Raw genomic sequence first — 50,659 nt, 5'->3', positions numbered from 1 at the left:
CTTCCACTAGACCAGGTTGCTCAAAGCAGTGTTCAGCCCAGCCTTGAACACTTGGCCAAGGGTCAGTGACTGATAACACAGGAATGTTAACGACGAACAGCACAACACCCCACCTCTTTGGTGAGGTCCTTCTACATCTCTGAAAGATGCCATATTGGTTTTCCTTTAAAGCCTGGAAAGCTGGGAGTAGCTAAGTATCAGCACACTTGGCTGATCACCAGAAATTACGACAGAAGTTTCCGCTCCTTCTTTCTCATCATTGTCCACAATGCAACCATAAACCCAGCCTCATTTTTACCTAACCCCTGAGCAATCACTGTAGCCAAACCCAGAGGGAATTAGCCTTCAGTCTGAAGGGACAGCAGCCCTCTTTACACTTTGGTGTTAGGCAATTGCTAAGGCTGCAAGAAACACACCCACTTCATTATATTCTGGGTTTGCTAGGCAGCTTTTCCTCCTGCTGCAGACCCTACACCAAAGCGTTGCACATAGGAGAAGCTGCAGAAGGGCAAGCACCATAGATAGGGCCTTGCTCAATGGCACTTCTTCCATAGGTCACTGGTCCACAGAGATGTGCATTGTCACATTGCTCCTTTTCTATTCTTGGTGTTTCGTGACTTAGGCCTCAGCTTCTGGAGTTGTGTGGTTTTGATGGGTATCCAAGTGACATATTAGAAAGAAGCAAACACTACATATTATGGAGAGGGAAATGACCCACCCACATTGACTCAAAAAAACCCAAACCAACCCCCAAAAAATGGGCTAAAAAAAAGAAAAAAAAAAAGGAAGCAGAATGTTGGGAAAGCTCATTATTTTAGGTAATTTTTGTTACCTTGGCATATCTAATCTCTTTTGAGATGATGGAACTGGTTCACCCTGCAATTCGACTGCCCTTGTCTTCAGGTACATCTTCATCTGTGAGACGTTTCTCAGCCCCGTTGTTTGCCCGTAGCTGGCACGCCCCGTTCTGCCCTGCTGCCCATTGCCCTTGTGGGTGCTGCTATGGCCAGCTCATATGGGTGGGGGACAAACTGACTTACTGTGCAAATAGAGGGAATGAGAGGCTGCCCAGCTGGATGGGTACAGGTCCTCCCTATTGCCCTCACCACTGCCTGGGAACTTGCCCTGCGTGCTCAGCCTGTGAGAGACAGCTCTGCTCAGAATGCCTCAGGGCTGCCCACATCTGACAACTTCCTATGTGGCTCCTATCAGCCACCAAGTAACCCTTGGTCACAGCGCTTGCCCACGCCTGTGCCGTTCACATGTTCTTCACCTGTCAGCAGGAAGGAGGAAGGGAAGGAGGAAGAGAAACGGAGGGAGGGAAAAAAGGAAGGAAGGAAGGAGGTTGCACTCAGCATTTATCTCCAGCAGCTAAAGCCAGAGCAGCTGATAGTCACCGTGGGAGACGCTCACAATGTCCTCACCAGGTTCCACCACCTCTTTGCCCAGCGGCCTGGCCGTCCTGACGACTTTCCCAGATGTGCTCTTCATTCCTGAAATTGTGAGTGCTGGCTTTTCCGTGGGGGAGGGCAGATGCTGCTTGTGGGGCATTCAGCACACTTCATGCTGCAGGTGTCTGAGGGATGAGACTTAGCACAAAGTGTGTGGTTCAGGAGCCACAAGGGTCTGGGTGCAGTAACCTTGGAGAGAACCACAAGCCCTGAACTGGAGCTTTGAAGCTCTCCTTCAGTTTGCAGAGAAACGTTGTGTCTTTGAAACCTTTTGTAATTTCCTGCCTAATGTTTAAGGGGTTACTGGTGGGTTTAAACTAGGTTGCAAATTGAGCCGATTAATTAATTGGAAGATGAGTTTAGCAGCTGATAAAGGCACGAGATAAACTGCTTGCTTAAAGCAGGGGGCTAAAGGCTGCCTGAGGTAATTGTTTTACAGCAGTAAAGAGCCTAGGCTGCTGAAGCTGTACTGCTGCAGTGTTCCCGAGCTGGAGGTGCAGTGTTGGATCTGGGTGTGTGCGCAACAGTGGGTGAGCAAAGGGTGAATAAACACCTTAGAAATTCTTCCCAGGTTGTAATGTTATAGCGCGGGAGATCATAATCTTACTGGAATTGGCACAGGTGATTAAAACCAGTTCCTGTGAGCAGAGATCTAAAGTTTAGCTATAACCTTTAACCTGTGTTCTCTGCCCCCAGCCATGAAATCTGCTCTTCTCACAACAGTTTGAGAGGCTTTTTCTAAAGCCTGAGCACTTTCATCCAGCATTGAGGATTTTGTCTGTGTGTGTAGGATGGCATTCGGATTATTTCATGCTAAAAACTTCAACTTTACCATCTGGGACCAAATCCTTTCCTGTCACCCAACTCAGTCCACACTCCTGGGACTGACAACGTTTACTACATTCCCCTAGTGACAGCAGTCAAGCAAAGAGGAATTAGCTTAAAGCAGGTGGTATTGGTGTGTAGAGAAAGGCTTTACTTCAGCTCCTCCAAATATGCGCTGGGGACTTGGCCTCTGTGCCCAGGCCCTAAGAACAAGCTCAGGTTTTTCTGCAGCTGCATGAAAAAGGGTGAAAAGTCCCTGCTGAGGTTCTGGCTGGACAGAGACTTGCCAGCTACCCCTGCTGCTGTGTTGTGTTAGCCCTGGTGCTCATCATGCTGTTGGCCTCGGGTCCTGGCTGTGCCTTGAACTCTTTGAAATTCCTCTCTCCAAGGGTTTTGGCAAAGCAGCTTGCTTAATGATACAAAAAAAAAAACCAAACACAAAAGTCCCTATCCCTTCGTTTGGGTAAGATCTGGAAATGTGCATCCTGAAGGCTCAGGAACCAACAGGAAAGAGAAATGCTGCATAACCAGATTTCCCCATCTCCAGAGATGTATGACTCTAGGTTGTGCAGCTGTATTATCTCTGCTGTGCGCAAAGGAGGTGGCTGCCTTGAATTGTTCAGAAGGATAAATCATTCAGAAGGATAAAGATTTTCCCAATCTCTAGTGGAATCTGAGGTTGACTGCAGTGGGTTAATATGGTAACTACAGAAAAAAAGATAAAAATTGGGATTTCAAATACTAAGATAGTCTCAAAAATGCCAGAAGGTCCTGCCTGCAGCTCAGGCAATTGCCACATATGGATGTGCTGATTAAGAACTCCCATTTTTATTCTCTGAGCCTGGGTTAATTCTTGTAATCTATTTTCTTTGAAGAACTTTCTGCATATATGGATAGCCAGCCCTATGTGGAAAAGCTGAAACAGGCTGAAAACAGATATGTTTGCTTTGTAAAAGGTGATATAAAAGAAGGCTTTTTCAGACTGCTCCCCAACTTGCTATGGGTTGTTACTGAAAGCCTCTTGACCCTTCCCTCAGTTTTATGAGTCTGCTGAACAGCAGCATCATGAAACCAAAGTCACTAATGAAACCATGTCAAACATACTTGCCTAAGTGAGAAACCACATCCTGCAGAAAGGGAAGATGGTGAGTGGTAAGAAATGAGAAGTGATACTTCTTCCCCCAACCTCACATCTCACCCCAATTGTGTTGGATTTTAATGGAGCAACTGTAAGGTTTTCTCCAGGATCTTTAGCTGCAATGCTTTCATCGGTGCCCCACATGAGTTATTACAGGGACTGCATTACTGTTCAAGTGTCAGTCTTTGGTTGTTACACAAGGCATCAAAACAGCAGCACTTTGGAAGACCTGTTCTCACTCAGCTACCTGCAAGGTCTCAACCACATCTTTGATTTAGTGTATCGATTTGTGTAGTGGAATCAATGAACTTTCCTGCAAATGTGGGGTGCCACAAATGATGTGGCATTTTTTGAGTATCATAAATCTGAAACATTTTTCCCACTTGCAGAATGCCTCCAATGCATTTCTATTGAGTTGTGTGATTTGTATGAGTAGGCACTTGGATGCTGGCAAAAGCTGGCCTGTGGCACACTGGTGATCAGAATGATCTTACAGTCAGTGAGGCTCTCTTACCTCTGGAGGTTTGCCTGCAAATGCAAGTGATGAGAGAGAGGTCCCCTTTCTCCACAGTGTGGGTTCAACTGAGGAGCTCCTCATCACAAAATACTGCATAGACCAAACTCTGCACAGGTTCTAGAAATAACTGGACTGATTTGTAGCAGAGAAAAGCTGCTGAGTGCATTTTGGTGCGAAGACACCACTTGCAGCTCAGACGTTCTTAGCACTGGATATGGTGCCATGAAAGCATCAATAGAAAATCTTAGAGAGTAAAACTGGCCATATTACCTCCTTTCAACCTGTTCTCTGTCCTTTCAGGGTAATGTTTGTATGTGGCCTTCGCTAAGGCCATGTTGTTTATGCAGGTGGGCTGGGTTTGACACCACTCCTTTCAGGGATCTGCCACACTGGGTGTGAACCAAATATGCCCTTCTGAAACAAGCCTCCCTGTTCATCAAAACCAGCCTCCTGTGCGCACTGATGTGGGCAGTGACACCAGGAGGCAGGGTTACAGAGAGGCTTCTTTTGGGTCACCACTGGAGGCAGACGCTCCAAGCTAAATTCCCAGATTCAGCTGAAGGCTGGCAATTTCATAAAGGCATCCCTGGGATATTGCCATGTGCAGTGCTAGTGCCAGAGGTATGCACGGCTTTTGGCTCTGCCCTGGATAAGCTGGTTTATCCCATGCTCACCCTCTATCCCCCTTTCATTTTCAGATCTTTGGGGGCCTTGTCTGGATCCTGGTGGCATCCTCAAAGGTCCCATTCCCCATGCTGCAAGGCTGGGTGATGTTTGTCTCTGTGTTCTGCTTCGTCATGTCCACCATCCTTCTGTGCCTCTACATCTTCAGTGTGCATGGGGGCAGCAGCTACTGGGTCACCTTGGTAAGTGGATGTGGCAAACCTCAGGGCCTCTCTTCTCCCTGTCACTGGTGGACAATTGTGTCCGTTCCTGCTACTGCACAGGCTGGGGCTTGCTTGTATGGCTTCCTTTTTTTCCCCCCCTTCTCAGTGTGAGGCCTCCTTGGAAATAACCGTGGGATCCTTGTTTCTTAGGATGTCATCTGCCAGTCGACAGCAGCTCTGTTCTACCTCAGTGCTGCTGTGTTGGAGGCCTACTCCACCTATCTCCTTGGCTTGTCTTCGTTAGTGATCATCTACCGGGAGAACATTGCTGCGGTGGTGAGTGCCGGGCAAGCAGGGAAAGGAAGGCAAGGAGGTGACTGTGGACCAGCCTCAAGGGCAAATGTTTACTTGCACCAGGGATGGGGGGAGCAGCCTCAAGGGCAAATGTTTACTTGCATTCAGGGATGGGGGGAGAGAAAATGGTCCCAGTCCTACTAGGTATGGACCATACATTGAGAGGGAACTCACATGCCTCCAGACATATGAGACTCAATAGAGATATCATTCATCATGAGGTGTTTGCTTAGAGCAGGAACACATACCATGTAATAAAAAGGTAACTGGCCGATGTGTTTTTCCATTATAGGTATTTGCATTCTTAGCTACCCTGGTGTATGTGATCCATAAGGTGTTCTCTGTCCTGCGATGGAAATCATCCTAATAGCGTCCCCTTGCAAGTGTGTCTTGTGGTCACCCCATGAATACAGAAGTTGTTCAATGACTGCAGTTTCCAGGCTGGGTTTGGGTTTTGGTTTTTAATGTAAATACTATCAACCAAGAATCTTTTAATGTGGGACCATGGCAATGAAGATGAAGAGCCTACCAGAGTAAGCTATATCCTGCACAATCTGTTTCCCTTAATTCTCTTCTGGGTTGGGTACAGTTTGATGCTGGTAATTGGGGTCCAAATAGAAAACATCTAGTTTTAAAAATAATAATACAGTTGGGTTCAAACTGCTAAAATCTCCCTGAACCATATCTTTATGGTTCCAGGGTTGTTATTTCAGGGGAAGCCTGCACAACCAGCACTAAGGAGCATGAGTATGAAGCTGGGTAGTTTTAATTGGCACCTGTCCATGTAAGCCTGCTTCCCTCCCTAAACCCGAGGTGCCAAAAGAACACTTCCATAGAGTTTCTGGAAGTGCCATCTCTGACTTGTGATGAGAAATGGGGGCAATATTTAACCTGCCTCAGGGGCAATATGAGTTACTGCAACCCCTGGAGGAGTATTGCTGAATTATGACGCAGAACCACAACGCCAGGAATTACTGCTGTCTTTAATCCCCCTATGAAATACAGTTTAGAAGGTGCTCAGTAGACTGCAGAATTGTATGCATTATTAGAATAACATGTTGAATAAGTAGAGGCAATCAACTCTTACCTTTGGTGCATTGTTGCTCTCACATGCACCAGCACTATGTTGCTGTAATGAAGATGAGCTTGGCTGAGGTTTTGCAGGTAGGCAAGAGTCTTTTCTGCTATTCTCCCTTTGCTGCACACAGGTACACAGCCCTTTACAGCCTCAGGAGCACTGTACTATAACAAGGCAATGCTGAGGGAGGAGGCACAGACTTCAGCATGAGTGAGAGGCTTCTTCTGGCAACGGGAGCCTATGGGGCCAGGGGCTAAAGCAAGCTCAGGTTAATCTCAGTGATGATGTTCATCTGAATACTTAAATTACTCCAGTGTTAACTTGAGTGAGTGGTGTGGTTTTGGCTGGGATAGAGTTAATTTTCTTCACAGTACCTGGTATGGGGCTGTGTCTTGGATTTGTGCTGGAAACTTGATAACACAAGGATGTTTTTGTTACTGCTGAGCAGTGCTTGCACAGAGTCAAGAGTTGTTCTGCCCGTCATACCGTGCACCAATGAGGAGGCTGGAGGTGCAGAAGAAGCTGGGAGTGGACACAGGCAGGACAGCTGACCCCAACTGACCCAAGAGATATTCCAGACCATATGGGGTCATGCTCAGCACATAAAGCTGGGGGAAGAGGAAAGGGGGGAACTTTTGGAGTGATGGCATTTGTCTTCCCAAGTAACCATTACGTGTGATGGAACCCTGCTGTCCTGGAGATGGGAAGTGGTGAATGAATTCCTTATGTTGCTTTGGTTGTGTGCGTGGCTTTTGCTTTACCTATTAAACTGCCTTTATCTCAATCCATGAGTTTTCTCACTTCTACTCTTCTGATTCTCTCCCCCATTCCACCGGGGGAGGTGAGCAAGCAGCTGTGTGGTGCTTAAGTTGCCAGCTGGGCTTAAACCATGACAGTGAGTTAACTTAAATGGGGTTTAAACCCAAGAAGGGGTATTTTCATGTGTTAGAGATGCCTAATAAAATGTGTTACCAAATTAGCCCCTCCAGTTGGTGGGGCAAAAAATGCTTCTGAGTCTGAAGCTCCTGGATAGTAATGAGGACTGGAGAACAGAAAGGAAATGAAAGTTGACTTGGGGGTATTTCTGTTGCTTTAGATGTGGGGGGACTTTTGAGCTGTGACTGTGGGCTGGGGTTGAAGCTTTTTCATTGCAATGTACGGGAAACATTTAAATTCTTTTTTCCTTGTATTTTTTATTGCTGCAAACCAGCCTGACCTGTTTTGCTTGTGTTAGTGTGACAACAGAAAGTTGATTGCAACAGAGGTAGGAAAAGAAACCCCTTTTCAGAGCAAGGAGGGAACTCACAGCCACTTGGACAATGGCACTTGTTCTGAAGTTCAACATCCTCCTGTTGAAACTGGTTTCAACATCTTGTCATCGCGGGTGAGTGCGGGTGTGTGTGTGCCTGGATTTGCCCTGCTTCTGTTAATGCCCCTGAACTTAGCATTAAAACACAGACACCTTTCTGCTTGGGTCTGTTTACAAAGGCAGCAGTTGCAATCATACCCTGGATCCTGGGGTGCAGTATCTCTGTCCACCTCCTGCACCCAGGTGTGGCCAGCACCTCTGCACCAAGCAGTGCTGTCTGTCCCCTCACATCCATGTCCCTATGCCTTGTCACGTTTGCAGCATATGTGTTGGCAGGGCTCCCATCTCTTCTCCCCAGTTCTTTGTGCCTTGCTCCTCCCTTTGCTTGTCCCTTCCCTGCCACCAGTTTACACCAGACTGCACTAGTTCACCTGCTTGTCCCTTTCCTTCTGGCCCCACCAGGTTTGCTTAGATACCTTCCCACCAGCATTAGCATAACCTTGCTGTAAACCAGCACTGGAGGTGCTGCTGGCATGGGAGTGCTCATCAGCCCAGAGCAGCTGGGAGCTGGCTGAGGCAAGGTTGTGGGAGGGAGGCCTTGAAGCCGCAGTGTGATACGTACCAACTCTTTGCCAGAGGAGGGCTGGGCAGAGAGAAGGGCCACCACAGGGTCAAGAGCATCCAAATGAGCTGATGATACAAAGCAGTGCTGCCACTATGAAACCCTCACAGTGTGGCCCCTATGTCAACCCATGTAGCTGGACAGCTTGATGGTAAGTGTCTCTGTTAGCATAGGGCTGCTGGGCCCCAGCACAGGACAGTGGCACAGTGAGGGGTGGCTTTGTGGCATCAAGCTGCTGGACAGGACCGGTGAGGTGCCAGGTGAGTTGCAGCAGTAGGCACAGTCCCTGCATGGTGGAAAGAGGAGAAAAAGGAAATGGAAAAAGCACTCCGTCACACCCAGCTTTCCTGTCATTTCAACATAGCCATGTTTGGGTGCTGATTGACAGAGCTGAACATGAGCAGCTTGTGCCCAGGCAGCCAAGAAGGCCAACAGCATCCTGGCCCATATCAGCACCAGTGTGGCAGCAGGGCCAGGGCAGTGATCATTGCCCTGCACTGGGCACTGGTGAGGCTGCACCTCGAATCCTGTGTTCAGTTCTGGGCCCCTCACTACAAGAGAGACATTGAGGTGCTGGAGCAGGGCCAGAGAAGGACAATGGAGCTGGTGAAGGGGCTGGAGCACAAGTGTGATGAGGAACCATTGAGGGACCTGGGGGTGTTTAGTCTGGAGAAGAGAAGGCTCAGGTGGGACCTTATCACTCTCTACAACCACCTGAAAGGAGGATGTAAGTGAGGTGGGGGTTGGCCTCTTCTCCCAAGTAACAAATGATAGGACAAATGTAATGGCCTCAAGCTGCACCAGGGGAGGTTTACATTGGATATTAGGAAAAAAAATCTTCATGAACAGGGTGATGAGGCATTGGGAACAGGCTGCCCAAGGCAGTGGCGGAACCACTGTCCCTGGAAGTGTCCAAACACCATGTAGGTGAGGCCCTCAAGTGACATGGTTTAGTGGTGGCCTTGGCAATGCTGGCGTGATGCCTGGAAAATTGCACACCTCATTGCTTCTGAAGGGAAAGATGCTGCCCAGGGCTCAGACAATCTCCCAGGAACTACAAACCACCATCTGTGCCTCAGCTCTCATCCCCACAGAGAGCCCTGGGGACAGCATCAGCCTGAGAATTCGCTGTCACCCCACTAGAAAAGTTTGGCATGAGCACTTGAGGCTTGATCCTTCCCTGGTGGAGATACTTGTCTGGGGTTAAAAACAGTGGGCCTATTGCATCCTCACAACCACCACCAGATCTCAGCTGGTCGTGTTAACTGGAGTTTCCACCTCTGCTCTTCTCCTCTAGCTTCCTCAGCAAAATCAGGTCTGTAGGCATCCACTCTACAGAGCAGGCAATTAGACTTTAGTTAAAACAAACTACCCACTCTAAGGTAAGCAAAACCTCAGCTCCTGTGATAAAAACAAGATTACAGACATATCATTCATTAACTATGCCCAGATTGTAATCTTGGTTACTCTCGCTTAATTAAATAACTTAACCACAATGTTAGCTGTTCCCCAAATATTTGTATACTGGATACCTTGCCTCCAGTGATGCAGTGAGTTAGAAGCACTTCCATCTTCTCCTGAATTGCAGGAGAATATGCTTTGTCTGAAAGCAAAGAAACTTGATAGAAATACATGGCCAGCTCCATAGAAGAAGTAGGAAGAGTTTCTGATGTTTCTATTTTACAGTTAACTTCATCTGCTTGAGAAGTGAACTGTATGCTGGGTAAAGCATCTATACAAGCACCTGTATTAATATGAACAAATCTGTGAAGACAGGAAACCCACAAAAAATGACTTCCATGGAGGAATCAAAGCTCCATGTGGGTTTGTGGCAGAATCTGTTTCACGGCTGGCTCAATCTGCCTCCCCTTTTCCTGACGCAACTACAGTCCATTCCCCATCTCTAATCTTTGCACTGCGACCACGGCCCCCTCCTGCTCCTTGGTCTCCCTTATACTAACAGAATCAAGCATTGAAACCCCACTTGCTTTGAGGGATGGAAATGTCTTATTCCTGGAAGTGCTCAAACATGAGTTACTGTCCTGTGGATCTGACAAGAGCCCTAAACCTCCTTCAGAGAGCAGGGGCAAGGCAGAGTCATCCTGAAGACTCTCATGGGAGCAGATGCAAGCGTAGCTTGTGTACAGACCTTGGGGAAAGAGAGAGACTTGTGGTTACTAACTTACTTTAAGTTCTATAAAACCAAATGACATTTACCCAACCACTTCCTTACCTTGCAGCTCCTCATTTGTACTAGCACACAAGGTGGACCTGCAAGGCTTGTATGGATTCTCTTGGAGGCACCAGCTATAAATCAGTCAGACACTTCCCTGTGCTTTGACTGATCCACAGAGAATAATGCATTGTTTTACCCTGCACTAGCAGTGAGAACAGAAATTGGCAGAAAATGAAGTTAGGTCTTCTCCCACTACATGTGCAGAGGAGAGTATCATAAGCAGCCAGGATTGCAGGTTTTGGAGTGGACTTCCAAAGCCAGTTAAAATACTGCAATATACCACAGGAGACTGGGCGGTGCTGTCCTCAGATATTTGGGCTCTGCTTCACTTGGGGAACTCCCCCACTTGCATGAATAATTTTTGCACAACTCATCTTCTTGCACACCATCACTTTGCTGCCCACCCTTGTCCCTCTTCCTCCCCACCAGAAGACACACAACTTCCACTTTCTGGTCTCACAGTTCCCCTACCATAGTGAGTGAGCCTAGGGAGTGAGATGGAGAGTGCACACATCAACTCCCACTACTGCTACTTCCATCACATCTCCCAGATACTGGCATTTTCCAAAAAAGACACCAACAAACACTGAGCTCATTCTGAGGATTCTTTATTGCTTTCACAAGCTTATCTTTCCAGTAGTTTCCCAAAAGCTTGTGAAAGACACGTGATCTGTTGATTACACATCATCTTCAGGAGTCAAACAAATGCATGCTTGAAGACAAAGTCATGTTCACTGGCTGTTTCCATCTGAATGTCCCTAGTTGAACAGTGGTCAGAAGACTTGTGGGAAAGCAAACAGAATGGTAGCAATGGGAGCAGCAATTTGAATGGTATGATTATGTTGCCCTCCTCTGAAATGTAACCCTAGACAACTTGTCCATCTGGGCTGGGCTTTCCCTGTTGCGTCTCTGAGCAGAAGAGACAGAGGGACAGAAGCTTTTACCATATTGTCCGTCTGACATTCACCCACGGAGATTTCTTCATTCCCTGAGCTGCTTTCACATCACTCCACTCCAGCTTTATGTCTGGAACCTCATCTTCAGGCTCGGGGTCCTCACGGACAGTCCCCTCAGGCAGTGCCACAACAATGGGCAGAGGGCCCTGCTCCTCCCGGAACTCTACTACACAGAGACTCTTCTGGTTCGCTAACTGCTGGTGAGTCTCCTGGGAGCAGGAAAGAGAAAAGATAATCAAAGCAACGATACACAATCGTGGTTTACTTCAGGTCAAAAAAAAGTTAATTTACTAATAAATAGTTTAAAATAAACAGTTTAAACACTGTGTAAATTAAATTACTTGTCAAGCTCATCCCCATGGGTTTCAGATGAGCTAATTTCAGGAATTCAGAGAGCTAGACTGCAGATACACTAGCATGACAAAGCCATCCTAGAAGATGCTTCTGGAAATGATGTGTCCAGAAAAGGCACATCCTTCTAATAGGGATTCATGTTGGCATGTCAGTAAGGCGCAGGAACATTATTATGTCTTTATATGGATATAAATTTTGCTTTGACAACAATAAACTGCTTACTACTGCCCTGATAAGTAATACTAGCTAATATAATGATATGAATTTAACATTACTTTCAACTATACCTCTTCCTCACATACAAGTTGTTTTGTTAACACTCAGATGCAGTTCACAGAATAAATGTCTACTGGGAACAGGAAATTCTTTCTATGCAGGGAAGTCAAGAAAATATATCAAGTGGTCATCTCAAAGCAATCACAGAATCAACCAGGTTGGAAAAGACCTTTAAAATTATCAAGTCCAACCGTTACCCCAGGATTGCCAAGGCCACCACTAAACCATGTCTCTAAGGGCCTCATCTACACATTTTGTGAACGCTTCCAGGGACGGTGATTCCACCATTGCCCTGGGAATCCTGTTCCAGTTCCTGATCAACCTCTTGGAGATGAATAATCAATACAGCAGGCCCTTCTTCTATTCTTCTATTCATTCTGTGAAAGACTTCTCAGAGACAACACACTGAAAATATATGCCAGACTTCTTCAAGTTAGACTAACCTCAGATATTGATAAGGAACTGTAACTATCTCATTAGGCAAAGAGGATCATAACCACCTCCCTTACTGAGGCTAAACCGGACAAGGTGACAGATTTGACAACTATAGCTTTGCAGGGCTATATTGGGAGTGTAAGCAGCTAAATCCTGGCAGCTACTGAGGCTCTACATCCAAATGAGATAATAAGGAATTTCCAAAGGACTGACTCATCCTAAGGCTAAAGGAATGATGAAATGCTGCATGTTGGATCTTTCCATCAGCTACAGGCAGCTGGCTCAGAGAGACATCTCCATTGTGAGCACTTTGAGTTAAGAGGAATTGATACCACCTCCCTGACTTATTTCAGGGATCTTAATTATACTAGCGATAGAAGCAGCTGTGATGTTCCGTTCTTAGGCAATGAAAACTTATATTGCAGACAAACAAGCAGCTGCAAGCAAAGCTGGGCCACAACTTCCTCTGCCCATGATTTTTCAAATGTCACCAAAAATGCTACAAATGAAAGCCCAGAAATTCAGATGTCCCCTGGAGACTCTTGGTTGTGGAAAAGGTAGCGTTACATACAGCTGTTTCTGAGTGGACAACTTCGGACAACTGCTGAGGAACTACATGCTGATTTTGTTTGCTCTTTGGAAAATTACTTAATTTTAAGCCTCAATATAAACTGTGTGACCATGAACTATTACAACATCAATCTCGTTCTGTCCCCTGACCTGATGTATAGAACCACTGAGAGTACACTCTACCTGTTCTGTCAAGCCTTTAAAGAGAGCTCTGGTAATGTTAATCAAGTTTTTGGATCCAGAAACCTTGGCATACATGTCTTTGATGCCAATTAGTTTGCAGATGGTGATGATAGCTCGGTGGCAATGAAGACCATACCCTGGGGGGAAAAATATAAATTAGCATTATATGATTATTTATAAGCATGCAACTTAGCTAAGGAAGAACAGAGAACTAAGACCTCTTCTTATTTTTGTTTCCTAGCACATTAGAATACATTATATCTTAAAAATGGCAAAACCATTCTGATAAGACCATTCTTCCCAGGCTTTGCTGCCACGTTAACATAAAGATCATGGGAGCTTTTGTACTAAATATACCTTACTTAACATAATGCAAAACCAGATGAAAATGTCACCACCTAACCCAAAGCAAAACCATGAATAATTCAACCTGAAGAATTGTTTAAAATGGCAGGTTTGGGTAGTACTTCTTAGAAGTACCACTGGCAGCTTTAGAATAATCTTCCAAAAACATAACCTCCCACCCTGGGAACACTGACCAAACAAAAGGCAATTCCCTTTTCCCACTCAGCAGAAAAATAACACTAGTACTTCCTGATGATAATGATAACAACAACAATAATAATATATTAGCAGAGAAGCAAGGCAACAAGTTTACTTAAAAGAGTATTGAAAAGAAGCCACTAGAAGGGTAGAGGATCCAAATGTAACTGGATCACAACCAAGACTGTCTCTTCTAAAAAGCAGTATCTACACAGCTTCAAAGCCACTTCCTGTGCAATTTCAGGTGATCAGCTGCTGAATAACAGCTTCAGTAATTCCTAATGGTGATAAATCTGACTTTAAAGTCCTAGTTCATATACATGATGGAGGGATTTAAACTGGTCTCCTATGGTGAAGTTACTGCTCAAAACAGCTGCTGTGCTCAAGCACTTCTGTCCTTTGGGCATCCTTCCAGAAGGACCCAGCAGTAGAAGCAATGTCAGTGTCTCTCATTCCCAGGGAGATTGCTGCTGGATGAGAGGCTTATAGTGCCTTCCTTAAAGGCTGAGATTGTGCTTAAGACCTCTATCAGACACAGAGCAGGCAGAGAAAACTGGAGAGGAAAGGAAAAGGGAAATCCCAAGTCCATGGGCAATAAAGTTCCAATAGGAAAGTCCAATCTAAACACAGAGCTGCTGGGAAAGAGCCTGAGTGCCCACTGGCACTGGGGTCTCTTGCTGCTCACAGGCCTTCGGGTAGCCAAAAAAACCCTATCACATTTTCATTTTATGCAACTCTTGGTAAGCAAAGCTTTGAGCAGTGAAAGTGGGATGAGGCTGCCTGCAAATTCAAGAAGGCATCATGGCACTGACTCAGACCAAATTCACACTTGGTAGTTGATCTCCAAAATGTGAACCTGTTACTTGCCTCCTGACCCAGCAACAGCAATTCACCAGCTTTAGTCTATGCAAAATACATAGCCACCAGCCATGAAAAAGTTATGCTCTTCCCTTTCAGCTTACAAAAGCTACTAGAATACTATGCACTGCCAAGAGAGTAAGATGGCACTGATTATCAAGGTACTGTGCTGAGACATCACTTCCTTTCTCCTGGCCCAGCAACTAGCATGAATTACACTTTGTTATTGCATCAGTGGCACAGTGTGAAGGATGGAATGGAAATGAAGGTGACAGTCTCCTTGGAGCGAGAATTACTGGAAACACAGCAAAATATATTTCTAGGAAAAATAATTATTTTAACTAAGCTTAAAGAACAAACGAGTGTTTCGACACTCATTTGTTTTCAACTTATTGTTCAAAGCAATAAGATCATCCAAAAAAAGCCAAATTACAAGCCTGTAACTGTAACAACTTGAAATTTATAGGTGAGTGGGGAGGCGAAACAAACATATTTCAAAATCCACAAACACAGAGGTTTGCATATCATCTACCGCCATCTCCAGAGTGTTATATTAGCTCTGGTGCATAACTGTAATATATTAGCAAATGGTTTCTTAGACTTGTCAGATTTTGATGAAGGACTTATATTTTGAGGAGTCTAATTTTGCTCTCTTGTTCCCCCAGAGAGTTTTGTTTCACGTGGCCTAGTTCTACTAGTCTTTAAAAATTGGTTTGTGATAGTTCTAATGTATCTTACTTAAAAGCTGAAAAGCAGGTTATTGATTAGTCCACTCCGGGGGACAGTTTTGCTGCTCGCTAAATAAGGACAAAAGTCTATTCCAGCGCTGCATGCTTTATTGTGCCAGTATGTCTCCTTTTCTTTTAGTCTATAATCAGAAAAGAAACTATGACCATCCAAAGCCATTTGTTCTGCCATTTGTTCTGCCTATCCCTCACACGTGCAATTTAATTTTTGCCTTATGTCTGACCTGGCCACTAGAGACAAAGCCCCACCTGAAAGAATTCTGAAAGGAAAATTTCCTTCTCTAGTCTAGAGAACAATAGCCTTCCCTTTTAGTTACTATAATGGTGAAGGGAAAACCACAATGGCTTCTGGCATTAATAGCGCTGGGGTCAGGATGATGCCTATGATGCATGCAGAATACACATGATGCATGCAGAATTGTTTTGGCTAAATGAGCAACCTGGTGTGGTGGAAGGTGTCCCTGCCCATGGCAGGGAGGTTGGAACTGGAAGGTTGCTTCGAATCCAAACCATTCTGTGATTCTGTGATTTGAGAAAATACTTTTTTCTATGCTACAAGACAAAGTCAAGTTTTAGACGTAATTACACGGGAATGACCTCTGAAAGGCTGTTTGTCAAAGATTCATTTTCAATGCCTTTTAAAGCTTTTAATTTCTGGCATTTTTATTGTGCTTTTCTCCCATCTGATCTCAGCCAGTCTTCTGCAGACTGTTAATACACAAAACAGAAGCCAGCAAACCAGTCCATCAGTCACTGAACAAAATTTATTCTGAACACAAAAGCAAAGGATTTCAACTACAAACTCCAGCTGTGGAAAAAAAGTTGGGGTCAGACATTTTTAACTTGTCTGTGGCAGGCATGCTGCCTTACTGAGGTTTAATTCAGTGAGGCCTATGTAAGAGAAAAGGGTCATTTAAATGTAAAACATTTTCTTACACTGGAAAAGATAAAAAGGTAACCAAAAGTAGTATTTAAAATTTATCCCTCCTATAATCTAACACAAACTGTTAAGGAAATCTACATTAGATTTCCACTAACACCACTTTGGAAGTAAAACACCCACTTTAAATCCACACTAAGGGACTAGTTCACATTCACATGCTCACTTCACATTACTTCTTTAACTTGGATTTTCACTTGTCTAATATGTAATCCTGACTATATGATGGGTTTTTTCTCTACTTTGCAGGGACTAGGAATAAATTAAAGAATGGAACTTTTAAGTTTAACAGTGACTTTACCTTTTCTACTGGAACATTAGGCTTTGTTGTGATCATTTGCTGAGATAGCTGCCTGAGTCCTATGTACAGGAACTGGAAATAAACTGCCAGCTGTAATTATGCAAAGTGAGAGGCTTCAGCACACATAACCATAACCATACAGCTGTAATGCCAGCAGCAAAAAGAGGGTACACTTTAAGTCTACATATGCCTAATGTGAAAACTATGAATAACTGTAATTGTTTATACCTATTAATTACAGCTACAAGGTATCAGTGCTGGGCTTCACAGCTACGTAAGTGTATTTGACAAACTGCTCTGCGTTTCCCCTTATTAATTCACATCAGGAACTAATTTACAGTACTTAGGAGTGTATCAATGTGGTTAGCACAGCAGTCTCATGACTACTGTAATTCTAAAGTCAAACCAGAGATGAAGATTAAGAGCTGTCCACACTCCAAAAGGTAGCATATTCTACAGCACAGATGATATACCCCAGCCATCCAGCCTGCACGTGCTATAAACAGGAGTGATCTGGAATGGTAGCAGACATGAAGTCCAGGGCCTGTCTCATGTTAAAGCTTGTTCTGTAGTATGTTCACAAGTTATTTAATTGTTCTAAAATTACAGCCAGCTCCTGCTGCTGCTATATCATCCTCCCCTTAGAGTACAGCACAAAAGCCTGTTAGAGATTAAAGGTAAAATCAGCAAGAGCTCTCTATATATCATCCCTTAATAACTCTATTTTGCATAGATATATAATGTTACAGCTTGTTTTCAGGTCATGACCACATAATGAGGCCTCCATCACACACATGCAATTTAGCTACAAAACGTTGCACACTAATCTACCATTACACTTCTTAATAAGGCCGATGATGCCTGCTGTCCAGAGCACACTGGACATAAGCACAATTTTTTCTTGACAACATCAAACCTGTTTCAGGAAATGTACGATCTAGTTCCATCAGTTATAAAACAGGGAAAATATTCATTGAATGGAAAAGTGTTTCCTGATTTTTGGAGGATACTTGGTTATATGTGAATGTGTTGTATAACTGAAAAGACTGGCAAGATACTCAGACAAGGCAAAGAACTGGCCAAAACTGGCAGCAGCAAGATACCAAGGCTAAAAGTGCTGATGTGAAAGAACTGGACTTGTATTCTGATGCAGGTCAGCATGATACTCTCACAGATAAACTAGGGAAATAAGAACCAGGCAAAATCATCATCTAAGTATGCATACCCCATTTCCAGCACTCTGCTGTCAGGCCAAGAGCTGAATAGGGCAGAGGACCTGGTGACACAGGACATAGAAAAGGACGAGGTACTGGAGGACCCAGGAAATTACAGGCTAATCAGCCTCACCTAGATCCCTGGGAAGCTGATGCAACAACTAATTCTTAGAAACCATTTCCAGTCATACGATGTATAAAAAGGTGGTCAGGAGGAACTACTCTTAGGAAGCATGAAAGAAAACCACAAATGGAGCTCCCACCAGTGTAAGAGGCACAAACCCTGATTTACAATAACAAAACCATGTCATCAACAGTAGGTGTTTCTAACGAAAAACAACTGTCATCTTTAGCATTTAAAACACTGTAAACTAGCACCAAATGATCCATTTCTGAAGTGAACAGGCATTGCACACATTATAAATACTGGTCAGTAATGGATAAAGCTTCAAAATTTCCAGGCAGCTTTAATTACCTTTGTTTTGCTTCTTCATGTGGATGGTTGTTCTTTTAAATTTCACTTTAATGTCATGGTAAACTGGAGGGGAAGAAAAAAAAAAAAAAAACCAAAACAACAGGCATTACAGCTAAACTCTTCCTTCTAGAAAAGCTTTAGCTCAGCATATTTAATGAGTACCTTTCTTTTTCAGATCTGTGAATGGGAAGTTGGTTTTACTCTCCTCTGAGCAATTTAATATTAAGGACTAACAGAGGTAAATTTCTGGAATAGGTTAGGAAAGTTTACACATCTGTGAATAGTATGTTACTATTGTATACAAAACAAAGCTTCACTTGAAAAATGGGAAGTGTGTGTTTATCTCCAATGATCCTTACCTAGCTTTGAAGTGAGGTCACATGATTCAATTTAGCCTTCTTCCACATACTCAGATCTTCCTAATAATTCAGCTTCTAACCTAAGATTTCCCCAGAGGCTTCAGCATTCTTGGATTTTCCATACAGAATATTTATCATTCCAATCTTCCTGCTTCTCTCTGCTTCAAAATGAACCCCAAACTCATATCCTCTGGTGGGTGGCTGTTATATAGATCTGATTCAGTGGTTCAGTCTCTGCACAGTGGGTTCTAGCACTGCAGTCAAGATGGCTCATAGAGGACCCCTATGTTAAATAGAATGTAAAACATGGTGGAAATGCCACCAGTTTTTAACCAGATCCCTAAACAGTGTGGAATAATAATGCTCAAGGAATAGATGTGTGAAGGTAACTGCAGTTTTGTATTTGTAAGCTGGTTTTATTATGCTGAATATTTACCTCCACAATGACTTGGTTATTCATATACTCTCTAAGGTACTATCTTTCAATTTTTTTTCTGAAAGATAACTGAATATTTGGTATACTGGTACCATGTCTGACATCAGAGAGGACATGTTTGGTATTAAATTGAATTAACAAAAAGCAACCATGAAACATCATACTTCTCCAGCCCACATTCTCCCTTGGCTGCTGGGCTTTGTCAGCAATACATGGATTGACCCAACAGGGAATCATCTCTGATGTACAAAGGGGAAAAGCACAGACAAGTTCACCATAGAGAAGAGATAAACCACATATTAATTTCTGATAATGGCAATTTATTTTATACACGGATTGACAGACTACGTACTCTGACAAGACCACCATCTAGCTAAAAGAGTCTAGATCTGAGATTTCACACAGCTTGCAAAAGAAGCAAAATAATGCATGAATAATACTAATACAATGCATCAGATCAGACAGGTTTTAGTTAACATCTTTTTATGCTTTTTAACAAGTTGCAGTCAGTTCTTGTCGGTATATTCAGTACTTATTTAGAGTCTAAGAAAATCATAATACTTACTAGTGTGGTTCTGATACCGCTCTATAAAATGTAAGCAGCGTATTGCTTTATTCTTTGCCTAGGGAATAAAAGCAGAAAACATTTTTTTCTTGATTATTTTCTGCAAAGTATTGGAAATTTACCACTGTTCATTTAACTAGACAATAAAAAAAAGCAAGAAAAAAAACCTTTGGAAACAGGATGGCTACATCTAATACACTTATTTTATGGAAATGAAAATGTTCTCTGTAAAGAACTGCTTTCTCCAACCAGATTTAATATTTTTTGAAAATTCTCAATACAGTAACAACTTTATCAAACTTTGTGTATTTTAGCATTGCTACATCGATAGCTTAGTTGAGCATTGTAACACAAACTAGTTAATGCAGATGGACAAATAACATTTTGAAGTCTAAAGGAGCCTTTTAATATGGTCATTATACATGTGTAAGAGAAAATTTTCTACACACTAACTGTATAAGCAGATTGTATGCCATATAGCATTGAAACAAGTGACTATGAGGGTATAGGTATAAGCCATAGAAAAGGGAGCAGAAATAAAATAAAGAGTGCATTAAGAAAATCCCATTGCAAAGCAACCTCATTATGTGTGTCCAAAGAGCAATGAAGCTGGTGAAGGGTCTGGAGCACAAGTCTTCTAAGGAACAGCTAAGGGAACTGGGGTTGTTTAGTCAGGAGAAAAGGAGACTTCGGGGAGAACTTATCACCCTCTGTAACCACTGAGGTTGTAACGAGGTGGGTGTTGGTCTCTTTTCCCAAGTAGCAAGTGATAGGATGAGAAGAAACAGCCTCAAGTTGTGCCAGGGTAGATTTAGATTGGATATTAGGAAAAATTTCTTCACTGAAAAGGTTATCAAGCATTGGAACAGGCTGTCCAGGGCAGTGGTTGCCAACCCTGGAGGTATTTAAAGGCATAGTGCTTAGGGACCTGGTTTAGTGGTGGACTTGGCAGTGTTAGGTTTATGGCTGGACTCTACAACCGTAAAGGTCTTTTCCAACCTAATGATTCTACGATTACTTGTATCAAGGCAGACAAATCATGTATATGGACTTACTTCTTTGCATACACTATAAAGATATTGATCATAAAAAGAAAAAAAAGTGTAGGTATGAATTATATGTGCTTATCATCACGCAACAAGTAATCCAATCAACATACTTTCCGTAAAGCATTCATCCTGTCACCTGCTTTCCCCATTGCAAAACCTGCAAGAAAGAAAAGAGTCACTTTATTACTGAGAAATAGATGAGGCAGGACCTTCATACAGCAAAGGGGAAAAACCAGAAAACTTCACCACCACATTTAGTATCTGTTATCTCCACTCCACTGCACAGGTCATACTCAGAAAATGGTTCAGAGAAAACAACAGAAAGTACTAGTTTAGGAGTTATGAATACCTAATAATTGGATGCCAACTGCTTGTTGTCAAATGAAACAAATCTTATTTTGTGTATTTGTCCAAACTTGTACCAAGCAGTTGAATAATAGTGACTGTTTCAGCCAAAAAGAGTCCAGCCTCCTGCTTAAAAAGAAAGAAGGGAATGAAGAAAACCAAAAGGAATCTGATGCAGGTAAGAGCTCCAAGACCCTAAAACCAATGCAGACTGGGTTTCTATTAGTGAGAGTATCAAAACCAGGTTGTACAGAATAGTGCATCTGCAAAAAAAATGCATGTCTGTAGAACAAAGAACAGAGTCTGTTTTGACTGCCAGTTTACAAACTGCTACATAATCTCTCTGAACCCTCAGACCTACTCCTATTTACCAGGTCAGTGGTAGTGACGAAAAGATTTCACAGCAGTCTCAGAGTATTTGCAGTCAGCTCAGAGCAGGGCATCAACTGACTGTATGGAATGAATAAGAGGATGTGACAACCATTTTCGCTAACTCTGTAGTCCAACAATGTCGAAGTAGATTGAATGAAAATCATTTCATTTCAAATCAGCAGATCTAGCTTCTTTGGTCCTTTGATACAAAACAAAGCGTCCAAATGAATACATACATAGTTTGATTATAAATCTTACTTCTATAAATGAAACTCAAAATTCCTACAGATATTTCAATATTGCCAAGTGGAAAAAAGGTTGGTGGGTTGTTGTTTTTTTTTTTTTTAAGTATTAAAAGTCCCTTTAAGTCAACCTTGCCTCCCAAAGTCCTATTACAAACAATGATTAACTTGGTACCTTTTACATACAGTAAATGCACATACCTGCAGCTCCTTTACCATTTCCAATAGCCACCAAGGCACGTATTGATTTTTTTCTGCCTTCCTTTGCTTTCATACAAAACACATTTTTCACCTGAGGAAAAAAACCAAACCACAAAGCATCTTGTGATGGCACAGTCCAACTGTTTCTGTTTGTTTTTAAAGAGATTCAGTTTACCAAAAAGTAATTAGAGGTCTGTGATGAAACCATCCGATATAAACTGTCTTTGTCAATGGGCATCATCTGCAAGTGGAACACTGGCATAAAGGCATTAAATATGTAATGGCTGCTAGAAGTCTATACTCAGACACAGAAGTTAGCTCAGTAAAGTTTCATTAAAATATCCCCTTTTGTATTTAGCTTCACAACAGATAATGCTCTGCTGCTGTGAGCTTCACGTGTGATTTCAATTGTGATGAAAAAACATGGAAAAAAATTGGAAGTGACATAAATATCTCATTGCCCCCCTCACATTTTAACATATTTTAGAAGCACTCAGAGGAATTATTCGAGTCATGCTGTTGCTTTACATGAGTATAACTTAGCACTGAAATCTACTTGCAGACTGCAGAAGGCAGTTTCATTACTGAGATGACAGCTGCTAAAAAGACTCCATTTAAGAAAGGGGAAGAAGAAAATAGTATTCCATTCCTGGAACTGGGAATGTTTTCAGAAACTCTGCAAGGAATTCAAGCAGAAATGCAAGAAAGCTATTTAGTTTGGAACGGGGGGACACAACTGGGGAGACAGGTGGCCTTATGGTTAGCATTCTGGAAACCTAAACTTGCTTCTGTCTCTGCTACAGATTCCCCCTATGTGACTCGATGCAAGTCACTGCATTATAGTCTCCCACCTTGAATGACCTAATGTATCACCAGAGATCCTGCCCAGCTGGCTCCTGTTCTAGTGTCCTTGGTTTTGTTTACATATTAGAATATATTTTTACTTAAATATAGACATATATTTTCATATGTATTTTATATACTGTATACAATGAACTATATATAATACATATCTCACATGTAATGTAATGTAATATAACATATATAATACAAAAAATACATACACATATAAAATAACTTACTGGATGTTGCTTGACTGTGTCTTAGAATTACCAGTCACAAGATTCAACGTACTTCATGGTTCACTTCTCCCCTTTCTTTCAAATGCACCAGGGCCTACTTTCTTGAAGCCTCAATATGATTTCCATAATTTATCACAACAGCTAAATTAAACATGCATTACTGATATACAAATTAAGCAGTGCCCCCCCTTTTTCCCTGTATGTAGTTCTTCAGTAAGCTAGACTAGTTGTAGTGTTGTATCTGAAAGCAGGTTATTATACAACACTTGGTCATGGCTTAAACATGCTTCCTGAAATTCATACACCACTTTCCCCACACACACACACTCCCCGCCAAAAATCCCCTCCCACCCCAAAAAATTCCACTGACATCACAAGGTACAGATTAGGAATGAGTGCTTCTGAAAAAATCCACCTTGCTTTCATTAAAATAAAGATGCTGTTAAACTCAAGGTGCACATTCTAGAGAGCACTTTGAAGAAATATCATCTTTGCTAATGGCTTATTCCGAGCTATTTTTATTTCTGCAATCTTATTGCTTACAAGCAGAAGCTAAAAAAACCAAGCCCCCTAAGATGAAAGTACCTGTGGAAATAGGCTATTTACAGAAAAGGCAACATGATTATGAAAGAAGAGAGTGAAGTAGAGTGATCTCCCCAGGAGCATCAAGAGCATATTATTTTTGCTGTGCACACACTTTTTTGTCTTCCACTGCCAATCTGAATAAGTACGTGTAAAAACTCAAAAGTTGGCATGTATATTGTCAAAATCAGAGGATGTGATGTTTGTAGAAATCTACTCAAGAATTATTTTTCTCCCTTTCCAGAAGGTGGCAATAAAGACACATGCAATGATTTCTCCAGAAGGCTTCTTAAAACTGCACTTGTCAGCTGTTTCTGAGCAGCTCTGAAGGAAAACGTGTTCAGTCACCCATCACAATCAGTGCTACTGCATCTCTCCTGAAACACTGTGAAGGCCTTTCAAGTTTGATAATGTACACAGGCAGCTATGACTACTGAACAACACTGTCCTTAGATTCTCCCTGCCACAGCCCCATGCCTCCTCACATCTAAGCAAGCAGTGCTCCTCTGGAGTGCGCTCAGCACTGCTTCCTTTCCATCTTGAAAAGAAAGCATGCAGCTTAAAGCCTATCATTAAACTGCATTGGAATTAAATAATATACAATGAAACAGTGTGACACTTTTAAAACAGCATGGCCTCTGAAAAGTGACTGAAACTAAGACACAATTACCCCTATTTACTAGATTGCCACTCAAGCTGGATTTAACAATAATTTTTTAAATCTGAAAACAGATGCATTCTCAAGCTTAATCACAGTGTACCTCAAATTGACTGTCTCCCTGCACCCATTATCCAGTGGTCATAGCGCAAATTCACCTAGATCCCTCCCTAGTTCTCCCTTTGGTTCCTGCCCCAGACATCCCACAAGTCTTGTGCAATACTAGAATTCTCTTCCCCTGCATTACATGTGTCCCCTATCCCTCAGCAGTAACCCCCACATAGTCTGTAAGGTGCTCTGGAAAGCCACATCTTAATAGATGTCATCCCTGGACCACGGGGCTGATGCCACTCCAGTACAGCCCCAGGAGGAGCCAAACAGAGCGTCTGTTTCTCCGAGTCTGTAATTTTGGCTCCCCTGCCTGCCTTCGTGCTCCTCTGGTCTGTGCACATGAGACACCAATGCATTTACGGTTCTCCTGTGATGGTCTTGGGAGGAGTGCTGGCAGGGTGTCACTTGGGTTCCTTTACCTGCTATTGCCTCTGCACTCCTTTGTGTATGGGCAGAGACGTCTTTTTATCACATAACCTAACAGTCAGTGCTCTCTCCATCTTGGTCATCAGTAGAATGATTCTCTCTTGAGGAATCTGATTCAGCAGCTATAACCTCAGAAGCAGAAAGATTAGAACAAGCCATCCTGCTTGCAGTAAATCCACCCCCCAAGTACTCAAGGCAATGGAGAAACTGCAATACAGAAAACAATCTGAACTCTTCTACCCCTCGCTCAGCAAACAGATGAAAGTTTTTGACCAGGCACTTGAAGTGTTTTTCATAGCAGTTGAGTCATCACAGCTCTGGGACAAACCCCAAGTGCAGTTCTCATCCAGATTAATGAGCCAAACCTGCAGAGAAACTACTGCCTAAACTGTAGTTAGTGCTGATAGTTTTCCTGTGGAACTCTCTCATTTTTATAACTCATGAGGAAAAATAAGATGGCTCATATGCCCTACCAACACAGCATGTTGTCTATTGTGGCTTCATACTACAGCTAATATCTGAGTACAGATCCTTTGGATTAACCCCACAATAATGCAAGCCTAAAAGGAAACAAATGGCTTTGTTTCCTTTCCAAAGGATGATCCATAATCATGCCAAATTATTACCCGCTTAAAAGCTTCTGAATGTTCTAAAGGCCAATTATTTCATCCATACTGCCTGACAGGTAAAAGGGATAAAAGACTGAATTATTTAATCAACAGAACCAGTGTAAGGTGGTATCCCTAAATGCTACTTCAAGAGCAGGCCAAAACTCTTGAGAACCCCAAGAATATCAGAAATGAATTCTAGTACACAGTTCTTACCTCTCGCTCTTTCCTCTGACAGGTTGCTTCAGATGCTCTCTTAGAAACTGTCTGAAATTTTCATTGTCAGTCTAAAGACACTGTCAGTATCATCCAGGGAACAGAAAACTTCCCTGTAGTTTTAAAAGCAAAATCTAGAGCTTCAATACCCCAAAAGTACTTTTGAGCCAATATCTCACTTGAAGTAAATTATTACTCAGATAGTATCCTGTCTACCATATAATTTTTCAGTCAAAGATGTCAAACAATGGATCTCAGACACTGTAATTTCATGCATCATTTCCTTTTCACAAGCCTTTTTTTTATTGCACCCTTTGCAAAAACAACAGCTAGAAAATAATTTCCAATGACTTACAAGAAGAAAAGAAGGGTTTAGACTACATATTAAGGAATATTCTTTTTGGTACAAGTAACAAGTCTACCGAGATTAATTCTGTGGTCTTAAAACAAATACGTACTCATGGGGTTTTTACTGCTTCATGGAAAATTGAAACTATGGTCTTATACTCCCTACAAACAACCTCCTGCTGCAGATAGACAATTTATTTTTGTTTAGTGGATGCAGAACAAATGACGACAGAGTGATATAGTTAGTAACTGTCTTCTGTGTTCATATTCCCTACAGTCGCATGCACTTTTGTGGCAATACATTTAGGAATACGTAAGAGAGGTTCTTCATATCATTTTGACCCAACGAACCTAAGCTTTTTTGGATTTTATCTGTTTTCCACATGCCAACATAGAGCTACTGCTTCTGAGGCAAGTTAATGCTCTTGCTCTGATTCTGGCTAACACGCAGCTCATGCTAACGCCTGGCGTATGCTCAAGCAGCTCCATGAGGTCAAAGGAAGAGCAACACAGGCAAACATCATGCCCAAGAAGGTCATTATTCAGCCACTGCCACCTGCAGCTTACCATCCCCTGCAGTGATCATCCCTGCACAGTGATTGCCAGGCAGGCAAATTCACAATCCCCTAGCTCATGGCAGTTGTACAGACCAAACTTCCAAGGTGGATGGTATAAATATGTCAGGTTATCCAAAAAGATTTTGAAATGGATCCAACAGCAGTGCACTGCTGAGGTTTTCACGCTTCCCCTGTGATACAGGGAAGCACTGTGACAAAGGAGCAAGGATGAGAACTCAATGTTAGTTTGGCAACTATTTCACTCACAGCTGCACAAGTTACAAGTTGAAAGTTACAAGTTATGAATTAGAGAACTTTTGATTTAGAAACCTCATGAATTAAGTGATGAACTAGTGAATTCACATGTTAGACTAGTCAGTACAAAGGGGATTCAGCACTTGTTTGATGTGTGTGTTTTCCTTCCTAGTAAGCTCATAAGATAAAGTTTAATTTCCAGAGTATGCTCCCCGTCATGAAACACTCAAAAGGGACACTTTCAGGTCTTACTGATTACTAGGTCTCACTTCCTAATTTTGATTGCACTACTAGTACCACTATAATACAGGATATCATGTAAGCTACTTTACTTACTATGTTACCATGTTGACTTTGGAGAAAAATAGAAGAAAAATTTATCTGAGAATGGATGATACACAAAATTAAGCCTTCCAGTTAAAATAAGAATGGCATATTTCAATTACAGTCATAAATTTTAATTACCATTATTATTACATTGTGTTGATGTAAACAAGGTAGTAAATACTACCTCCAGTTCTAGTCACAGAAATTCTTCTTATATGAAATATATGAACAAACAGGAAACGTGCCTTCAGGTTGGCAGGGAAAGAAACAAACAGGTAGCCCAAATCACCCACTCTAAGTAGGAAAGCCTGTAGGAAAGCCAGAAACAAACCCAATATGCAATCCCTGCTGTTGTCCCTTAACACTCTCTCAAGCTAGCTTTATCTCTCTGACAACTTTAGCTCTAATTTACATGAAAATCTGACCTTGTTTGTACCCTATTCTACAGCAGGGAAAAATCAAGTTTGCTTTTCTGTTTCGACACTATGAGAAAACACTTTAATAAACAATTTCTCACTTATAGCAAGGGAGCACAGTCTTTTTATTAGCATAACCAAGACAGAAAGAGGCTTTTGTATCTTTGTCCATAAAACAGTAATTTAAAGTGGCTTTCAGTTTCTTGCTGCGAAGTATAATTTCCAAACAAACATTACTTTAATCTCCTGTAGTGTTGTAAAGATAATGGAAAAGACATACAGAAATAGCCATCTATTTAAAATAAGAATGCTAAAAAAGATCTGTTTATTTCAAAACTCATACTATCAGAAAATGACTGGACTCTATTATCTTGGGCTCACTACTGGTTTCGAATACAGAACTTTGTGCTGCTGCTGCTATTCTTTTAAAAAAAAAAACAAAAAACCCAACCCAAACCACCAAAACCAACCCATTCCTCTCACTCAGTTCACAACTGTGGCAACCTCATGTAACAGTGGAGCCTCAGCCTGCTGTTTTATTATTCAAGTATAATAAAGCATTGAAACAATTTCTATAGCACAAGGAAGCACTGCATAGCATTTTGTTGTTTAATAAATCTAACTGCAAATCATAATGCCAGCACAAAAAGGCCAGCTTTAGTAAATACCTACTATATAGTAAACAAACTGACAGTCAGTCGAGACATGTCACAGTAACAAAATAGCAGCACTTTTCTGCAATGTGCCCTTTCGATTAACTGAAAGCGCTTCCAACTGCAGGGCTCATTAACAAAAATCACTTCTATGAGCAGTGCCCATGCAACTCAGCTATCACAAGTTGCTTTCCAACACAGACACAGCTAAAGGCTAAGCGGTCTGGTCTCTGCTCCATCAGAGTCAAAGCCCTTAGTGCCCAGTCCAAAACCTTATTTACTTAAAGGGGCTTTAACAATATGTGTGGGTTTTCCAAACCCCACAACAATCTCTTGTGTGTACAGCTACTCCTGATCTAAGAGTAACTAAAAAAACCTCAAAAAACAAACAAACAAAAAAAAACCCAAAAGAAAGAAGAAGGTTTTTCTGATTCTTCAGCATCCCATATGAAACCACACATCCCTGTGATTTTAAACCTGAGAATAATAGATTAATTTTGTGTGTTAAAATAAGAATGTATGAAAAGCGTATGGTGCAGTTCAGGACATCTCATTAATGCTCACATAAATGTTCATTTTTATTGCATTTATCATTCTCAACATAATCCCTAAAATACTACTCGATGGGAATTTGGTATGTATAGGGATCACCTGATCCACTTGGATATGATAAGAAGATCAACGGTTTTTTTTGCAATAATGCCATCCTTTAAAGGCTGTTTCAGAGAAGTCTGGACAAATGCACATCAGCATATTTAATAAAGAATAGAAGCATGCTACCCATTTATTACTGAAATAAACCACCTGTGGCATTAAGTGCAAGTTTGCTACTCATTTTATTTCCTGACATCTCTAGGCACCAATGACAAATCTGACAATAATATATTAGAGATACTTGAGAAAACAGAAAAAATCTTGATACCGAACTCATTTGTATAGGCTTATATTCATGTCTGTTTAAATATACATGTCATATATGAACTGTCAGTGAAGGTCAGATCCTTTGATAAATGTTATCTTAAGACTTAGACTGAATACACTCACTAATGTAAAAGATATACCTCATTAAAGTAACTTTAATTTATTTTGTTCTTGTGCATACCAGCACCACTTTACGCATTCTGTTGAAGATTCTGGTAAGTCAAAGTTGATCTTAAACAGCAATTTGGTTTTAAAATAAAGAGTGATCATTGTCAAGATAACAGATGGGACCCTACAAATACTGATCTTACTCCAGGTGCTGGAATGCTAAAAAGTTAAAAATGAAAAAATTTTGAGGACAAAAAAGTTTAAAGACAATTGAGGTCTGGCAAGAAAATCAGTGCTTGGCATTTATAACTTACTTAGAGATATGCAGGGCAGAACAAAGTTGCTGTCTCAAAGAGATTAGTCTGAATATGAGATTTTAGTATGACCACAATGCAAAATCTTGAGACTGAGTAACTGTTTTCAAGTGCATCTTACTAACTAAGAACCAGTTTTGTCAAACAAAGCATTTAAAAAGAATTTGCATGAAGGAAAATCAGCTCTACTAACAGTATATGACAGTGCATGATAGGGATATCTCTTGTGGACTTTGGTAGTAGAACACAAGGCGCTGTGAGTGAAACTAAATAGAAATTCAAAACACAAATAGATTCTTTGGAACAAATACCTTGTCTGGACACAGGTACAACATAATACTGGTTAAAAATAGTGGTAAGGTTTCAAAGACTTGTTTGGTAAGTGAAGCTGTAGTAATGACAAGAGTAAGGTGATGAACAGTCATCTCTATGCATATAAAACTGTGTAACAACTCAATTGACAGACAATTTTATTGTGATAAAAGCCTGTCAACATTCATATTAAGCAAAAAGACACACTGTGCATCTATCACAGAATGTATACTGATTGAGGTTAAGACCTTGGCTCTCAGATGATAATGAGAAATGAGAGTTATCTCTTTCTCCAAGCAGCAGCTAGACTAGTATAGTTTTTCAATAATTAAGCAGTTAAATATTAATTGCAAATAAAGGTTCTGTTTACAATCCTGAAAGGAACATAAATTTAATAAGCAATTTCAGTCGTAGGTAAGTAAATACAGGAGAATGTTCTAAAGCGACAAGTTTAAACAATTAGTCATAGACAACATGGGTTCATGAGGGAAAAAGTCATCTTTAACTAACTTAATTTCCTTTTATGATAAGATCACCCATCTAAGCTGACTGAGGGAAGCCAATAGATGTGGGGTTTTTTTTTGATTTTAGCAAAGCTTCTGAAATTGTCTCTCCCAGTATCCTTATGGACAAAATGTCCAGCATATGGCTAGACATGTCTATAAATTGAGTGAACAATTAGCTGACAAGTCTGGCTCAAAGGGTTATAGTAAATGGGGTACATGAGGCTGCCAGCCTGTCACCAGTGGGTTCAATTTTAGGGCCAACACTGTAGTATTTTTATAAATTATGTGGATGCAGGATTGGAATGTACATTAAGAAAATTTGCCAACGATGCTAAATTAGGAGGAATTGTGGACTTCCTTAAGGGTAGAGCGACCTTACGGTGAGATCTGGATAGAGAGCTGGACCATCACCGAGCATATGAAATTTAACAGTATTTCTTCCCAGAAGATAGAATAAGTTAAAACATCTAGGACAAGTGAATATTTTATTACTTGAAAGGCATAAAAAATGAGATCTTCATTCTACTCACTCTGTGCCGTGTGCAACCGCTCCCTCTTCTTTAATTCCTTGTTTTACAGGCAGAGTTATACAACTTCCTATCTGTAGTTTGTCTGAGAAATAACCCTACCTCTTTACTATGGTAAATTTTTCCCTCTTACGGTTGTCTGTGAACTAGTAAAGCTTTATTTGCAGGCATTTACCATTTCAGAGATACTCAAAACCACCTTTTAATTCGATATCATTTGCTCAGCAGAGAAGATAAGGCCCCAATGAAAAGAGGAACAGCTGAAACAGAATACCAGACTAATTCCTACTGCTGTAAGATTGACTTGGCAAAGGCTAGTTAAATAACTGCAAGCTCAATATAAAATAGTGACAATTATTTGAAGTCCTTAAAAAGATTTGTAATGCTTACCTCAATGACTCTTGTTTCAAAATCTTCATAGGTTTCTGTTGGGAGAAAAAAATAGGGCATTACATTTCCTTGTATTACTTATCTAACAGCACAGCTCTCTGCAGGTGGTATAATTTAAAAAGGACACAATTTTTATGTAACTGTAATTTATAAATTAATCTCAGCAGTAAGTAGAAAAGGTAAGAATAATTTGAACAAACATATCTAAAGTGAGCTTTCTTAGTTGCTTCCTTTAAAAAGACCTCAAATACGGTTTTTTTACTTGACACAATTCACTCAATCATTCAATTTTTTAGAATAAGGCCAGTGACAAACAGCATCTTATTTATAAAGCATAGGTTTGGGTGTTTTGGGTTTTTTTTAATTTCTTCAGTAAAATCAACTTATGTGAAGAAAACTAGTTAGAAAAAAAATTCAGATAAATGGTAACTTCTCAGAAAGTGTAATACTACTTGTTATAATTACAATACAGCTTGTTATAATTAATAGCTAACAACTGTTATATATATTCATTGTGCTCTGTTAGGGACCCCAATCTCCAACTGCAATCAATAAATCTTCCATAAATGCAGTACCATAAATGCAGGGTATTAAAATGGAAGACTGTCCAATCTAAACAACCAGAGTAGCATACAGGAAGAAAAATAATCACTTTTTAAATGGTAAAGCAAGACATACAAATTTAACTACTTGCTTTGAACATCACAAAGAAAGCAAAGCTGACAGAAAAACTCAGACATCCTCAGAATCTGTTGAGTATTTTAATCACAGGCTAAGCTATACATCCTTCTTTCAGAAATCACTGCAACTCACCACTTACACTGAAGCCTTTTTTGTTAAATTATATCTGACATCCTTCCTCTTTCTTTCCAGCTGCAGAAATGCTTTGAGAAATAACTATCCACAGCATGTTATGAAAACAGAATGTTTTGGGTTTTCACTGGCTGGCAGTGAAATCCTTCCCTAAATACTACTCTAAAACTGCAAATGAACCTCCAAGTTCATATCCACTAAGCAAAGGCTGTAAATGGTTAAAAAGCAAAAGGTAATTCAACAAATGGGTCACTTCCATAATGACCTAACTATTATGCAATATTATTCAGAATATTCTGAAACTTCTATTAGGCAATCAACAGGGATTCAAAGAAATTGCAAGTATTTCTTAATACGTGTTTCTGTGAACTACGAAAAAGGGGAGGATAAACCAAAACAATATATAGCCACTTCAAATAATCACAAATCACGTATCCAGGATTCATTGGGTTTATTTCTCCTACCACCTTGACACCGCCAAGAAAATAAAATTCATACATGCATAAATGTTGTTTGCAACAGCTGCCACTTCTTTTAGTGGAATAAACTACTTGAAGATATATTTAAATTTAAAAACAGCACAGTCTTGTGTTCAAAGTATGAAACTAGAACTATGAAATTTTCTCAACTTTCTCTATATTCCACCACTGACTTACAGGGAATTTGTAACAATCTATTAATTTCTCAGATTTTTCAGTTGTAAGATTCAGTGACAGTCTGCCAAGTCCATTGCTACGTCACTGCCTTCCGTGGAATATTTGCTTTCAAGGTAATAAAATAAAACACGGAGAAGTAAATATAGAAAAGCTTTCATTTGTGTACTAAAGCATTATGTTGATATTAAAATAGAATGAATTGCTCTTAAAAATGAAGACAACAAAAAAAAAAATTTAAACAGATTGCCAGGCAAGCTCTCCTTAAATGAACAAGGTAAATCTGAGGAAAACCACGTATCTTAGGCACTACAGCAACACAAGCCACAAAATCATCTATTCCAGCTACAGGAATGGAAAACCTGAGAAGGGAATGGAGAAATAGCAGACAGCAACAATGGCATTAGTTTATAAAACAGAAAGCCACAAAAACTTCAATCTACATGGACAAAAGCAATAGATCACACTGGAAAGACAATGCTCTCACTGCCTTATGGCTCAGTTCAAAGCATGGCTGAATTTTTAGTTAACATCCAATAGAATGTAACCAGATAATATTCACAGACAGAAAATAAATTGATAAACACAAAGCATCAGGCAGACTGGGGAACAAAGGTGACTGCAAGATCAGGCAACAATATAATCATGATTACATGCATGTAATTTCCCATTTATGTTGACTTGTTGCAACATATGTTCCAAGACGCAAGCCTGCACTGGGATAACATATTCTTGGACAAAGAGAGCTCCGAAAACATGAATAAGCTTAACACTTGGAATGACTGCAACAACCCTGAAACAAGAGTGCTAGGAATAAATAAACAAACAAACAAACAAACAAACAAATTCGACTGTTTGTCTTAGCTCATCTTACTAGAAAAGCCTAAAGAAAGACAAAAATAAACATACAAGCATCATTAACTACTTCACAAGAAGAACTCAGCTGAATGAGTAACAACTCATTTTCGTATTTAACCAGTCAAAAAGAATTAGGCTTCTAAATGTTAAACAAAGCTACTATAGAATTTCTAGTGGTTTGAATCAGAGCACTGTAAAAAAAAGTTAAGGTCATCACTCTATGTACAGGACTTTTAGTTTCACTATGATGATTTAACAAGACAGCAAATAAATAAATAAATATCTTCTATTAGCTACATTCAAACTACATCATCTTTAACCACATTTCATTATTTGACTAGGAAAAAAAGCCTGATTAAGCCAACAGGATCCTTTAAGAAACCACAAAAAAACCCCATGGCTATATTTCATACTCCTGTAACAGTCTATAACATAGTATGTTACTCTGTGATACAATATAACATAATACAGTCTACGACATAGAGTCTAACAGCTATATTAAACTAAGCAGTGATTTAGCAAGTTTCACTTGTGTTAACACAACTTGTTCTTTGATTTAGCTGCCTTGCTTCATGTATGGGCATGTAAAAGAGAAGAACTAAAATCAATTTTCAGTTGCATGAAAAGCCTTGATCTCACTTACTCCAAGCCCCTTATCAGAAAGGCCAAGTAAGACTAAGACACATAATCAGTTTTCTTACCTCCATTAGGACCTGGGTCAGGAGGATCCAGGAGGACACCTCCCCAACACTTTCCACTCCATCCTCCCTGCCTCTTAATTTTTATCTTTCTTCTCTTCTCAAATGTATCCCTCTGCTGAATAAGTTCTGACTGAATTCTCTCTCGTTCTTCTTTTTTTCGTTGTGTAATTGTCTGGACTTGCCCACTTTGTATCACAGGAGCGTTAAGACCGGGCCAGAGGAATCCAGAACGTCCTTAAAAGTAACAGAAAAAAACATGGTTTATGCCAGATTAAGAATGAAACCCTGCACACTGGAAAAATGCAATAAAATGGAAGGTTCTCACATATTTCAAGTGCCTTTTATGATACAGAATTTATATTTAAAAAACAAGGACACATTAAACAATCAGGATTTTTTTTTAAAGACAAAAATATATCAAACAGTTCTGACATCAAAGAAATTAACAGCAATTCATTGATTTATTAAACCAAGAAACATTATACGTGAAAAGGTCAGGACATGTCTTCAGCCCCTTATTTATGAATCTACCTTCACCAATCGCCTGGCCTTTATTCAGATTCTTCCTTAGCTTTTTCTTCCTTCTCTTTCCTCTTCCTTTCTTTACTCCCACACCAGTCTCCGCCAAAGCTCCTTTCCACAGCTCATCAGCTGTCACTGAAATAAAAAAAGCTTTCATAAGCATTGTACAAGTACAGCTTACATAGAAAACTGAAGTTGAACATAAAAAAACCCCCCAATTTGAACTGTTAACCCTTGCTTGACCTTCACTGGGATTTAAACTGCCTTGCTAAGTGATTCTCTACTCTCTGTATATACATCTGGAGCAGAGATGTGCCTCTACTGATGACTGCAATTGGGTAGGCACACAGCCACGTGCATGGGTTTTTAAATCGATTTTGAAAATTCTTTTAAGGCAAACATTCCTAACCAGTAATCAGTGAGGTTATTAATTCCCAGATCACTAAAAGAAAATCATTCATTAGAACTCTGCAACAACACCTGTAAGCACTTATCCAAGGACAAATATCAATGACAGCCAACTTGAATCACTCCTAAAATTATCCAAGGATTAGCCTGCTTTAAAAAGCCACAAACCACAAGAAGTTAACCAACAACATAAATCTGCTGCTGTGTTTCACCCAGGGGCAATGTTACTATGGCAGTTTAAATCTCATCCTCTCTAATTAGAAACTGATTTTGTTTATTTGAAGTAAGAAAAAAAAATCCAGTAAATGCTTTTAACTAGGGAAATTAAAATAACTATGCTGAAATAGCTACAGTTTCCCATCAGCATTTCATGCATGCTAGATAAATGCACACGAGAGTCCTGACCCACAGACTGGCAAATGCATTAGAACTGGGGAAGCTCTGCTATGTTGACAACATGGTGTGGGCCAGGAGCTATCCAAGATTTCCAGAGGTATCACTAGATGTCCAAGTTTATATTAAGATACAAAGATATGACACCCATCTTTTCAGTCAAAAGCCTTTTCAAAGTGGGATGCATGACTGTATGGTATATGCGCTATCCCCGGAGACGTTAAGGCTGGGCTGATGTGGTTCTGGGCAACCTGATCTAGTTGAAGATGTCCCTGTTCATTGAAGGGGGGTTGGATTAGATGAACTTTGAAGGTCCCTTCCAACCCAAACTATTCTATGGTTCTGACTGTGATTCTTGTTTGAGAAGTACAATCCTGAATCAAGTAGCCAAAGCTCAGTACATGGGGAAAGCAAGTGCACATGGAAGGACACACAAGTCGAGAAAGCTACAAAACAGCACTCCCTCGAGATGGACAAGAGCCTAGAAAGTCACTATATACACAAACAACATACTGCACAAATAGTACAAGCCAAAATATGCAATACAGATTTCAGCTGTATTACAGACAAGTGGAAAATGCGTACTATAGACAAACAAAAATGCCTATCGATAACAGCATTTATCACACTTCCTATGTGCTGTGAGGCAAGAATTGTATTTGCTCCTGGGTAGGCTTTAGTCCCTGTAGAAAAGAAATTTTTGTCTTTTCTAGACATTCAAGTGAACCCTAATGTCCAGAGGTTTATGGTTAAAAAAAAAATCCCACAAACAGTAAATGTAACATCAAGTGGCTTGAAAACAGCATCTGAACTGTCAGCCACTAAAAAAATTTCCAGCTGATTACAAACTGATGCATGTAGCTGTGTGCTAAAGAAATAATAGTAATTAAAAAAACTGCTGCTGCACAGAACTCACTAAACAGAAAAACTTAACTGCTGACTCGACGCGTTACTTTCAATAAAGGTCAAACGGTGATGGGTACTACGCTGTCTACAGCTAGTGAATATTACCCTAAGATGACACTGCATTAAAGTTCAGTCAGAAAAGAACTGGTGGTAAGTAGGAAATCCATGATGCAGCTTTTGATGTTCTAAAGTGGACTATAGGATTCTCACAAGAGTTGGAAGTCTGACGATCAATTATGTTAAGCTTCTTAGCTTATTCAGAAAACACTGTGTAACTAGCAATCTATTTTTCTTCATGATAATGCTGCTAGCCTGGAAACTTGGAATTCCAATAAAGGTATTTACATTTTCTTTGCAAGGTTATTTTTAAGCTGGAACAGTTCCCCAAGCTGCTGCAGTTTTGTGTGGCCTCATGAAGGGTTGTAACAGCTACAAACCAGGCTGCAGAGGGGCAGCAACAAGCAGTTGAGACACACGAACAGGGAGCTCTTGAGGTGGTTATACACTCACAAAAACCCCAGCACTTTGAGCTGCGTTCTAAGTATCTGTATGATAAGATCACTTAATTCCAGTAGAGGAAAGCAGCAAAAGGAGATTGTTTTGTACCAAAGGAGACCAGTCAATGCCAACAGATCCTGCGAGATAAGGTCAGATTGAGTCAAGTTTTGGCCTCAAGCACTGCACAACTTCTGACAAAATTAAAACCAGATGAAAACATCACATTCAGGAGCGAAGTGCAGTTCATCTAATCAGTCTGTAACAATACCATCATGTGCTTGGAAAGCAGCTGAATTTAATGAAACATCAGGAGCCTGCAGGCTACAGAGCTGAGAGTTCTTTGTAAGATGGCAGATATCACACTGATTTTAAGTGACAAGAATGGAATATGGAAGGGATAGGCTGCAGTCAAGAAGATTACAATGGTGGGGATACTGCTTACAATAGACAGGCAACACAGCAACAAAGAAAAAACCTGACCATAAGAAAGATCAATTTGACTTGGCAGCAAAGCACCAAAATGATTCAAGAGCACATACATAGGCAGGAGAAATGAGCTGTAGTGGAGAAAACTCGAATCAGAACCGGGAGTTGCTGTATTGCTTTTTGCATTTGCAGGTGCTCAGAAATTCTCTGAAGGTATGCAATCTCTTAGCGATTTATGGCCTTTCCTTTATTTTGCCTTTTTAAACTTTGTATTTTGCATGCTTTCCTCCAGAACTAAAATAGACCCTGTCATAAAAGCCACCACATTTCTACTCAGTTACCAAAAAGCACATAGCTACTAACTGAAAAAAACACATAAGAAAATGTGGCATATATAAAACTTTATTTTATAGGTTAGGAAAAGATCGACTATTTAATTTTCCTGAGAACATTCTTTATGAAGCTGATTGCTAACAACCACTAACAGTAAGTTTGCATGACACCATTCCATTCTGCTTAATCCACACAGGAGATGTTTGTAATATTTTGAAAAGGATTTGATTTTGTGTCTTTTTATACTGTCCCTGAATTTCAGGAACCCGACAGTCCCAGAGCACACTTCAGAGGAAGATTAGTATTAGATCACACCTCAGTAACTTACAAGTATTACTGAAAAGACTTGCTTTAAACTGTACCAGAAAACAGTATCCTAGATCCTGATAAACCAAGATTAACAGCACATTTATTTGCCTCCTGCAAGATGAGTTCCCAGCTTGCTTAGAATATGAACTACAGAAAAAGACAAGTAGCAGTAAATTGGAAAACTAAAGGGAATAAAAACGAGAAGAAAGAATCAACTTTGTAAGACAGCTATGTAGGCTCACTTCTACTTACAAGCAATTTTTCCTTAAGCTTTTTAATGACAAATAGTCTCGTGGCATCAGAGCAGTGGAGATCCAAAGACAATAATATTAATCATATAATAAAAAGACTAACGAACGTGTTACAATAAACATGCATCTTTCAATGTGCTGTTGCCCACTAATGCTGTTACATCTACGCATCTGTATTACCTCAAGGAACTTAGTAAGGTCTTTTCAATCACTAACATTCTCTTCCAGGTTTCAGCTTGGAATACACACTTTTATTAGCAGATGAATTCTAAAAAAGTATGGTATTTCAACCCCTTTCCTTCTCCAGACATCAGTGGGTTTGCCATTTCCAAAGAAAAAAAAGGATTTTGAAAAAATACTTTACACACAACATGAAAGAGCATCTGCAAAGGGAATGTGCTGCTTACAAACTGCATGATAAATTATGCAGTCTAGACTCAGCTGCTTCATGACCACAAGGAGATTTTTTTTTTTTCCCCTCAGAGGCAGGTCAAAGGCTTAAAAATCAACTCCTCTAGGAATCAAACTGCAGAAGCCTCACTACACTCAGGTGCAGAGAGCACTTCCTTGACCTTGTCTTCCCTGACAAACACATGCTTACCCACCTACAGGAAAAAGAACACACTCTTGTCAGATCATTTACAGGGCTTCAAAAGCAGCCCAATTCATAGAAGAAAAAGCCACCTAGAGCTGTAAATAAATAAAAAATTTAAAATATCCATGTCACAAATCACTGAAGGTTGTGAGGTTTTTCTAAAGAAGCGTCCCTATATCCTCATCCAATTCTTACTTTCTTCCAATAGCATGAGCTGCTGTTGCAGACAGGATGCTCAGTTAGATGGACATTTGGTCTGATGAGGCAAGGCTTTTCTCACACTCTAGAAATTCATTTTTGCCTTACTCCTCTAAAGACATTACTGTAAGGTATAATTTTCATATTCAGTATCTGTTGATTCTGAAACACATTTCTGAAAGAACACTATGGACTCTGTAATTTCTTAGAAAACACACACATTTCTATCACCTCACCACAACTGGGATCACTGATGACTGATTAAGAATAGGCCAAGCTTTAAACAGGTATAAAAAGCAAACAATGGGCCTGCGCTCAGAGCTGCTCTGTCGGTATAGCTGAAATTGGATGAGAATAAGGAAAACAGTATGTCACTTATTTCTACAACTTTGCCTTTGAGGTTTGTTGTAGAACAAGACACCATTGTATAAGATGTTAAAAACAAACCCATACCCACTCTTTTTCTCTGACGTAGTTATACTTTCAAAAGTCTAACATTATGGCTAACAATTTAAGGATGTGCATCTCTGATAAGAACCATATAACTGTACAGTAGATAGCGAAAAGTCTGTTCATGTCCCAGACAGCTTATAAACAAATTCTTTACTATCGAGAATTGCATTTCAGTATTTGTTCTGAACAGGCAAAGCCTCCAGAGAAAGGTCATTCTGTCAGTGTTCATGAACAATTAATATTAAGTCATGCTCCTAAAGCAGGATATGCTGAGAGTCCAGAAAGATGATGGAGTTAATCTTCATAAAACTTTTATTATATAGTTATTATCTACTATTGGAATTAAAGTGAACACAGTAATCCACTCACTTTTAAATTAAACAAGTTCTTAGCGACAACTTCACTGCCAATAAATTGATATCCCATCAAATAAGAGTTTTTATCATGGCACTGATATAATGAAACTAATTTATTAAGCAGACTCATCACTGCGGAACAGGCAAAGCTGGATTATTCCAATTACACTGGATTTTATGATCTCTTAAAAAATGACAATTGCAACCCCATCTCATCAGAGCTAACTGAAATAGTCTACAGGAGTTCTACACATTAAGCTTTCCTTGTAAAATGACAGCTTTCTTCAGATAGTTAGAAAGCCCAATAGAAGTTAATTTTTCTTAAAACTCTTGATAGGTTTTAGAAAACAATGGCTTTTAACCTACACTTCCGCTATTTTTGATAACAGATAACAACAATATTCTGGCATTCTTTCACCAATTTAACCAAAACTAATTATCAAGGCCAAAGAGAACTATGGTCAGGTGCTTCCTCAATTTGAAAAATGGAAGACAGCAATGACTAAAATGCTGTTCAGAAATCTTATCAAAACTTTCAAACCTTTGGTAAAGCTACACATCCCAGTAATGGCCACCTTTCAGTAGAACCAATTGATGCCTAAACCTGCTAGTTCTGGTGAAGTACACCATGAAAGGAATCCTCCGTCACATGCCAAGGTGCTGTATCACTGTAAAATTTAAAATGCTGTATTTTGTTAAAGCTGCATGCTGTTAATCTCAGAAAATTAATCATTCTGCCACTGTCATTGCAGGTTATGTATATATCCATTATGGGAAATCAAAATTTACAATTGAAATTTTTTTAGGAACCAGTGTTTAAGTCACAACAGCCTATATAACATCCCAGTAAGATTCGAAAACCGTTTTGTCAAAATCAGTATGTTCATCCCAAACGAGAGCTGCCCTTGCTACTTCCTTTATCTCCAAACTGCAACTGCCTGCCATCATGTGACATCATAGTTTCTCAACTCCCTGCCTAATCCCAGACAGCAAGCAAGAAAGTGTAGATCCATAAGAAACAATATGCTGCTGGATTACTCTGCAGTTTCCTAAGTGACCACATTCAAAATAGTTTTCTTCTACTGAAAGATACCTCTTATATTCTAAATGGAAGTGTACGATGTATACCTGACACTGAGTTCTGTTAAAAGATAAAAAACTCCTCCCATCCCTGCAAGCGACAGGCTGCTTTAACAAAAACATGCTCTTCACAGCTCTGCCTCAAACCTCCTAAGATGTCATCTTCTGAGGATATTATCTGTTAGTTCTATAGGGCCTTTATACACACCTAGGAAGTAGTTAAGAATATAAAGCATTCACTCCAGACAGCTCACTACTGAGTCACTCAAAACTTATTTGGATAGCAGGTGGTATCTCATGCACTGCAAGAATATGGACACTGAAAATGTCTGAGAAAGACAAGGACTACTGCAAGACCATAAAGAGGAACATTAGGTCATGTAAGATGTGAGAACCATGGGACAGTTGTAAGATAGTTTTAGATAAATTTCAGAGACTAAAAATTAGAACTGCACATATCTGTAATGTTTTTATTGAAAGCTTAAGCTCATTTCTACTTCCCACTGCTAGCTGGATTTCCACAATAGTGAAACAGGAAAAAAAACCCTGATCTAGAAATAAATTTTCTGACTTCTGTTTGGTTTTGCTAATAGAAGGCTGAAGCTTTAGGGGCTACCTGCTTATTCATAGACATTTAAGAATATAATTAAAAAATGTTAAAGTTCTCATTATGTGGATTGCAGGAAAAAATTAGTTTAGATGTGTCTGCACATTTCTTGTGCAAGGGAAGTCTATATTATTTATTACAGTAGTACAACAAAACCCCTGCAGCTAGAAAATATTATTCTGAAAGATGCAGCCATACTGTTCCACAAACATTGTGAATTACTCCACTTAACTGCAAACCTTGAACACACTTTCACAGTGCACTTGGCACTAGAATTTCACATTTTTTAAAACTGGCAATATATCACAATATCATCAAGAGTCTGTAGACATGGGATTTTCTGGTTAGCCACAATTCAAATGCTGAATAAACTCAGCTACAAACCCAGTCATTAAGAGACTAAAAACTTGTTAGCTTAAAGGAGGAACCAAAACTGCTGTAAATTATCTGGACAAACATCTGAGAAATTACGGGTTTTTTCTTCAAAACAACTTATTAAAAACCCAAGATCTTAACTTAGCTAATGGATGCTGTTGTAAATGCTAGTATGTTTTTTGCTTTGATTACTAAAGCTAGCCTTAGTGTCACAAGATAGATATGAAGAAAAGGTTTCAGTAAGGTCTGTAAAATAAACATGACCGGCCTTGAAACTAAATGAAAACCAGAGGCAAGGCACCTTCACAAAAGTTACACTGCAGAGCAACATATCAAAACCCAATAAAATAGCCCCCCCCTTACATACAATTAACTGTAAGGTTTTAATATTCATTACCCTTTTTCTGCCTAAAAACAATTAATCAACTATTTGTCAACATACAGGCACACCCCTAGTAAAAGTTAAAAAAAAGACAAAAGAAAAAGAAAAAGGCAGTTTTATATTTGGATCTCTTTATGTTGTTAATGCAGAAACATTGGAACTTTTCGTATTATACCAGTGACAGTAACAAGTGGTAACTCAGTAATTATTTATCTGGAGTGTTCATGCTTAAAGAAAAATTCTTCAGAACAAAACAAAACAACCCCACCAAACCCCAAAACAAAAACAACACACCAAAAACCCCCAAAACCAAAACAACAACAACAAAAAAAAAAAAAACCACAAAAAAACCAAACCCCCCCCCCCCCAAAAAAAACCCACAGAAGAAAAAATGAACAATTTAATCCAAAGAAAACTCACACAGAATTACAAAAATTTAATATAAAACGTAATTTAAAGGAGCAGGCTTTCAGGAGCTGATGTTTCCAAGAAAGAACACAGAGATTTATACTGAGTACAATTGCCTCCAGTATGCAAAGCCTCTAGAGACAAAATATGTTATTCTGAGTATGATTTTATATTGTTGGCCTGAAAGATTCTCCCTTGATCATTACAATCTAGTTCTATAACCTCTGAAAAAATCATCCTATTCCTTATTCTGTATTCTAACTAAGAGGACACATCACCTACCAACAGAGAAATTAAGTTCTTCTCATTTGTTCCCAAGGGTAGGCTAACGGAATTAATACTCTGATTGGGAAAGCAAGATTTTTATATAGTCGCAGTATCAAATAGAAGTTCTTTATTTTCATATACACTTGGATACACAACAGATGTTGAGAAAATTATGCTAGTTGATTTGGATGACTGGGATCAAAGATAACTCCTACGGCTTGGAGACACACACATGTGTGTGCCTCCGCTGCCTTCAGGAATGACAGCCCAGGAATGTACTGAGAGGAAGGGAAAAACTGATCTGCCCTGTCCTCTCAGACAAAAGTTGGAACAAAACAGGCACAATAAAGACATTATCTGCAAATACCAGGTCTATTGAGACACACTGAAAGAGGAGGCAAGACTTTTCAGAGGAAGTTATATATTTTTTAAGCATGATCTGAAAAACCTCAGGCCCTTCCACATCTGTAAATAAGCATGTGAGATTCTTAAGTAAATGGAAACTAAACCGTTTCCCATAGTGGGGACAAGGGAAACAGAAAAGGAGGGACAGAAGATAAGCCTGAGATAACAAGATCATTTAAAATTATTTCATTACAAACTCACTGGAATATGTCATAGGACAAGAATAAACTCATGTACGTTTCTGTGTCAGAGTTGCAGGAGACAACTATCCAGTTAAGGATCACACAGTGGCTAGGGTAGTTGCCACTCCTCTTATTTAAATTAATTCTGTCTATTTGAATGAGTTAAACTGTTTTAAGTTACATTGAAGCTACAGATGTGCCTACTAACAAGAGCATGTTAATATTCTTATAAGTATCAGATAGAAAAGTATGGTCACCTTTCTCAGCCACAAAGAACTTGCCATTTGGTTGACATTTCACTTGAGAACTGTTTCACGTAAAACGGTCATATCTGCATTTTTAATGTTACCACACAACTACACTGCTAGAGGATACGAATGATTTACACTGTTAAAATCTACTCCGTTTGAATTTTGAAGATTTTATTTTCTAATTCTGTAAGAGAAAATGTTCTTAGAAACTGTACTTTGAAACAGAAACCCTCAATCTTCTGAATCTGATGAATACATAAAGGAGGCACACTTATATTCTTCCAAGTTGTTACACCTTATTAAGCCAATAGCTATGGGTAGATTGCCTAAATATAACTTGTTCAAAATTTTATTAAGTAAACAATGCAGATGCCATCACAACATTTTAATTCAGTCATCTAACACATTTTTCATTAACTCATCTAACAAGAGAGCTGGCCAACTTTCAGCTAAAACAGAGCTCATCTAGACTTTGTGAATATGAACACATGCATAACTAAGAAAATAATCTAACCTACAAATTGTAATTACATTGCAATCACTTGCAATGCCATATTATAAATTTAAGATAAATAAAATAACAACAGTGCTTAGCTTCTTACATATTCTTATCTTGTGACTGCTTGGGTACCTAAGAAAAAGTTCTACATTAATTTTTTCTGCAGTTGGCACCCTTAGAAAACCTTTACCATGCAGAGCCTCTGGTTCACACACTGCAGCCTTTTGCAGTTCTTTTGAGACCTCCCTACCCTCAGTTGTTTGAGATCAGTCAATGGTCAAAATTTACTGCATAAGATTAACAGCCAGCCAGCATGACTGCTTAAAATATTTCTTTAGCAAATGTAGTAAAACTAGCATTTCTCTACATTAAAAATGTAGAAAACATAGTATTCTGCCACTCAGATGTTCAGAGGAACAGGAAGAGACCACCAGTTCTAACAGCTCGATTCTGTAGAGGTCTTGTATTTGATGGATTATAAACAGTCAAGGAACTGCAAACTGCTGCAGTTATCTCCTCCAGAGATTATGTTCTTACTATTCGTTTTTATCCCCTTTGGGATAGGATAAGGAACCACAAACCAGGTGGAATGGCCCCTTCAGCTATCTCAGTTCACCGTCCCAAGTGTGAATTTAAACAGCCTTTTCTCAATTACGGTATGTGGAGGAAAGTACTGCAGCAGGCCAGACAATCAGCAGGACATTGTCAACAGGCTTTTGTTTAAAGCATTACTGCATTTTAGTTATTTCTTTTTTGAGACAGCACAGCTGGATCAGTACGTCCTGCCTGTGCCTCAAAAATAAGTTAGAAAATAAAGACACGATTTATATTCTTAATAAAGGAGTATCCACCCAACGATGGATATTAGATGGATTGATTCACTGTGACATGAAACAAACCCTTGCTTGCTCTTAAAAGATAATAAAACGACCTCGTGCATGCACTTCTGTCAAATAGCTGTAGTTGCAACTACAATCTTAGGAGATAGGTAGCTAGAATAGATAAAAATGTGATTATACATAGATTTTCTTGCCCGTCTCTCTCCAAAGCAAAATTTTCTTTTCTTCTATTTATTGCAGATAATAATTTTACTCCAACTCCAGACTTACATGTATTGAAGAAACTGCTTTGTCTGCGTTGCTCTACTGTCACAGTGCAGGGGGCAGAGATGGAACATCTTGTCTGGAAAGCCCATGCCAGGCTAGCATACGAACAGCAATTCCCTTTCACTGGCGTAGAAGCAAACCCTAAGAATAAAGACAGAAAAGTGTTTATATAAGGGACATTTTCTTCTTTAAAACAGCATTTTGGCAAATACAGACACCAGAAGAAAAAAACAGCAATATCAACTCATACAGCTTAATTTCCAAAGGGCACTGAACTTGAACCTTCTGTCTTGAAGTGCAAAGCAAGTTGCAGGAGGTGGTGATGGTGAAATACTGCAATAGAAATTGTCACAAAGAGAAGAAATCTAGAAGGCTTCTAACATATTGGTGATAGAATGAGAATGCACCCTCAAAAAGTAGAAATACTGTCCTAGCAGCAAAATGTGCCTGGACACAATCGAAAGTGATAAATAAATATACCACAAAACCCTGTATGTGCTATGAAAATGAAATCTGAAACCAGCCCAATAATCCTGTTCAATATCATCATTAACGACGTGGATGGTGGGGCAGTGCATACCCTCAGGAAGTTTGCTGACTATACAGAACTGGGAGGAGTGGCTGATACATCAGAGGGTCATGCTGCCATACAAAGGGACCTTGACAAGTTGGAAAAATGGGTTGACAGCCATCTCAGTATGCATATTAAAGAAACTAAAAAGGGGTATACTGTCTTGAAGTCAACTTTTCAACATGTTATTCAGAAAATTACAATAAAAAAAAAATCTACTTCTTCCTAAAGTACATTTAAATTCTCTCTTTCCAGCTGCTTTTTAAAAGCAAAAAATAAGCATGACTTTTGCCGTGTTCCGTTACCACCCAGTATCAATAAAACAACCATTTTTTGCAGTCAGTTTTGCTCCTTCTAGGCAAATCAATTCACTTAACTGCTGTAATGTAGCAGGAAGTTCTAAAAATTCAAAAAGTAATCTTAAAATGTGAATTTATCATCATTTATTCCTATAAAAAGTTAAAGTTGACAATAAAATACCATCACGAAAAATCTGTGAAAAACTATCAATTTTCAGAAAATAAAAAGTAGCCTAGACACAAAAAAAGCAAAAAACAGGAATAGAAGGTTTTTAAATATCTGGTTGAATTCACAGAAAATGCAGAACATATCACTGAGTCATAGTATGAGACACATACAAACGATATGCTACAGTCACTACTCAAACACTTCAAACTGCTTACTGAACTAGCTGTCAGTTCTAATACAAACTACATAGACAATGTTAATGATAACTTTATAAGCACACACAATTAATGAGCTGTTTTGTGCATTTTTTTTCAATATGCATTTTATGACAAACTCTTCATCTACAAGATTAAATTAACAGCTCATCTGAGAATAATTTTCCCCCAAATTACATAAGGTAGTAATCTGTTTTTTGGACTGGTGTGCAATTAAACAACTTTTTTTTTTTTAAAGAGTGTCATGCATCTACAACAAATTCAAATTTGCACTTTGTGGCAGTATTTGTAATTTCCCTGTTAAACCCTTTAGCTGCCTACAGCTGGAAATTGCTTCAAAATAACTTGCAAAATCTAATCCCGTCTTGTTCACACATTTGCAAATTTTGTCATATCTCAAATGTGACTTTAAGTGGCACACTTTTGCCCACTTCACATACTTCCTGTTGGCCTATAAATGAACATATCTCCTGATAATTTCCTTGAACAAGCTTCTTTTAATACAAAGACACAGTAAAATTCCTAGTTCTTAACACCTTTTTGAGGAAAATGAAAAGAAAAAATATGGACGTTTATGAAGAGATGCAGTGGGTTAGGCTAGTGGCCTATGTAGCCCAACGTTCTGTGTCCAGTAAGCACTATAAACAGTTGGCTTGGGAAGAGTAAAAAGTGAGCAAATATGTACACTACTGTCCTCCTTTATATTTTCTCAGTCTCTGGCTACTTTCAGTACAGGTGATTTCCTCAGATTCATGTAGACATCTTGCATCCACAACACTCCTTGATAAGAAGTCACACAAATCTACTGCTCACCAGCAGCTCAACTGGCCCATAATGAGCCAACTTATTATTTTATGGCTTGTGAATAGAAGGAAAAAGTCGGATGTCAGAAAAAGAAACAGCCAAATGAACACTGGTGTGATAGAAAAAGGTCAGAAGACTTTCAGCTGATCAAGAAGTCTGGTGATCCAAAGCTATTTTAAAAAAGTACTACAACATCAAACTATTACAACTCATAATAGAGCTTGTTAAAGCCTATTGTGAGACCCTGGCTTCACTGAAACCAGTGACAAATCTACAGTTTTCTTTAAGGATTCAATCTTTAAAGTAAGAATAATTTATACTTACAAAACTGGCAGTGAGAGAATACCAGTTCTGAGCTGGCAATCAAAATTACATGTCTAGGAAAGCCTATGAACTGTGTTGACCATATTCTGGACACCAGAAGATGAGAACCTTGGTCTCTGAACTGCAGTAGGACAAAAGAGGAGGAGAAGTAGACATGGCAAAAAAAAACCCAACAAAACACCCCAAAACCTAACCAAACCAAATCTACATGATTTCCAAAGTCTGAAACATTGGTGCTGGTATTTAATAAAGTATACCCACACACTGGTGTACACATACTGCTACCAAGGGAGGAGACACTTTGAAAGGAGAGCAAAGAATAAATTTATGAAATGCAAACAGTTTGAAATGTCACATCTCAATAAAACAGCGTTTTAACATGTAAGTATGTACAGTTAATGCATCAGATCCTCAATTCCCGATGCATCCTCCAAACATATGATGGGATTCTTATCTAAAACCTGAATCACATGTAAAAGCAAGACAGGTCATGAATGCTGGACTGATGTCTTGCCACCAGCAAAAGACATGTCAATAAAGCAGAAAAAACCTGCATGTTTACTGTGTCATGCTCTGCACTAACATGAAATTAACTTCCCAGTGACACTTACATCCCTGCTACAAACATTACAATTAAAACCCTGCACTGACTTTTAAGTGCTGTCTTTCGCTGGATAAATACAAAATTTTATACAAGTATAAGTATACATATATTCAGCACTAAAAAAAAAAAAAAAAGAAAAATCACTTAACCACTGCTGTAAAACATGAACTGCTTTTTAAAAACCCTCCAGCTGCCTTGGAAAATTTTGGATGTGAAAGACTTAATTTCTCAAGCTAAACCCCACACATTTAAAATCACAGCATATGGAAAGGGTCATTATCTACCTGGGCTAAGCATGGAACACCAAAATAATCAAATCAGAAAGAGTTAGAGGGTCACACCTGGGGACACAGATTATTTTGATAAATTATTTAGGAGCAGTTGCAGCCCTTTACTTTTCCTAGTCCATTTGCAAGAAGTATTATTTCTTTTTTAGGATATACACTGTAACTAGACAGGGAAAATGTTCCCCTCCACCAAGGAAACAGCACTTGCCTGCTTTCAAATGTCCCTGAATGCTCAGACTTCAACTGCAGTTTGGCTACAGAATGGGCATCACTTCATTATAGATTGCCCTGAGAAAGGAAAAAGACCAGAAATTCACTAACTGCTTAGGGGTTTGTTTTGTTTTTTTGTTGTTTTTTTTTTTGTAAGGAGTGGAGGCAAGGAAGTTTTCAGGGGAATGTAGAAGGTAAAAAAAAGAGCTAGAGAACTTTATTTTGCCTTTGAAGGTGGAGGAGAAAAAAGGGACATACTCTGCTGAAAGCAAAAAACGTGCCCAGCTTCCAAGTGTTCTAATACCAAGCTTCAATATACTTTTACCAATGTAATCTGACCTTTCTTCCCACCTCAGTTGCCAGCTTTCCCTAGAAAACACACAGGCATTCATGTAGTTCATTATCACTTTTGCACAGAACTTAAGTGAATACAAGCTACCTAGGCTGTATAAAGGATCCTGAAACAGGTTCACCTAGATTTATTAGCAGGGTGCATAGCTGATGGCAGACAGTGACTCTAACAATGGAAGTTACTTTGGAGAAAAAGTGAGAATAAAAGGAGATGTTGCAAATCATCTCTCCTATAGGAATTTTCCATAGTATGTACTTTTCATCAGGACCTTTGTAGATTCCTCACTGGATACATACAGGATGTTGGCTACTAAGCACGGCATCCCCTAATGATTCCAAAACCTACAATCCAGAGGAAAGCAAAGGGAAGAAGAGATGTTTCTCCTGTTCCTGCCAGCTGCTACGAAGAGAACCCACCAAATACTATAGGGATTCACAGCAGCAAGGTACATACAGACAACAGCATGAGAACAAGAGGAAATACTGACCCAAAGGCTCTGCAACAGTGTCAAGGCAGCTTGGGTGAATGGGGGCAGAGTTGCTGAAACACAGGCAGCAGAGTTGCAAATGGAGGATACTTAGCAATAGAAAAGGATAAGGTACCCTTAGCACTGCAATAAGTACACTTATACCATCCTAAGTTTCTGACAAAACCTCACTAGGATTCACTGCCTAAAACCAGGATATAATGAAAAGATTTCAGTTTTCTCTTATGAGAAGCATGCAAGTTGCAAAAATTACCTATATCAAGAATAACCACATAATTCAGAAAATGCCACCCAGCAGAAGTTTTCAGTTACACATTATTACTTCTCGTGATATATCAAAAGACAATCTTCCCAATTTTCTGACCACAATTTTTGAAGGACAGATCCAAAGTCAATTCTGATCCTTTGTGGAAAAAATACTCGTGTTCTCTCTTCCTCCTATGTATACTTTAACCTCTATTGGGAAAAACAGTACATTTGATTTTTGAAAAGCATCTGCAGAAATAAATGCCTACAGAAGAATTTGAGATGTCTAGAAGATAGATTCCTATCAAATAAAAACGTCCAGAAAGACGTAACAAGAGAAAGGCAGAATGGGTGGGAAGAAAACAGTATTTGAATTAGAAAGTAAACCACCTCATTCCATTATCTTAAGGCACATATTACTGCCCAAGTTACTCTGATGGGCTAATAGATAACTGATATAGGCTTCCAAGGGCACAGCTGGCCAGCCCCAAACCCTGTAATGATGAATAAGATCTATGTGCCTAAAGCCCATTTATGATTTGAAGTACATGCTTACTACATTTGAAGAATAACATATGGAAACTACTAAGCAGTGACAACAGCAAACTTGTGCACTGATGACAATGCAAGTGTAAAGCTACTTATTTCATGTCCTGGAAAAGAATAACACATGCAAAATCAACTAGGTTGATACAAACTAGCAAAATACAGTCTTTTTGAAAATACTGTTTGTTTTCATAGAATCATAGAATAGTTTGGGTT

The 50,659-nt window shown here is 39.6% G+C and overlaps 2 protein-coding genes across 2 annotated transcripts; one reads left to right on the top strand and one right to left on the bottom strand.

Moving 5' to 3' along the window:
• The first annotated feature begins 1,414 nt into the window (after positions 1-1,414).
• Positions 1,415-5,479, top strand: MAL (mal, T-cell differentiation protein). The gene is made up of 4 exons (XM_010011918.1): positions 1,415-1,501; positions 4,630-4,797; positions 4,969-5,094; positions 5,405-5,479. The coding sequence occupies exons 1-4, from the start codon at positions 1,415-1,417 to the stop codon at positions 5,477-5,479; spliced, it is 456 nt and encodes a 151-aa protein (XP_010010220.1).
• Positions 5,480-11,297: 5,818 nt separating this feature from the next.
• Positions 11,298-45,470, bottom strand: MRPS5 (mitochondrial ribosomal protein S5; the record flags this gene model as incomplete). Its single annotated transcript, XM_010011919.1, has 10 exons — positions 11,298-11,522; positions 13,132-13,268; positions 18,209-18,271; positions 19,569-19,626; positions 20,728-20,774; positions 21,778-21,868; positions 31,095-31,129; positions 34,120-34,353; positions 34,651-34,776; positions 45,333-45,470. Coding segments are annotated over 10 exons (1,154 nt in total), but the record flags the coding sequence as incomplete, so codon positions are not given.
• Positions 45,471-50,659: the final 5,189 nt, after the last annotated feature.

Source organism: Nestor notabilis, unplaced genomic scaffold (assembly GCF_000696875.1).
Source record: "Nestor notabilis isolate BGI_N333 unplaced genomic scaffold, ASM69687v1 scaffold1733, whole genome shotgun sequence".
NCBI classification, from domain to species: Eukaryota; Metazoa; Chordata; class Aves; order Psittaciformes; family Psittacidae; genus Nestor; species Nestor notabilis.
This window is presented reverse-complemented; position numbering and strand designations above follow the sequence as displayed.

Bases quoted from the DNA above. Each gene is read 5' to 3' on its own strand.
- MAL (XM_010011918.1), top strand. From the start codon at position 1,415: ATGTCCTCACCAGGTTCCACCACCTCTTTGCCCAGCGGCCTGGCCGTC. The intron at 1,502-4,629 runs GTGAGTGCTGGC...TTTCATTTTCAG, and splicing joins TGCTCTTCATTCCTGAAATT to ATCTTTGGGGGCCTTGTCTG. The intron at 4,798-4,968 runs GTAAGTGGATGT...CTTGTTTCTTAG, and splicing joins GCAGCTACTGGGTCACCTTG to GATGTCATCTGCCAGTCGAC.